This window comes from Panicum virgatum, chromosome 8N (assembly GCF_016808335.1).
Source record: "Panicum virgatum strain AP13 chromosome 8N, P.virgatum_v5, whole genome shotgun sequence".
In the NCBI taxonomy this organism is placed as follows: domain Eukaryota; kingdom Viridiplantae; phylum Streptophyta; class Magnoliopsida; order Poales; family Poaceae; genus Panicum; species Panicum virgatum.
This window is the reverse complement of record NC_053152.1, coordinates 24670195-24742283: the sequence shown is the minus strand read 5'-3', so window position 1 is coordinate 24742283 and position 72089 is coordinate 24670195. Positions and strand designations below refer to the sequence as shown.

Sequence of the window (72089 nt, the reverse complement as noted above, 5' to 3'; positions counted from 1 at the left end):
AATAATCCTCAAATTTCTTGAGGAGGAGATCAATCTTCATAGCGAGCATGTCGGCCACCTTGACGGAGTGCATACCTCGCTGGTGCAGTTGTAGGTGATCATCGCTCTAACCTTAGTTGGAAACCATCTTCTCGATCAATGATGTAGCTCTTTCAATGGTCAGCGAGAAGAAAGCTCTACCCGCAGCGGCATCCACATGATCACGGGATGACTGTGTCCACCCGTTGAAGAAGTTCTGTAGAATGAGCCAATTATCCATTCCATGGTGCGGACACGCCAGAATATACTCCTGAAGCCTCTCCCAATCTTCTAGAATTGACTCATTTGATGCCTGCTGGAAGTTCAAAATTTGACTACGAAGAGCATTGGTTTTGCCCGTCGGGAAGAACTTCGAGAGGAACGCCTTGGCTCATTTGTCCCAAGTATCCACAGCAGCCTTCTTAGCATAAAACCATTGCTTCGCTCTCCCCAAGAGAGAAAACGGAAACAGACGGAGCCGGATTGCATCTTGCGATACACCCTTGATAACAAAAGTACTGCAGAGCTCCAGGAACTGCTGGAGATGAGCGCTGTCATCCTCATTGGCCCTGCCACAAAATGGGCTGGCCTGCACCATTGTAATGAGACCCATCTTGATCTCAAAAGTTTCTCCTTCGGTGTTAACCTCGGGTCCGGTCAGGACCTAGCTAGCAGACGGAGCAGAGTAATCACGGAGTGTCTTCTGGGCCATAGCTCTAGGAGCTGACGATGATGCGAGGACTGGATCAACTGACGAAAGTGATCTCCGAGGTGATACGAGACGAGCTCGCGTCCTCCTCACAAGTGACTTTGGATCGGAATGGAAATTTTGTGGCAAGTCAAAACCGGTCATACACTACCCTGTTTTCATATCAACGAAGATGAGAAAACAAAGCCAAGTAAACATGTTTAGCAAGCACATACCAATTTTGATTTTGTTCACAACTCTGTCTATATATTTTACTCTGTGCCTTACCCGGCAACGGCACCAAAAATACTTGTTGGCGCCTACCAACGTCACCTAGCGATGACGCCCGCAGACGCCAATTTGGGACGACAGTATTTCATGAACCACGAATAGATCCACAAGCGCACGGAATACCGCTGTAGCATTTTACCCGGGAGTATACCGGGGTGTCATTTATATTTCCGCAGGGAAGGCGATGAGTGAGAGAATATATAGATCAGTTGGTGAGCTCTATCTAGATTGTATATTCTCATGCATAAACAGTGGTAAGATAATAACATGGTCGGAGGTAGTGTGACACACACACAAACTACTCTCTTGGATAAAAGAATAAATGTTACTTTAGGCCGGGACCAAGGTAAAAGTCAGAGCTCGAGTCAGCTGTGCTAGGCTAGCTATATCCACACTTTCTCATTAGTTAGCTCATCAGAGATTAAACTACACAACAGGGAGATCGCTATCAAAGTAACGGGAGGAGCCCGTACAGCCCGGCGACTTTATGTACCTCCTACCCCCACACCGAACGTGGAGGATTACTAAAAGGCACGGAGAGGGCTATCACCACCTGCCGGCTACCTCTAAAAACCGTGGGTATAGTTGACATCCAGCAATTCTTAGCTAATCTAGACACCATGTCTACACTAGTAAGGGATACTCTAGTGTCCCGCGCGGAGCCCTCACCCTCCGGATGGACAGACATCACACTAGAGCAATCATATGAATATTGGAGCAGTTGATAGAGTTCTAAGAACAAAAGACTAACCATCTCTAGAACAGGGCGATCATGCAATGCAAGCATTGAATAATAACACAAACATGACAAGAAGCATATACTCAATAACTCAGAATATACTTCAAGTAGATATCGATAACCATAGTCTAATTCTATTACAAACGACCGAATATTACAAGAGAGAGCTAGAGATGAACCCATACCAGACTCTCGAGCAACTCCGGCGACTCGATGACTCCTAGACTTCTCCTAAACTCCACTAAGCCTAAAGACTATGCAAGGAATGCAAGAGAGGAAGAGGTGTGTGGTGTGTGTGTGTGTTCTATTCTCTACCCCCCTTCTATTTATACCAGGGAGCCACCAGCCGCAGCATCCCAAACCGACATTGTGAGCCAATAGGGAAGCGCCACGTGCCTTGGTTGAGGCGGTGGGGCCAACGGGCCTGGCCGGCCGACCAGGTAGGTCAGTCGGCCTGCCTGGGCCGCCAACCGCCCCCAACTTCCTGGAGTGGGCTTGTCTTGGTCTCCCCTTGTCCTAAAGTTGAGGCACGGCCTTCCCCAGCTAGGTTTGCTTCAGTTCTTGGGCATCACTTGGTCCATTTGAGCCTGAATCGGTACTCTTATATTTTTTGTGATTTTGTGTCGGGCCAAAGTGTGCTTCTAACCTGCATATTAGCTTGAATACACAACTTGCATATTCTAAAAGGTAAAGTGTGATTTAGGAACTTTATTGGATAAGGATGCGTGTAAGAAATGCAAACTCTCATGATTTTCTGATCAAGTTGGCGCCTGGAAATGGTGGTTAGTGAGCGTCAACATTCGCCTCCACATCAAGGCAAACGTTCTCCTCCTAGGAGAGAAACCAGCAAGCATAGGGGTGATAGCACTACAGTGTTCCCTCCTCAGAAGTTGTGCGCTACTACACCGCGGGTGTCACCGGCATCGGGTTTTTCTTGCCCTGCATGGGGGCATGAAGGAATTTGGATGTATTGTTATCCGAAGCTATACCCACCATCTCACCACAGGGAGGAGGATCACAGAAGGCCTATGTTTAGCAAGGTTTCACGACCAGTGCACGACCGATTGGGATCCCACTAATCAGGTCAGAGGCGGCAGCCTGCACCAGTTAGACCGGTCTCATCTGAGGCCGGGCAAAGCTCATTCGCCAAGACAGGTTTACCATGTAAAGGAGAAGAAAGAAGAGGTACAACCCACTGTTGATTCAGAGAAAGCTAAAGCTGATGATGATATGCAGATCGGCAATATCAAAGTGGCTGTTAGTGATGCGGGTACAAGGCCGATGGTTTTTGGTAAATCAGTCAATCCTTCTATCGAAAGGCCGGTCATGGTTAATGATCATGAGGCTAGCAGCAGTAGTTCAACATCAAAGTACTTTCAACCAAGATGGTGTCCTCTAGGGTTGACTCGTACTCAAAGAAGGAAGTTGCAGCGCCTACGTGCTCAGGAGAAGAAGGAGTAGGAGTTGAAGAAGCTGAGGGATAAATAGTTCAATAAGTACAGACTCTTAAACCCTCAGGGCAAGGTATAGAGGGTCAAAGTAGTTGACCAGCCAGCACAACCGGTCAAATTGCCTCAGGCGACTGGTCTGACCAGTACAAGGGACCAGTCTGACTGCCCAAAGCAACCGGTCAGACCGGTTGAGGTTGCAACATAACAGAAAGCCGAATTGGTAATGCCTGTATCGACTACTTGCGATGGAGAAACACCACTAACATTCTCAGTATAGGGCGATGAAGAGCTAGTGGATTATGAGGCTACGCCAAAAACGCAGCAATATGGAGCTCAACGACATTTTAGTGCTCAGGGGGCAAAATATTGGCAAATGATAATTTACCTCATGAAGTTTCTATGCAACAGATCAGTTTGCAAGGGGCTCTCAACAATTTGATTATGTGTTTAAGGTCTTGAGCTAGTTGAAAATTGCAACATTAGTAGATAAAAGCCGAATTAGAAGTTTTTCAATTCGAGCTAGAAAATTGGCAAACTGTTTGTAATAAAGCATATTGATGCTCTTACTTCTATTCTTCGGTTAAAAGAATGAAGCTGAACTTACTTGGGGAGCAGAACAGCAAGAGGCCTTTGAAAAGATCAAAGTTTATTTGTCTTCACCACCTGTGCTTAAGGCATCTAGGAGAGGGGTTCCTTTCAGTCTTTATGTGGCTGCTGAAGACAAGGTCATTGGGCCTGTTTTGACTCAAGAAACCGAAGACAAGGAATATGTCATCACTTATATAAGCCGACGACTTATTGATGCGGAGACAAGGTATATTTTTATTGAGAAGTTATGTTTGTCTCTCTATTATGCTTGTACCAAATTGAGGCATTATCTACTATCTAGTACATGCATAGTAGTATGTCAAACCGATGTGCTCAAGCAAATGTTACAAAAGCCAATTTTAAGTGGTAGAATCGGCGAGTGGGCTTATGCTTTATTTGAATATGATTTGGATTGTAAACCCTTGAAATCTATGAGAGGCCAAATCATAGCGGATTTTATTGTTGAGCATCAGATTAATGATGAGTATGATTTGGAAGTCGGTTGTATTACTTGCACACCATGGAAGTTATATTTTAATAGATCGGTTTGCAATGATGGTCAAAGAATTGGTGCTGTCTTGATTTCTCCCAGTGGTGGTATTTTTGAGTTCTCAAACCGATCAAAAGGGGAATGCACAAATAATCATGTTGAGTATGAAGCACTCTTATTTGGCTTGGAATTTCTACAATCTATGGGTGTGAAACATGTTGAAGTCTTTGGTGATTCACTTCTGGTAGTGCAGCAAGTATTCAAGGTATGCTAGTGATACAATGGATATTTAAATGCATATCTTGACAAGTGTCTCGATATTATTTCTTCCTTTGATGAATTTGTTATAAGATATATACCAAGGGAAGAGAATGGACAGGCTATTGCTTTGGCTAAACAAGCATCTGGCTAAGCAATTGTGAAGAAATATTTTCATGTTCGAAAGCCAATGCAAGCAAAAGGCGAGTTGCAGGTTCTGGACGAACTGGTCCGACCAATCGATGCAACCGGTCTGACCACCCAGACCGGCCCGACCGGTCGTGTGACTGGTCTGACCACCCAGACTACTGGAAATACCAATTCGGCTATGAAAGGTGATTCGTCACTAAAGCCGAAGATCAGGACTGGAGGGTTCATATAATCTCCTATCTAAAGATCCTGATCGTGATGCAAAAAGGGATATTCGGCGGCTAACACTCAAAAATGTTTTAGTCGATGATAAGCTCTATCGTTGAGCAGCCAAAAATTTATTTCTTAAATATTTGAACTCGAATCAGGCCAAAGTTGCCATGAGGAAAGTTCATGAAGACGTTTGTGGTACACATCAATCGGCTCCCGGGATGAAGTGGTTGTTTGATAGAGCCGGATTGTATTAGTTTACCATGAACTTTGATTGTTTCAAGAAGTATAAAAGGGTGTGAAGAGTATTAGCGGTTTCGTGATTTACTATTGGTGCCCGCTGTGTTGATACATCCTAATATCAAATCATGTTCATTCCGAGGTTGAGGATTGGATTTCATTGTTTACATTAATCCTCCATCTTCATAGAGGCCTTGCTTCGTGTTAGTTTCTACATATTATTCTACTAAATAGATAGAAGTAGTTCCTTTGAAGGACATGATTCATAGCCAAGGTTGTATATACTCAGGCTTGTCTTACTTACACAAGATGACATGGCCGATATATGATATCGTCCTTGAAAGCAATACGCGATTGGTGCGTTGGTGCTTCTCATTGTTCAAGTGCATTTTTGGGCTTGGAGAAATGTTTCTTGGTACGCAAGCTTTACCAAGAAATGGAGGGGGGGCATATGTTGACACCCAAAATTGGCACGACTTAGGTTTTCTAGACAATCTGGGCAAGACCGGTCAGACCTCTTATATGAATTGGTCAGACCGGTCTAGACAAATTTATCAAATTGCTAATTGGACTGCACCATTGCGTAGATCTCGTCGAGATGATCGAAATGCATATATAGAACGTCCAATTTGGAGTCCGTATGAGGGAGTTATGCCTCCCGGAAGACCTGCACCCCGGTCTAACCGGTCCAGAGCGGTCAGACCGGTCCAGAGACCGGTCAGACCGGTCCGAAACGCCCAGTCTGAGTTAGGAGTTGTATTTTGACATGGGATTTGATAGGGTTCCGACTCCTAATGGGTACAGACCTCCCCACCCTATATATATGAAGGGCCACGGCCGATTGAGGGTAATCCCTATCGATTCAACAAATCATACCTTACTTTTTATCTCCAAACCCTAACTATTCTAGCCCCATCTGCTGTTCTTCGTCCGTCTCTACGGCGTTCGAGGATGTTCTGAGTAGCCTGCTGACCTCAGAGCAACCCTAGATCCTAGGTTTTCGTCGTCTCCCTGGAGCACCGGTCTGACCGGTCCGCTATACCGGTCTGACCGGTCGGCGTAGGGAGGCTGCTGGTGTTGATTGTTTTGACGATCTTGCTGCACGTTCTAGCGCATTCGAGTGTGTGACCAGATTTTGCGTCAACATGTAGCAAAAATCTATGTATCTAAATTTGCTAAAATGATCTACAATTTGAAATGAGGAAGTTGAAATTATCTAAACCATTAACACAGATTTTGGAATTCCAATTAGCAGCAAGAGTGATACACTATGTCGAAACACCCTCACTTTTCTCTGTACCATTTTAACATTATTTCAACCCCCTTAATCCCTCCTCCTCTCTTATCTATCCTCTCTCTTCTCGCAAAACCGGCGGCCACGGCAGATCTGAACTTTGCTGGCAACGGCTCCAGCCAAATTAGATCCGCGAGCTGGCAAACCTCGAGGCGTCAAGACCGGGTCCGCGCTCCGCCAGATCTAGTAGAGGCAAAGCATGCGGCATGGACAATTCTGTAGCATGTCATCCTGGTTGCCTAGGGGCGAAATACTATTAAAAATAATGGTTGTGATGATCTGATCACATCAACCAAATGTTTCTTCACTGGTGTTACTTCATAGCACCTTTTGCTTATGTATGTTTATGTATAAACACTTGAGATAAAAAAAATAAGAAATTGATTTCCTCTTGTTGACAGCCAAAATTGGCATCAACCGGTCTGATCAACCTGTCTGACCGGTCTGGTGTTGTAACTGATCCGGCAGGAGCCCAACCAGTCTGACAGGTGGGTTCAACCGATCTGACCGGACGAAGAGGAGTCCGAGTGCAATTAAGAATTTTTGTTGATTTAGATCTGTAAAGGGATTCCTTGCGGGATACGTCCATCTCACCCTATAAATATAAAGGGTCACGGCTAATTGAGGATAATCCAATCGATCAAAATCAATGCAACTTCTACTTTTATCGCCTTTATCATTTTTTTTCTCCAAACTTTAGCTTTTCCAACCTCCATCTGCTGTTCTTCCTTCATCCCTGCGACGTCTGAAGGCACTCTAGATGGCCTGCCATTCCTGGAACAACCCTAGGCGAGCGTTCGTCAGACTTCGCCGATTCTTCTTGCGACCGATCTGACCAGTCTGACCTAGCGCGTTCATGTGTTTATTTGTAAAAGGCATCAGCATATTTTTGGCAACTCTGCTGGGGAAGAAAAATCTGGGTTTGCAAAACCGATCTAATCTACCTTGAAGAAGATGGGCTCCAACACTGAAGTCAACAAGGACAACATCATTGAGGGAACGACCGATAATCTTCCTGAGGATATTCTCTTGATGCTGGAGGAGTGCAAGAAGAAACGCGATGAAGAAGATTTGAAGGCGGCACTTGCAAGCATTAAGGTCGATTGACGAGGCAAGGTCATCAAAGATCAAGGAAGTTTACTTCGCTTCTACCTCCACAGATGCATCTACTGAGGTAACACCTGCTGCTAGTGATTCATCTTCTGGTGTTACTTTAGAGCAAGTTCAGAAGTTGCTAGCTGAGTGTGACATTCATTGGGTTAATTGGCTTAGCTCTAAAGATAGAGAAGTGTTGAGGGTCCTTAAGAGCTAAAATTAACCGTCAACTCCTGCAATTTTTCATGACATTCCAATCACCAAACTTATTTCATGAGTTTTGGTGAATTGTGATATGCAGGCACCCATAGCTGCATTTCGGAATAAACACAAGTGAACACACGAACAAATGCACAGAAGATCGCAATCCAAATGTGTCACATACAAGGAGGGCCCACAAATCAGAGAAAACGGGCATGCCAAGGCAATATGCACCTAATGGATAAGATCAAGGCCCACCTGTCAGCGTCCATAAGGAAGATTCACCCGGGGGAGGGCCACCTAGGGGCGGCCGACCGCCAGGTTTGGCCGAACCTGGACAGGCATTTATCCAGGTGAAGCTTGACGTGGAGTAGCCCCTAAGCTTCCTCTACACCGTGGATATGGTTACCATATGAAGAGGAGGATCGAGGGAGAATATTCCTAGCATCTCCACTCTCCCAAGGCACTTCCACCACTATAAAAGGGGCCTCCTCCCCCTCTCTTCTTCATTCAATCCAACACCACACCACCTCACACCTCATTCTCATTCCCTCATCCCCACATTCAACACTTGGAGGAGGAGAGATGTAGTGGGACTCCACCTTTGGCCCACTCGTAGGATAGGATAGGGAGTTGGTGAGGAGAAGTGTGGAGCAGAGCCGGACTTGTCAATCTCGCTTCTACCTTGTACCTCGTCAGGTATGAAACACTTGAGTAAGTACTTGAGTTTATTTGTTGTGGTAATGTTCTTAGTTTTGTTATTCGCTTGCGGGATCATCATCCATTCTTGTGACGGATGCTCTAGTAGAGGGCCCCTGATAAAGATGGGTAAACCCTGTATGCCACTAGAGTAGTAATCGAAGGATTAGACATGGTGTTTAGGCCCTAGATTACCTTTGTTTGCTTCAATCTCCATGGTGTTACTGGGGTAGACGGTAGGAGGTGACAGCTCTGTCCGTTGGATACAGAGACAGTCTATGTGGTTAGTGCACTCCCCGACGTTCGGGCTTGGTAGTAGAGCTAGTGGCCAGAGGGCCCTGGCAGACCAAGGTCAGACCGGTGCCCGAAGTAAGCGAATAACAGCAGAGTATAACTTTCCTAGGTCCTTACCCTTGGATAAACCATGCTACCTAAACTATCCCATCTCTTGTACTTCTGGGTAAACTAGCAGGAAGACCGTTACACCTCCATTCCCTGAGAATAATACGATACCGGTATATCCGTACGGTTGCGGATTGGTTAGTAATCATTGAGACATACCACCAACAATTCTTGGTGGTGTGGCTATGGACTAACAATCCTAGTGTCGATGTTAAGAAATGTCAACAAGAAGCGACTAATAAAAAAACCAGAGATAGCCAGTGAGCCCCCATCTGTTTCTACTTGTTACCACTTCTGAAACATAGGGCCTGTTTGGCAGGGCTTCGGGTTCTCCAAAAACAGCTCCGGCTCTAGCTCCTCTGGTGGAGCGGCTCTCTAATTGAGTTGGAGCCGTTTTGAAAAACGTTTGGCAAAATGGATTCACCTATTGAATTGAGGTGGTAAAATGTCTAAATTACCCTTCCTTATATTTTCTTTTTTCTTTTTTTTTCTTTCTTTTTTTACTTCTCCTTTTCTTTTTCTCTCCCATTTTCTTTTTTTCCCTCTTCTCTTTATCCATTTAGTTCTCCTCCCTTCCAGCTTCCTCTCCTTCGCTTGACCTTCTTCACACCGCCGAATACCACAGCCCCCGTCGCCGGAGCTCCCTCGACCACCGGCCCTCTCCACCGCACTGCCGGCCACCTCAGACCCCACCTTGGCTGCGAGCTCCCTCCGACGCTCCCTTGTCCACGCTGTTGTCTGCCTTGCCCCCCCCCCCCCGCCGCCGGCCGCCTCAGGGCCCCTCGCTGCCGCAAGCTCCCTCCGTGCCAGCAGCCTCGCGCCCCTTCCCGCACCGCCGCAAGTGTTGGTGGTTGATTTCGTTGATTTTTACCGCCAACATTCTTTCGGATTCCATGCTTTTAGAACAATAATGTTTTAATTTTCACTAACATTAACAAGTTCCATGTGTTTTTGTGACTATTTGAACCCAGGAACAACATGTGCAAGAATGAGCCGAAATGGGATGAATCCCAGGCCGGCCGGCCTAGGCCAGGCCGGCCGGCCTACCCCTGCAACACTTTGTCATGAAACTTTGTGGGAGGTGGCCTGAGCCCAAGATCAAGGTCATATCATTGTGGTTTAGTCAGAATTCACAAATCAGGACCAAGAGGCTTGAACCAAATGGAGTTGAGCCCAAATCCACTGACAACCCGACCACTCAGAACCCAATTATGAAGTCCTTCCTCTTCCAGCCGCCGAAGCAGATCAAGTCAGTAGTTAGCTCATCAACTAGTCAGAGTAGTAGGCTATCTGGAGTTAGGCCCTCTTCCCTTTATCTTCTTCTCACTGGTTGTGTCCGGTTGAAGATCTCTAAGTTTAGTCGAAGCTTACCATTCCTTGGATTCGATATCCCAGGTATACTCCCTAGTGAAAGCTACAATCGGTCTGTGCTCTTGCGGAGTAATTCGTTAGGCTAAGGAGTGCCAACAGCGAGCTCCCTCCGCTGACGCCCGCCTCATGGCCCCCCGCCGCTGCGAGCTCCCTTCGCCGCCGTCCTCCTCCTCCCGAACACAGGACATAGGGTATGACGCACATTGCGGCCCGAAACTTTCTAAGTCCCTGCGTCTTTGTGTTACCATCGAGCTCTTGTTCCTGAGATCCCCGTCCTGAAACTCTACCGCGGGGTACCCCCCTGGTGGACTGGCCGGAATAACAATCCGACAGTTTGCGCACCAAGTAGGGGACTCAGGGCTCATACGTTGAGTTAAACGGCAGCCAGCACCGGCGCCGACTTCTTCGCCAGCGTCATCATTGAGATGGAAGGGACCGTCGGCTTCTCCTTCACCTTCGGAAGATTCCCGGAGGTCACGGTTCCCAGGAACCCCACGTCCAGCTCCTCAACCTTCGAGAGCATCATCTTCACCGGGGCCAGATCCAATTTGACTGCCCCGACCCTCATCACATCTTGGTTTTCCGAATCCGAGACCGCCAACAAGATGGCCACGCCTACCATGGTGATCTGTTGCCCTGCCGGATCTGCCGATGATCTACTCTCTCAGATAGATCGCATCGGTAGATCCATCGCCGAGTGCATTCAACTCGGTGAACATGCGCTTCGCTACCGAGATGATCCTGACCGAGTCCTCCGCGGACTCAGCAGCACTACCATCGGGGCCAGATCCAATCTGACCACCCCGAGCTTCGTCACGTCTCGAGTTTCCGAACTCAAGGCCACTAATGTGACGACTTCTCTTCCCAGGGTGACCCGTCGCCCTGTCGGATCTGCTGACAATCTATTCTCCCAGATAGATTGAGTTGGCAGATCCATCACCGAGTGCATCCAACTCGGTGAGTACGCGCTTTGTGTGGCAGTACCGCCCAAATTAATCCGGCTTAAGTGAGCTAACAATCACCGAAATGGCAACCAGGGTTAACACGCACTTAAAATGGAGTAATCCGGTAGTGCTGTTGGGTAAAATCCCGATTAAACCACTTGAAATAGGATCGATAAAGCAGTCCAGAGAATGCATCATTCTGTAAATCTTACAGAATAGATTATGAAACTGAATTAATGTTACAAACCGAGTTTGAATTTATAAAAGTACAACAGAGTTTAAGTGCGGCAGAGAAATGAAACGATATTCTACCGACGAAACAAGACGTCATGATGAAGCCCGTACATGATGTCAACCATGCCCTCAGATGTACCACCTGAAAAACAAAGCCACAAGCAAGGCTGAGTATACTAATACTCAGCAAGGCTTACCCGACTAAGGATACACTTAGCCCATTATCTAGACATGCAAGGCTTTTGGCTTGAGGGGTTTGTTTTTCCGAAAGCAGTAAAGAGTAGATCCTTAATTTCAGATTTTAGCTTTCAGGTTCTAGTTCAATTAACCATTCTTGGTGAGCAGCTATCCAATAGCATTCATGGTGGAAACAATTATCTTTCATCATCCAACCAGCCAAATTCATCATCATCATCTTTCATTTCTTACTCTATGTGGCAGAAGTATTAAGCAATCCCAAACCGTGAGAAGCGGACGATTCGAATCGAATTTGTTAACCTGGCCAGGCAGACCTAACAGACACGCATAGAGATCGACATCTCACTTTGCCCACGCGACTTTTCCCCTTTCTTTCCGGGTTGTGGATCAGGGTCACCCACCTCGACTACAAGAATCCACGCCCGGCGTGCGCCATCTTGTACCCACATGTGGCCGCATGGGAACCCAGTTCAAAGAGGGTGAAAGTAAAGTCCACTCGCCGGGCCAATCAGGTACTTAAGCTTACCGATTACCATATTTCTCAGCATGTGGTTAGTACGTTCAAAAGCTTAACCACCTAGTCACACTGCGGCCTTATCCATTTTCACTAAACAGACAGGGTATCACAAGTACCACAACTCCGCCTGTGAGCCTTATATTTGCAGCATGTAGTAGACATTCAACTCCTATAATTCTCGCGAGTGATAGGAAATCACTCGACTTCTACCGAACCATTAGCCTAGCCAACTAGCGACCTACACATACTAGTGTTCAAGCATAGGTACCTAGGATCATGCAGCTAAGGTTCCAAGTAACTCCTGTAAACTTAAATGCGCAAGTAGATAGGAATAACAATAACTTGTATAATTTTAAAATAGATAGGACATGCTCTGGGGCTTTCCTGGAATTAACACTAGGTCAGTGTTAGTTAGAAGATACTGCTCGGTGAGCATCTTCCTTCGGTCATGCACATCGGGATCCATCCATCCATCTTCTAGACGTGTTCACCCTTCACCGTCTTCTGGCTCGGCTCCAACGTCACGTCATTCACGTGGTTCATCTATCATACCTAAATGAAATGCAACAATGCATATGTATGAATGCAAAGAAATGCAACACACAAAGCATTCATAAGGTACAACTCACTAACATAAGCACCTAGAGCTATTTGATTCAATCATCACTCAAGCCTCTCATATGGATGAGCCGATGAGCACATCAAGCTAACTTGTATAGGTTTTATAATTTTCCAAGTACTAGAACTATTTATCATGAATTTGTGCTATCAACATGGATTAAAATCAAAACCATAGCTAAAGAGTGGTGATGTAACACCCTAATTTAAATTTCAGCATTTTTTTTAATAAATTTAATTGGTTTTATTTAAATTTCTATGGTTTATTGTGTTAGACTTGCATTTAATCTAAATTTTGTTCTATAAGTAATTAAAATTTTATTATAGGTTTAAATCTTGAGGTTGCATTCATGCTGGTGCACACTTTCAATGATTTGAGTGTGGTTGAATTCAAATTTGTATTTGAATTCAAACCTTGTTTGAATTAGAAATAGAGAGAGAGGAGTAGAAATAGAAAAGAACCAAGCCCAAAACCCAGCAACAGCCCAGCCCGTGCCCACACTCCATTCCAGCCCGTTCCTTCCCGCTCGGCCCAACCGGGGGCAGCCCAGTCGCGCGGCCCACTCCCTCTTTCCCCCCTCAGTCCGGTCCAGAGCGCAGCGTCTCAGCTCAGCCCACGACGCACGCCACGCCCCGCTCCGCGTCAGCGACCCGACCCGCAGGCCCACCTGCCAGCGCCCTCCCCACTCAGCCCGTGTCGCCCCGCGCCACGCGCTTTGGCCGCTGACAGCCCGGGCCCGCATGGCAGATCCGCCCCCTCCCGAGTCGCTCGCCCGTGCAACGGAAACCGGCCGTGATCCCCGGCGAGATCCTCGCCCGCGTGCTCAACGGCACAGACGCCCAGACCCCGCCCGCCTGCTTTATATCGCACCCCGCGGCCTCTGCGCCTCATCCCCATCGCAGCCGCCGCCACCAGTGCTTCCAAACCCTAGCGCCGCATCCCCGCTCCGCCACGCGACACCCCCTGCGCCGCCGTGGTCCCAAAGCTCCGCCGCGCCCCCGCCACCAAGATCTGCCGCCGAAGCTTCGTCTTGGGGCCAGGTTTGCCCCCGGACTCGCTGCCTCGACCGCAGTTCGCGCCTGCGTCAATTTTGGTCACCGGAGCGCCGCCGCGGTGAGGGTGCTCTCCGCCGAATTTTCTCGCCGTCAGCACTTCTCCGGACCGCCTGACCCTGTGCCACCTCCACAGCTCAATTACGCATCGTGCCGTAGGGAGGAGAAGCTCGGAGGAGCACGCCGTCATCCCCTTCATCAAGCTCTGACGGTGCGCCGCCGCCCAACTCCCCCGCCGCCGCCCTGCAGCGCCGTCATCGGCCGAGACCGAGCCCTAGGTGAGCCCCACTCCTTCTTTCTCTCCCTGCTGTCTTGATCCGAGGGGCTGTAGGCCTTGCGGTTGCCGGAAGGCCGAACTCCGGCGGGATCCCTCGCACGCCACCGCGGGACAGGGGAATTCCGGCGACTCGCGCCGCCGCCGTCGGCCCGAACCCCCCTGCGCCGTCCGATCCGGAGTCTACGGCTACGATTAGATCGAATCCCCATTAGATCCAGACCGTCAGATCCCGATCCGACGATCCCGATCCAAAGATACCGGTTCGGCCGGTGCCTTTTGCTAAAGAGACCCTACTCTTTTTAGATTTCAACCTGCGGTCCACCTGAGTTCAAAAATAATTAGATTTCAGTCCTGTTTTTAACGCGTAGCCCCCTGAGTTTCTTTAATATAGGACCCGCAGTCCAGGCTTGACGTTTTTGCGAGTTAGACCCTGGAGTTAACGTTTAATTGCGTTTTAGTCCCTCGGTTTTAGCAGAAAAGTCCCTGGAACCCTGTTTTTATTACAAATAAGCCCCTGAACCTTGTTTTTAGCCTGGATTATGCGTTTTAGCTCCGTTTTAGGCGTTCTTTATGTCCACGCGATCGTTGTAATGCGTAGAACAGTTTAGTCTTAGTTTTTCTTGCTGTTTTTATGTATTGATGTACTGTTTCCTAGTTTTTGTTAGTGTTTGCTTGTATGCTTATTATTGTGCTTTGTTTTTGCCATGTGTTCGTGAGTAGATGCTGAGTTACCGGAGGAGCCCCAGTACCAATACCCGGAGCAGCCGTCTTCCGAGCACTTTGATCAACAGCAGGAGCAGTACGAGGAAGGCAAGTATAACATGAACAACCCATCACTTTTAAATACATTTACATACTGCATTTTAATACTGTATGCCTATAACGACGTTCCTAGCCACTTTATATCCTTTATATATACCTTTGGGTTGCATCTTGGTTAGTTGTGCTAGGTTGCTGCGCTATAACACACTCTGGTCCTTTTTAATTAATTTGATTAATGGTTTACTTGAACTTAATTCAAAGAGTGGCACTCTGTGTGGCTTGAGTGGCTCACTTCTCATTTAAAAATGGTTTTTGTAGAAACATGGTTTAGGGGGCCGGCACGGTGCTTAGTGCTTGGTTGGCCACTCTCCATAAGGACCGGTTCATAGAGCGACAACCTGGGACAACAGCGCTACCACAAGGCTAGAATGGGATAGACTTGGCTTACTAATTAGGTCTTTTTGGTTTGGAGTAATTTACCTGCGGGGCAAGAGTAGTAACCTTCAATGGTCCCTGCTCCTCCGGCTGGTCTGTGCTTGGTTTGCGTACCTGTGCTTGTACCCCCAGAGGTGGGCCCCATCGTCGCTGACCTAACTCTCGCGGTTACGCCTTACCAACGAGATTCTTTGTAACGGCCTCGTAGTGAGTCGCTAGTCATCTCACCTAAGGAAGTGTGATGAACCTCTGGCGTAGCTCACGACTTGTGGGTAAAGATGTGCAACCTCTGCAGAGTGTAAAACTGGTATACTAGCCGTGCTCACGGTCATGAGCGGCCCAGATCCTCCTTTTGATTAGTGGGGTTGTCTCCTTCCGACGAGGGAGGTGCCTCTCGGGGTTACCTTGGTGGCTTGGCTTTAGTTTGGTTCTCAGTAGTATCATAAATTAATTCTGATTAATTACTATGTAACTGGGTTAATGGTAATTCATTAACTCATAGTAAATAGCTTTAATAAAATCTTGCCAACACTTAAAAGCTTATGCAGTTGAGTCAGCCAACCTTAGAGCCTCATAGTTTGTGTTATACTTGTTGAGTACAAGTTGTGTACTCACTCTTGCCTCTTCTCTACTTTTTCCTCTTGGCTACGCTACTGCTGCTCAGTTCCTGCCGACACGAGGGAGTTTGCTCAGCGCTACCAGGACTTCGAGGACTTCTAGGCGTTCGTCTCCCAGTCGACGTCCCTGTGGCGCCCTGCACAGATTCGGAGAGTTTTATTCGTACTTGTACTTCGCTTCCGTTGTATCAGACATTTTGTCATTAATGTAATAAATAACATTCATATTTCGATTTATTATGTCTTATTCGTGATATGTGCTGTGATATACTGTTCATTCTGTTGTATATACGTGTGACTTGATCCTGGCACGTATATGATTGCTCGATTTATGTTCTTTATAAACCGGGTGTTACAGAGTGGTATCAGAGCCATATCGACTGTAGGACGAAGCCTAGATAGAACTGGTCGAGTTTTAGGACTTTTTCTCTCCAATCCTTGTCCGCTGAAACTATTTTACGATTACACCCCTTGAATGCTATGACTTTTACCCTTCTTGCCTTGATTTCTCTCTCTGAAGAATAGTTCTCGTAGATTTTGGCCCAAATCAGTCATCTGACCACCATGAGTATTGCTAGGTGACCCTTTTATAATAAATACGATAGTACATTCTGTGACGCGTTGTGGTTAGTCGAGTCGGATGTTAAACTCGGCTAAGTTGTGAAAATTGTCTGCATGTTATTATGCTACATGTTTGATTTGGATTTTTGAATGATTGCATAGCTTAGTGGTTTAAATTTGTTTAAAGAAAATCACTCTCATGTTAAAGTTAACTAATTAATAAAACGAGTTAGATCGTTGGGGGTAAAACAGTCCACTCTATCCTGTCTACTTTATCATGGCTGAGTCTTTTTTCCGCAAAGAGTTATCATATCCATCTGAATTTATTCCTGCAATATCCTTGCTCGTGAAATCTTTTGTCCAAAATCAGATGGTGAACACCAGGCGTGGTTCTCACCAGCAGGGGCAGAACAACCAGGGTCAGAACACCCAGGGGACCGGGATCCCGATGCCTCCGCCCTTGACTCCGGAGCAGTACTTCCAGCTCCAGATGCAGATGATGGCTACCCTGAACAACACTGTTCAGGCTCTTCAGCAGGCTCACACTCAGCCTCCGCCTCCTCCACCGCCGCAGCCTCGCGACAGGCGTGCTGAGTTCCTGAGGGGTCACCCGCCGACGTTTTCTCACACGACCGACCCTCTTCAGGCTGACGACTGGCTCCGTGCAGTGGAGCGTCAGCTGGACATCGCCCAGTGCGATGATCGGGAGAGAGTTCTGTACACAGCAGGACAGCTGCGAGGGGCAGCTTTGGACTGGTGGGAGTCCCACCCAGTTCAGGACCGCGAGGCTCTCACCTGGCTCCAGTTCAGGGAGCGTTTCTGTAGCCACAACGTCCCCGCGAGCGTTATGAAGATGAAGCAGAAGGAGTTCCTTGCACTGAAGCAGGTAATCCTAAATATAGTCATTCAGCGGTTTCTTTTGAGCTAATGCCACTTGTTCTATCCTTATGAATCTTGAGTTAATCTTTCGATATCTATCTGTCTTTGTCACATCAGGGGACTATGTCGGTCACGGAGTATCATGATCGCTTTCTTCAACTGGCTCGCTACGCCCCTGCCGATGTTGCGGATGACCACAAGAAGCAGGAGCACTTCATGGAGGGCCTTGAGGACTACCTCCAGTACGCGCTGCTCAACCTCCGCTTCGACGACTTCAACCATCTGGTGGACAGCGCGCTCAACACTGAGCGCAAGCACTTGGAGATGGAGGACAAGAAGAGGAAGATTGTCCCCGTTGCTTCCGGCAGCAACACTCATCCTCGCCTCCAGCAGCCTCAGCAGTACCAGCAGCCTCAGTACCGGCCTCCTCAGCAGAACCAGCAGAGGCCACCGCAGCAGTACCCGCCTCGACAGTATCAGGCAGGTCAGGGCCCGAGGCTACCGGCGCCTCCGGCTCGTGCTGCTCCACCGGCACCGCAGGCTCCACGTCCGGCAGCTCCTACCAGACAGCAGGCTCAGGGACCCCCTCGCACCTGCTTTCACTGCGGCCAGCCGGGGCACTACGCCAACGCTTGCCCCCGAAAGGCACAGGCGGGACAGCAGGGGCGCCCAGCTCAGCCCAGGGCGCCACTTCAGGGCAGAGTGAACCACGTGACGGCCGAGTCAGCGGCCGAGGCTCCCAACGTGGTTATTGGTACGTTCATGGTTAATTCATATCCAGCTACAGTGCTTTTCGATACTGGTGCTACGCATTCCTTCATTACCCAGTCTTTTGTCGAGCATCATGGTATTCATACTAGCACATTAAAGAGGTGCCTGTTAGTATCTTCACCGGGAGGACAGTTGAGGTCTCACACTTACTGCCCGAGAGTCAGTGTTTCCTTGAGGGGAGTAGAGTTCTGTACTGATCTGATGGTGCTAGACACCAAGGGCATTGATGTTATTCTGGGAATGGAGACTCTGGCCAAGTGGGGAGTCCGGATAGATTGTGCTCAGAGGACAGTCTTGCTATCAGCTTCCAGTGGCCAAGAGGTTGTTATCAGTGCAGTGGAGCCTTCTAGATTTCTTCATCAGATGGAGGCTAGACCCACGGACGGTATTCGCGTGGTGTCTGAATTCCCGGATGTCTTTCCGGATGATCTGCTAGGTATGCCGCCTGAACGTGCCATTGAGTTTTGTATTGACCTCTTGCCTGGCACAGCTCCTATTGCAAAGCGGCCCTACCGTATGGCACCTATAGAGCATGAAGAAGTTAAGAAGACTATTGATGAGTTGCTAGCCAAGGGCTATATCCGTCGCAGCTTCTCTCCTTGGGCTTTTCCATTATTGCTGGTAGATAAGAAGGATGGCTCGAAGAGGATGTGTGTCGATTATCGGGAGCTGAATGCAGTTACTATCAAGAACAAGCATCCACTGCCCCGTATTGAGGATCTCTTTGATTTGCTTCGAGGTGATCGTATATTCTCGAAGATTGATCTTCGTTCGGGATATTTTCGGCTGAGGATCCGTCCTGGGGATATTCCGAAGACGGCATTCACCTACAAGTACGGGCTATATGAGTATACGGTCATGTCCTTCGGCTTGACTAATGCCCCTGCTTTCTTCATGCATCTGATGAACATGGTCTTCATGAATTATCTGGATGTCTTTGTGGTGATTTTCATTGATGATATTCTGATCTTCTCCAAGATAGAAGAAGAGCATGAGGAGCATCTGAGACTCGTGTTGTAGAGATTGAGAGAACATCAGTTGTATGCCAAGTTCAGCAAGTGCGAGTTCTGGATTGACGAGGTTCCATTCCTCGGTCATGTTATCTCTCAGGGAGGCATTGCTGTTGATCTGAGCAAGGTGAAGGATGTGCTCGAGTGGGAGACACCGCAGACAGTAAAGAAAGTCAGGTCTTTCTTGGGCTTAGCTGGATATTATCGGAGGTTCATTGAGAATTTCTCCAAGATCGCGAAGCCTTTGACTTCTTTGCTGGAGAAAAATGTGGCTTTCATGTGGACTGATGAGCGTTAGAGGGCCTTTGATGAGCTGAAGAAAAGGTTGACAACGGCGCCAGTCCTGACTCTGCCAGACCAGATCAAGAGGTTCACGGTATATTGTGATGCTTCGAAGGATGGTCTTGGGTGTGTTCTGATGCAGGAGGGCAGAGTGATTGCTTATGCTTCACGGCAGTTACGTCGGCATGAGCTGAATTATCCCACTCATGATCTTGAGTTAGCCGCAGTTGTACATGCTCTGAAGATTTGGAGACATTACTTGTATGGGCAGCAGTGTGATATCTACACTGATCACAAGAGCCTCAAGTACATTTTCACGCAGAATGAGCTGAATATGCGGCAGAGAAGATGGCTAGAGTTGGTCAAGGATTATGACCTGGAGATTCACTATCATCCGGGCAAGGCCAATGTTGTAGCAGATGCTCTGAGCAGAAGAAGTTATGTCAACATGGCCATGGCTTTCCAGATGCCTCCAGAGTTATGCGAGGAGTACGAGCAGTTGAGTCTGGGCTTCTTGCATCATACCTCCAGTGCAGCATTTGAGGCAGTACCGACTCTAGAGTCAGAGATCAGGCAGCATCAGAAAGATGATGAGAAGCTGCAGGAGATTCGTGAGTTGCTCAAGAAGGGCAAGGCTCCTCATTTCAGAGAGGATGATCAGGGTACCTTGTGGTACAAGAACCGGATCTGCGTGCCTGATGTGCATGATCTCCGGAAGTTGATTCTGAGTGAGGCCCATGACACAGCTTACTCTATTCATCCGGGCAGCACGAAGATGTATTATGATCTGAAGGAACGTTTCTGGTGGTATGGGATGAAGCGTTCAGTGGCAGAGTACGTGGCTATTTGTGACACCTGTCAGTGTGTCAAGGCTGAGCATCAGAGGCCAGTAGGTCTGTTACAGCCTTTGAAGATTCCAAAGTGGAAATGGGAGGAGATCACTATGGACTTCATTGTTGGATTGCCTCGTACTCAAAAAGGGTACAACTCCATTTGGGTAGTAGTGGATCGATTGACAAAGGTTGCTCACTTCATTCTAGTGAACACTACTTACTCCGGAGCTAGACTGGCAGAGTTGTACATCTCTCGGATTGTCTGCTTACATGGTGTGCCCAAGAAGATCATATCTGACAGAGGGTCTCAGTTCACTTCTCGGTTCTGGGAGCAGCTCCATGATTCGCTGGATACGAAGCTGCGTTTCAGTACGGCTTATCACCCTCAGACAGATGGGCAGACAGAGAGAACCAACCAAGTGTTGGAGGATATGCTGGGAGCTTGTGCTATTCAGTATGGTACTAGTTGGGATAAGTGCCTGTCTTATGCTGAGTTCTCATATAACAACAGCTATCAGGCCAGTCTGAAGAAGTCCCCCTTCGAGGCATTGTATGGCAGAAAGTGCAGGACTCCTCTCTATTGGGATCAGATTGGTGAGAAGCAGCTCTTTGGCCCTGAGATCATAGATGATGCAGAGCAGATGGTTCAGGCTGTGCGAGAAAATCTGAGGATTGCACAGAGCAGACAGAAGAGCTATGCAGATGGCAAACGGAGAGACCTGACTTTCAGTGTCGGTGACTATGTGTACCTGAAGGTGTCTCCGATGAGAGGAATCCGCAGATTCAATGTCAAAGGGAAGTTAGCACCTCGGTATGTGGGGCCATTCAAGGTGCTAGAGCGGAAAGGCGAAGTTGCTTATCGCCTGGAGTTACCTCTCAGCCTCTCAGGAGTTCATGATGTCTTCCATATATCCCAGTTGAAGAGGTGTTTGCGAGTACCCGAGGAGCAGGCACCACTGGATGGAGTAGATGTGTAGGAAGATCTGACTTATACTGAGCATCCGGTGAAGATTCTGGAGACATCAGAGAGGGTTACTCGGAATAGGCGCATCAAGATGTGCAGTGTTCAGTGGAGTCATCACAGTGAAGCTGAGGCTACTTGGGAGCGAGAAGATGAGCTGAAGAAGACATATCCAGATCTCTTTGCTAGCCAGCCCAGCTAAATCTCGGGGACGAGATTTCTTTAAGGGGGTAGGGTCTGTAACACCCTAATTTAAATTTCAGCATTTTTTTAATAAATTTAATTGGTTTTATTTAAATTTCTAAGGTTTATTGTGTTAGACTTGCATTTAATCTAAATTTTGTTCTATAAGTAATTAAAATTTTATCATAGGTTTAAATCTTGAGGTTGCATTCATGCTGGTGCACACTTTCAATGATTTGAGTGTGGTTGAATTCAAATTTGTATTTGAATTCAAACCTTGTTTGAATTAGAAATAGAGAGAGAGGAGTAGAAATAGAAAAGAACCAAGCCCAAAACCCAGCAATAGCCCAGCCCGTGCCCACACTCCATTCCAGCCCGTTCCTTCCCGCTCGGCCCAACCGGGGGCAGCCCAGTCGCGAGGCCCACTCCCTCTTTCCCCCCTCAGTCCAGCCCAGAGCGCAGCGTCTCAGCTCAGCCCACGACGCACTCCACGCCCCGCTCCGCGTCAGCGACCCGACCCGCAGGCCCACCTGCCAGCGCCCTCCCCGCTCAGCCCGTGTCGCCCCGCGCCGCGCGCTTTGGCCGCTGACAGCCCGGGCCCGCATGGCAGATCCGTCCCCTCCCGAGTCGCTCGCCCGTGCAACGGAAACCGGCCGTGATCCCCGGCGAGATCCTCGCCCGCGTGCTCAACGGCACGGACGCCCAGACCCTGCCCGCCTGCTTTATATCGCAACCCGCGGCCTCTGCGCCTCATCCCCATCGCAGCCGCCGCCACCAGTGCCTCCAAACCCTAGCGCCGCATCCCTGCTCCGCCACGCGACACCCCCTGCGCCGCCGTGGTCCCAAAGCTCCGCCGCGCCCCCGCCACCAAGATCTGCCGCCGAAGCTTCGTCTTGGGGCCAGGTTTGCCCCCGGACTCGCTGCCCTGACCGTAGTTCGCGCCTGCGTCAATTTTGGTCACCGGAGCGCCGCCGCGGTGAGGATGCTCTCCGCCGAATTTTCTCGCCGTCAGCACTTCTCCGGACCGCCTGACCCTGTGCCACCTCCACAGCTCAATTACGCATCGTGTCGTAGGGAGGAGAAGCTCGGAGGAGCACGCCGTCATCCCCTTCATCAAGCTCTGACGGTGCGCCGCCGCCCAACTCCCCCGCCGCCGCCCTGCAGCGCCGTCATTGGCCGAGACCGAGCCCTAGGTGAGCCCCACTCCTTCTTTCTCTCCCTGCTGTCTTGATCCAAGGGGCTGTATGCCTTGCGGTTGCCGGAAGGCCGAACTCCGGCAGGATCCCTCGCACGCCACCGCGGGACAGGGGAATTCCGGCGACTCGCGCCGCCGCCGTCGGCCCGAACCCCCCTATGTCGTCCGATCCGGAGTCTACGGCTACGATTAGATCGAATCCCCATTAGATCCAGACCGTCAGATCCCGATCCGACGATCCCGATCCAAAGATACCGTTTCGGCCGGTGCCTTTTGCTAAAGAGACCCTACTCTTTTTAGATTTCAACCCGCGGTCCACCTGAGTTCAAAAATAATTAGATTTCAGTCCTGTTTTTAACGCGTAGCCCCCTGAGTTTCTTTAATATAGGACCCGCAGTCCAGGCTTGACGTTTTTGCGAGTTAGACCCTGGAGTTAACGTTTAATTGTGTTTTAGTCCCTCGGTTTTAGCAGAAAAGTCCCTGGAACCCTGTTTTTATTACAAATAAGCCCCTGAACCTTGTTTTTAGCCTGGATTATGTGTTTTAGCTCCGTTTTAGGCGTTCTTTATGTCCACGCGATCGTTGTAACGCCTAGAACAGTTTAGGCTTAGTTTTTCTTGCTGTTTTTATGTATTGATGTACTGTTTCCTAGTTTTTGTTAGTGTTTGCTTGTATGCTTATTATTGTGCTTTGTTTTGGCCATGTGTTCGTGAGTAGACGCTGAGTTACCGGAGGAGCCCCAGTACCAGTACTCGGAGCAGCCGTCTTCCGAGCACTTTGAGCAGCAGCAGGATCAGTACGAGGAAGGCAAGTATAACATGAACAACCCATCACTTTTAAATACATTTACATACTGCATTTTAATACTGTATGCCTATAAGGACTTTCCTAGCCACTTTATATCCTTTATATATACCTTTGGGTTGCATCTTGGTTAGTTGTGCTAGGTTGCTGCGCTATAACACACTCTGGTCCTTTTTAATTAATTTGATTAATGGTTTACTTGAACTTAATTCTGAGAGTGGCACTCTGTGTGGCTTGAGTGGCTCACTTCTCATTTAAAAATGGTTTTTGTAGAAACATGGTTTAGGGGGCCGGTTCATAGAGCGACAACCTGGGACAACAGCGCTACCACAAGGCTAGAATGGGATAGACTTGGCTTACTAATTAGGTCTTTTTGGTTTGGAGTAACTTACCTGCGGGGCAAGAGTAGTAAGCTTCAATGGTCCCTGCTCCTCCGGCTGGTCTGTGCTTGGTTTGCGTACCTGTGCTTGTACCCCCGGAGGTGGGCCCCATCGTCGCTGACCTAACTCTCGCGGTTACGCCTTACCAACGAGATTCTTTGTAACGGCCTCGTAGTGAGTCGCTAGTCATCTCACCTAAGTGTGATGAACCTCTGGCGTAGCTCACGACTTGTGGGTAAAGATGTGCAACCTCTGCAGAGTGTAAAACTGGTATACTAGCCGTGCTCACGGTCATGAGCGGCCCAGATCCTCCTTTTGATTAGTGGGGTTGTCTCCTTCCGACGAGGGAGGTGCCTCTCGGGGTTACCTTGGTGGCTTGGCTTTAGTTTGGTTCTCAGTAGTATCATAAATTAATTCTGATTAATTACTATGTAACTGGGTTAATGGTAATTCATTAACTCGTAGTAAATAGCTTTAATAAAATCTTGCCAACACTTAAAAGCTTATGCAGTTGAGTCAGCCAACCTTAGAGCCTCATAGTTTGTGTTATACTTGTTGAGTACAAGTTGTGTACTCACTCTTGCCTCTTCTCTACTTTTTCCTCTTGGCTACGCTACTGCTGCTCAGTTCCTGCCGACACGAGGGAGTTCGCTCAGCGCTACCAGGACTTCGAGGACTTCTAGGCGTTCGTCTCCCAGTCGACGTCCCTGTGGCGCCCTGCACAGCTTCGGAGAGTTTTATTCGTACTTGTACTTCGCTTCCGCTGTATCAGATATTTTGTCATTAATGTAATAAATAACATTCGTATTTCGATTTATTATGTCTTATTCGTGATATGTGCTGTGATATACTGTTCATTCTGTTGTATATACGTGTGACTTGATCCTGGCATGTATATGATTGCTCGGTTTATGTTCTTTATAAACCGGGTGTTACAGGTGACGAGTTTCAAACTTTTACCATACTGTTATGTTAGTATCTTAAGTGCACTGGAAAAGTTTCCAATAAATATTCATTAAAACATCAAGAACCAAAAATAAAATTTATTCCTAGCCTAGTACAGGATCTAATAAAACCCATAGCTACACCTATCTTCTGGGCCTTAAAATTTTACACAGTGATTGGGTGACTATAATAGACCAATGGTAAAAATATCAGATTTTTCTAGGCATAGGAACTATTTTCCTTGATTTAATGGAGTTTTCCTTAACAAAAAACATTTGGTCTAGTTAGGCATAACTAAAAATTTCTCAAACTTTTTCTGCAGTAACTAGACAGACTCAAACTTTTTCTGCAGTAACTAGACAGTGGTATAGAGGACCTTTAGAATTTTTAGCTCATGAAACAGATCATAATAACTTTAAGAAATAAATCTATTTAACTTAGGCATAAATCAAGATTTAATTAAACCTATAGCTAAACATGTCTAATGACCATCAAAATTTTACACAAGTCTAATCTCCTAGCATGCAGCACACTGGCCAAAAGAAATTGCAGCCATGCAATCTTAGAACTAGAGATCTAATTAAAGCTCTAATAAATTTGCATTTAATATAGAACAAAAACTAATGCTCAAATAAGAAAGTGCATGTAATGAAACTTGTAGATCTTGTTGCAAGGAATCCAAAACATTTGAGCTTGCATTTTTCTGATTTTTTTATGAATTATTATGTATTTTCAAAGTTCGCAGCTAAGTGTTCATGTAACTTTTGCATTCTAGCCCCTGAAAGTTTTTGAATTCTTGCAAAAAGGCCCTTGGCCGGATGGGGAGAAACAGGGGAGGGGGAGGCGGCCAGATTCCGGCGAGATGGGTCGCCGGCGGCGAGGGCTAGGGGGTGGAGGAGCGAGAGGGGTCCAAGAGCTACCGTTGGGAGTTCTCGGCGCGAGGGGAGGTGGCCTGAGGGGGCGAGTCGACTGGCGCAGGCGGCCGGCGGCGGCGGTTCCCGGTGGAGGCGGCGCTCCAGCGGCTCTGGACAGTGGTGGCCGGGCCGACGAGCACCAGTGGGCGACGGGGAAGCTCATGAGCGGGTCAGTGGGGGTGGAGGAGGGTTGGACAGGGGAGCTCCACGGGAGCAGGGCGACGGCAGCCATGGGGTATCGCGGCGACAGCTCGCCGGCGGCGAAGGGGTGGGGCGGTTGGGTCCGGAAGGTTCAGTGGGAGGTGGGAGGCATAGCTGGGGGAGCGGTTGCGGCAGCAGAGGACCGGAGAGGGGACCTTCACGGAGCATGACCGGCGGCAATGGAGCCGGTGGCGCGCTGAGCGATGGGGAGGAGGGAGTTCGGCTCTGGAAGAGGCGAAACGGAGAGGACAAAACGAACTTGGCTTCGTCGGATGGTTAAGCGGCGGCAAGACGGTTTGACGAGGCGACGCGTGGTGGTGCCGGCGACGAGACGGCGAGGCGACGGCGTGTCGCCCGGAGGGGCGCCGGGGGCGCGTGGCGAGCACGGAAGGGCGCCAAAGGGAGCGGTTTCGAGCGAAACCGAGGGTGCGAGAGGTGGTTTGGCCGAGGGCGCGGCGAGGGTTTGTCGCGTGGCCGACGCCAGCGGCGAACGCCGTCACGTCGAGAAACAGAGAGGAGGAGAGAAGGAGATGGTGGTGAGGGCAGTTCTGTAATTAACTCGAAGTTCAAAATTCCAGTTTGTAAACTCAATTTTTCTCCCTATTCCAAAGGTCAAATGAAAAACTTTTGAATATGAAAGTTGTTCAAAACTTCAAATACTACAACTTTCGTTTCAGGCGCAAATTCATTTGAAGCTTAATTTCAAAGATAAAATTTGAAACTTGAGTGCATTTGAAAATGTCCTATACACTTTGAAATTCAAATTTTTCTCCCATTTTTGTGTGGCAACTCGAAAATCTTTGAACACGAAAATTGTTCGAGATTTAAAAATCTATAACTTTGGTTTTTGGCAAAAGTTCATTTGAGCAACGATTTAAAATTCATTTTTAAAACCCGTTTGTTTCAATTTGAAAGATATTTTAAACATTTAAAAACTTTGATTTGAAGAACTCGTCATTTCATGTGTAAAATTTCACTTTCTCACTTTGACTTCAACTAGACTTTGGTTTATCATGACATTAGTGACATGCCAACTCAATTTCATATGCACATAGACACACATACACATAGACATTCATGCATGCACATGCATTTATTCTGATGCTTCTTGGTTAATGATGCATGATGACTGGTTTAATTTCTCCTGCTTAACATTTTAAAAACCTGGGATGTCACACTTTGCCACTATGACGACCCGGATCGGGTCCTCTACGGACTCCGCAACGCCGCCGCTACATACTCGGATCAGATCCGAGTGCTCCTATTGAATCCAGTCGCCCCGAGTCAGATCCGATCTGACTCGGCTTCGGAAGCGTAGACTGGCTTTCAGGAGACTTCGTTCACCCTCCCACCCAACCGCTCATCAACACTGGAGCACCGCCGGATCTTCGTCATCTCTGAAAACTCCGACACGCGACCTGGTGAAGGCGACCAGGCTCGGGCCGATCGCATACGCCGCAACAACGTTCGCGCTGACAGAAGGCACAACGAGGCGGTGATCCATCAATCCGAGTGGGACATGGAGAACGCCGATTGTCACAACCCCAGGAACCAGCGTTCCCCGATCTGGCAACAGAACCTTGATGCCGACTTCGTCCTCGACTACAACGGCCAAGACATCTTCGCCACGCCTTCGGCCAACTTGGCCGCGGTGTTCCAGGTGCTCAATGGTCTCCAGGAAACCCCCGAGATCGTTAGGGCTTCGGCTCGTCTTCACGTGGCCGCCGCATAGGCCCAGCAGATGCGCAAGGACAACTCAGCTTACCACGCTCAGTTGAGTCATCATTCGACACGACCCCGTGATGACGAAGAGGAAGTCAATCAGAACGACCTCCGCCTGGAGCTCAACCAACAGGATCTGCGCCCACGCATCAACAACCGCCATTGTGAACGCAACACCGCCGAGCACGAGTGACGTCGCCGGTACGATGAGGAGCATGGCATCCCTAATGCCAACCACCAGAACCATGGCAACTGTGGCAAAAACCCTCCCTGACGACCGCCTTGTGTCATCGTCGACTACGAACCCAGCAATCAACCTCGACGGCTTCTCTGCCTTCTCTAACTGGCTTCAGGTCATCCAGTGGCCCGCCACCTTCAAGCCAGTCGGCATTGAGAAGTATGATGGCGAGTCGAACCCCAAGACGTGGCTGCGCACCTACTCTGTTCGAGTGGCAAATGGCGACAACGACATCATGGCGGCCTACTTCCCGATCATGATGAGCTGCCAGGCTCTCAACTGGCTCGAGGCGCTCCTGGCTGGCTCCATCAATAGCTAGCAAGACCTCTGAAGTGCTTTCGTCCAGTACCACTAGGTATCCTATCCGGGTCCCAAAACCAGATGGGATCTAGGCAGCGTCATCCAGCAACCCAACGAGTCCCTCCGCGACTACATCAAGAGGTACTTCGCTAACCATAATACCATTACGGAGGTTGATGATAGGGACGACAACCACCACTTCCATGAAGGCCTCCACAACATCGAACTGTGGAGGAAGATACTCGAGAGCAACCCCTAGACCATTGGCGACATGATGGCGGTCGTCAACAAACACGCCGACATGGAAGATGCCGAGCGAGCCCATCGCCGGCACAAGACCAAGACTGACTCCTCCGAGCATCCCCCACAACGGGACAACCACCCGGAACATCGACATGATCATCGCCCACCTCGCAATGGCAAGAAGCATGACCACGCTGAGTCCTCCAAGAGCCGGGACCGCAAGCATGGCCCCCGAGACCACTGTCGCCGTCGCCGAGAGGTTCCAGTTCCGCTCCACCCTCAACCAGGCAGACTTGGATCGGCTCCTGGATTGCAAGTGTCCGTGGCATAAGGACGCAAACCACACTGCCCGGGAGTGCCGAGCACTCTCCAACGGTGTGGCCAAGGATGAGGACCCCAACCGACCCCGCTGCGACGACCGCGACAGGCCGAGTGGTTCCAGGACCACTCGGGCGCGCCCATAGAGGCGCAACTCGCCCAGGTGAGACAATGATGAGCACTGAGAAGATTCCCCATGGGACTTCCAGGAAGAGGATAGGGCCGTCAACTTCATATTCAGTGGCCCCAGCAAGCCATCATGCTGGTGCAAATTGAAGCTAGACGATCGCGAAGTCAACTTGGTGTTCAAACACCCGGTTGAACCCCTGCAATGGTCGGAGACGCCGATTACATTCAACCATTGTGACCACTGGGTCCATCTACCCAGGCCGGGTGCTTACCCCCTTGTGCTCAGCCCGGTGGTCAGCCAGGTCCGCCTGGCCAAAGTACTCATCGACGGTGGCAGCGCCCTCGACATTATCTTCGCCAGCATGCTATAGAGCATGGGCTACGACATGACTACCCTGGTGCCATCTGACCAGGCCTTCTATGGCATTATCCCTGTTGCCGGTCGACTCCGATCGGCCGAGTCAACTTGCTGGTCACCTTCGACACCCGGGAAAACTACCGCATTGAGTATGTCAATTTCGAGGTCGCCAAGTTCGAGACCTCCTACCACGCCATCCTGGGGAGACCTTCCCTTGCCAAGTTCATGGTGATCCCCAACCACACGTACCTTCTCCTGAAGATGCCGGCTCCCAAGGGGGTCCTGTCGGTATATGGAGACTTGCAGACGTCATACTCCTGTGAGGCCGAGAACATCAAGCTCTCCAACACACTGGAACGATCCAGGAACACATTTCTTGTTGCCCAGGCAGCAAAGAACCTCCCGGCGGACCAGCAGCAGATCCCCGCCAAGGAGTTGACTTCCAAGTCACAACTCGCGCCAGCCGTGGCATCCAAGACCATCCTCCTCAGGGACGATGAGCCGCACAAGACTGCTGTGATCGGGGCCAGCCTCGACCCAGTATAGGAAAGCACGCTCACCTCCTTCCTTAGGGACAACTGGAACATCTTTGCATGGAAGCCATCTAACATGCCGGGGGGTTCCGAGGGAGGAAGCTGAGCACTCCTTAGACCTTGATTCGAAGGTGAGACCCGTCAAGCAACGGCTCCACCGCTTCGCGTAGGATCAAAAGGAGGCAATTAGGGTAGAAGTAACCCGGCTCCTTGCCGCTGGTTTTATCCAAGAAGTCACGTACCCAGATTGGCTGGCAAACCTAGTCGTTGTAAAAAAGAAGAATGATGAATCGAGAATGTATGTTGACTACACTGATCTCAACAAACACTACCCTAAGGACCCCTTTCCTCTGCCACGCATTGACCAGGTCGTTGACTCGACGGCCGGGTGCATACTACTCTCTTTTCTTGATTGTTACTCAAGGTACCACCAGATAGGTCTAAAAGATTCGGATCAGGAGAAGATGTCCTTCATCACCCCCTTTGGGGGCTACTGCTACAGCACCACGACGTTCGGCCTCAAGAATGCCGGTGCCACCTACCAGAAGGCCATTCAGAGATGCCTCCAGGGGCAGACCGGGCGCAATGCCGAGGCCTATGTCAATGACATCATCATCATGACAAAACATAGTGACCAGTTCATTACGGATCTCTCTGAAACATTTGAAAATCTCAGGAAATTCAAATGGAAACTCAACCCGACCAAGTGTGTGTTCGGTGTCCCGTCCGGAAAACTACTCGGCTCATAGTCAGTAGCTGGGACATCGAAGCTAACCCCACTAAGGTCAACGCCATCGGGTACATGAAGCCTCCCAGGAGCAAAAAGGACCTGATGAAGCTAACTGGGTGCATGGCCGCCTTGAATAGGTTCATAAGCTGACTCGGCGACAGAGGCATGCCCTTCTTCAAAATTCTCAGGAAGTCCGACAAGTTCGAGTGGAACGATGATGCTTCCAAAGCATTCCAGGAGCTCAAGGATTTGCTCACGACGCCACCTGTCTTAACCGCACTAGAAGATGGGGAAGTCCTCCTCCTTTACATCGCTGCCACCAGTCATGTGGTAAGCAATAGTCTTGGTCGTCGAACGAGACGAGCCAGGTCATGTCTAAAAGGTACAATGACCGGTTTATTTCATCAGTGAAGTACTCGGCGAGTCCAAAGTACGCTACCCTCAAGTGCAGAAGCTGTTGTACGCTATCCTCATCGCGTCAAGAAAGCTCTGGCACTACTTCCAGGCTCACAAGATCAAGGTGGCTTCTTCCTACCCACTCGGCGACATCCTCCACAATCGAGACGCCAACGGCTGAGTCGTCAAATGGTCAGTAGAACACAACGCCTTCACAATCGAGTTTACACCATGTTATACGATCAAGTCCCAGGCCCTGGTCGACTTCCTCACCGACTGGACCGAGATCCAGGATCCTCCACCTGACACGCGACCTGAGCACTAGATATGTACTTCGACGGCGCCCTCAACCTCGACGGAGCCAGCGCTGGTGTCCTTTTCATCTCCCCCAAAGGCGAACAGCTCAAGTATGTACTCCAGATACTTTTCAAAGCTACAAACAATGCTGCCGAGTACGAGGCTCTTATACACTGTCTCCAGATCGCTGTCACGCTCGGCATCAAGCGCCTGCTTGCCTACGGCGACTCAAATGTCATATCATACAACAAGTGAATAAAGACTGGGAGTGCACCAAGGAGAAGATGGACGCCTACTGTAGGGAGATCAGGAAACTTGAAGCCAAGTTCTACGACCTCGAGTACCACCACGTCCCTAGGGACGACAACGTCGCAGCAGATGTCTCGTCGAAGCTCGGATCAAAGCGAGTGTTGACGGTCATTAACGACCAATTTCGACCGTCAACTCCTGCACAAAAAGGGACTAAAATGTGGAATAAATGCTAGGATAGATTTATTTACTAACGGATTCCACAGGTGATGTTCTAGAATGTGTGCAGGCGATTTCCAGTAGATTTTGCAGTATAATGGTTTGGTTTGATCCAAGACATAACGTTCCAGCAAATCAGGATGCGACACATGTCAGACTATGGAATAGATGGCCCACCAGAGCAAGAAACCAACAGTACAAGAGCCAATACCCATGCCAATGACAAGTGGGCCCAGGAAGGAACCCGTGGACCGAAAGGGGAGGTCGATGGGCCCACTGGGAGGCCGGTGGTCGGCCGACCAGGCCCATGGGCCCCACCACCTCAACTTTGCCACATGGTGCTCCCTCACTGGCTCCCAATGTCGGTTCTGCAGAGAAGAGCTGCGATCTCGGGGTGGCTCCCTCATATAAATACAAGGGGAGGGGTAGAGGAATGAACACACACACATCTCACCCTCTCAACTCACCCTTCCTCCCTTGGAGCTTGAGGCCTTCATCCTAGATGCTTAGGTAGACTAGGAGGTGTAGAAGAAGAGGAGGAGAGTGAGGAGGAGTCGGGGGAAGTGCCGGGTTTGTCGGCACTCTTCTCCGCTTGTACCTCAACGGATGCTTATTCAGATGTAAGTGTTCGAGACTTTCTTTGTTTGTTTATCTAGAATTAGAGTTTAGATCGCAAGTTATCATCTCTGCCTTATATTAGTTGATGTGTATGCTAGCAAGTAGCATTTGATCTTAGCTTAGGACCCCGGATAGAAAAGGGTAGTCTTGGCCAGGGCTAAGGTTAGTAGGGAAAGGCGTAGATGTGGTGTCTAGGCTGGACTATACCACTCAGTTGTCTGATAGTCTCACGGTTTGTAAAGGTAGCCGGCATGTGGTGACAGCCCTATTCGAGCCTTCTAGTAATCCTCCACGTTCGGATATTGGATAGAGCATCATTTAGGAGCTATCGGCTTGTATAAGCCGGTCGGCACCTTGAGCTCGAAGTATAACGGCGACGTGATATCTTCTTCTAGGCATAGATTCTAGATATAGAAAGTCCTCTCTTCTGTCTTCTCCACACCGGCGTGTGTGCCCTTAGATGAGCCTGAACCCGTAGATAGCGTACTCACGTTCCTCATTGGATACGATACCCTGGAATACTCTTGGGTGAAAGCTACAACGGTATCCGTGTGCTTGCGGATTTTATTCGTGACGTTGCAAAATACCAACAAGCTTCCTGGCGCCGTTGCCAGGGAACGGTAGCAACATCATCTACGGACTCAGTTGTCCTCGTATCTTCTTTTTTCTTTTTCTTTGATTCTACCTCAACCCCCGCTACCCAGGGAGAAGCTATCCCTTTTACAGCTCTCTTCACCCAAGAGCGAGTTCTACGAGCCAGCACTCTCTGCTAACCCAATTCTTTCTACAAGCTATGAACTCGACTCAGGCTACATAGCCTTTGTTCAGGAAAATTCCTTTTCAGGAAGGGATTGTGAAAATCCCTACCATCATCTGCGAGAGTTTGAGAAAGTGTGTTCATGCAAGAAAATATCGGGCATGACACACGAAACTCTTAAATGGAAATTATTTCCCTTTTCCCTTTCGGGAGAAGCGAAGCAATGATACATTCGTGTCGTAGGCTGTGTGAATGGAAGTTGGATTGAACTTCGGGACAGATTCTGTTCTGCATTCTTCCCGCTTTCACGAATATGTGCCTTACGAACGGAAATTTTAACTTTCCGTCAGAATGATAAGGAATCAATCGGTGTAGCTTGGGCTAGATTTACCTTATTGGAAAAATCAGGACCAGATTTGTTATTACCCGAGCATTTATTGGTCCAGCATTTTTATGCTGGTCTTGACAAAGAGTCTGCACACCATCTCGATCTTATGTCTGGAGGATCTTTCGCTCATCTTACCCCAACCGAAAGTAGGAAAGTCCTCGACAAAATCTTGGACAGAACCTCTTTCGTTTGTATCCACGAGCCAGTTCCCACAGAGCCCGAGATGCGTCAAGTGGAGCCTTCAGAAATTGAATTGGAACCCTCTGAAAGCCCATCAGTAGATTCGATCTATGAAACCGCACCTGAACATAAATCCGAAACATCGGAGGAGGAAGACCCTTCACCTCCGGAGTTTCTCCGAAGTATCGAGTCGGATGTCTTTGAAGACTTCGGCAACACCTCAAGATACTTCTGCCAGAAGCGACCACCAAGTCCTGTCACTCCTATGGATCCCTTAGAAGAGAATTTTCTTCTGGAGACGATTCAAGAGTTGACAACATTGATCAGCAACGAATGGCTGCAGGAAGGAGAATTATCCTTATCTCCAATCTCTCTCAACTCTCCCTCTTCATCATTCCGTTGCCGTCTCCAAGATCAAAATGTGGACGCTCTCTATAGTCCCGCTGTTGGAGCCAATCTAATGTCAGATGAGTTTGCCTTAGCCTTTCTGGGCAATTACAAACTCACTCCAACAGACAGACAGCTCAAGAGACCTTCAGGTTCTCTTACGAGCAGCTACGGGATAATCACCGATGTGCCATTTTGGCATAATGATGTTAAAATCCGTCTGAACTTCCATATCTTCGAAGATCTCAACTTCGATTTCTTGATAGGACATCCCCTTAAAGCTCTCTTTACAGATGTACCTAAAGACGAATGTTTAAACATCAAATTAGGGAAGGACACGTTCCACATCCCCGTGGATCGAGCATTAACATGCTCTGTGGAAGATCTCCCTATTCCAGAGCCAAACAAGGAAATAATGGCCACTTCCACTTCGAGCCTTTTGACTCAGACCTCGAGGAGGATATCGAGGAAATGCGGAAGAAGTCAGCGATGCAGAAGAAGAATCCGGTGACACTTCTGAACTGCTCACGACTGAGAAGCCATCACGACCTCCGATTGAGCTAAAGCCTTTACCTTTCGGCCTTAGATACGCCTTTCTGAATAGCGATGTAGAGTCTCCCGTGATCATTAGCGACAAACTCTCAGAAGAGGAGACGAATAAGCTCATCGCTGTTTTAGAGAAGCATCGATCGGTCTTAGGCTATACCCTACAAGACCTCAAGGGCATCAATCCTGCCCTTTGTATCCACCGAATCCCATTGGATCCCGCAATAGCACCTTCTAGGGAACCCCAAAGAAGGTTGAACAATGCTATGAGGGAGCTGGTAAAGAAAGAGGTTCTTAAACTCTTGGATGCTGGAATTATCTATCCTGTTCCGCATAGTGAGTGGGTAAGCCTAGTCCTAGTCGTACCCAAGAAAGGAGGCATAATGGTGGTGGAGAATAGAAAGAACGAGCTAATTCCCCAACGAACCGTCACGGGATGGAGGATGTGTATAGATTACATAAAACTCAACAAGGCCACGAAGAAGGATCACTTCCCACTACCTTTCATCGATGAGATGTAAGAGCGATTGGCGAAGCACTCCTACTTCTGTTTCCTTGATGGTTATTCTGGTTACCATCAAATACCCATCCATCCCGAAGATCAGAGCAAGACCACGTTCACATGCCCCTATGGAACATATGCCTACCGACAAATGTCGTTTGGGTTATGTAACGCTCCCGCATCGTTCCAAAGGTGTATGATGTCCATTTTCTCCGACATGATCGAAGAAATTATGGAAGTTTTCATGGACGACTTCTCGGTCTATGGGACTACCTTCAATCATTGTCTAGACAAAAATCTTGCAGAGGTGCCAAGAAAAGGACCTGATCCTCAACTGGGAGAAATGTCAGTTCATGGTCCGTGAAGGCATCGTTTTAGGACACTTAGTGTCCGAAAGAGGGATAGAGGTGGATAAGGCGAAGATTGAAGTCATTGAACAACTTCCGCATCCCATCAATGTGAAAGGAATCAGAAGCTTCTTTGGCCATGCCGGATTCTATCGAAGGTTCATCGCGAACTTCTCCCAGATCGCTAGACAACTCACAAGTCTCCTAGCCAAGGATGTTCCTTTCCAATTGACGGATGAGTGCCACAAAGCCTTTAACACACTCAAAATGGCACTCATCTCAGCTCCAATCATTCAACCCCCAGGTTGGAAGCTCCCGTTCGAGATCATGTGTGATGCTAGTGATTACGCGGTGGGGGCCGTACTTGGTCAAACCAAGGATAAGAAGCATCACGCGTTCGCGTACGCAAGCAAGACACTCACTGGAGCTCAGATCAATTATGCCACCACAGAAAAAGAGCTCCTAGCAGTTGTCTTCGCTATCGACAAGTTTAGATCCTATTTAGTGGGTACCAAGGTCATCATCTATACAGGCCATGCCACACTCAAGTACCTCTTCACTAAAAAGGATGCTAAACCGAGGTTGATCAGATGGATTCTTCTACTCCAAGAGTTTGATTTGGAAATTAAAGATAAGAAAGGAGTAGAGAATTCAGTGGCGGATCATTTATCGCGCATGACCAATACGAATACCCAAGACCTGCCGATAAATGACTTCCTGCGGGATGATATTCTTCTCAAAGTAATATCTTCGCACCCCTGGTATGCGAATATCATGAACTTCATGGTCTCGGGGTATATACCCCCAGGGGAGAGCAAAAAGAAGTTAGTACAGGAGAGCAGACGCTATCTATGGGATGCACCATATCTGTACCGAGTCTGTGCAGATGGGTTACTCAGACGTTGTGTACCTACGGCAGAAGGACAAAAGATCATAGAGAAATGCCATGCAGGACCATATGGAGGTCACTATGGTGTATTTCGCACACAAGCGAAAATCTGGCAGAGTGGTTTCTATTGGCCATCTATGTACGAAGATACAAAGAACTTCATCCGCAGATGTCCCAATTGCCAGAGGCATGGAGGGATCACAGCTCGCGATTCAATGCCCCTGAACTACAACCTTTAGGTCGAACTCTTTGATGTTTGGGGTATTGATGACATGGGACCTTTCGTAAGATCCCAAGGATGCGAGTATATTCTGGTCGCCGTAGATTACGTCTCCAAATGGGTCGAAGCCATGCCATGCAGAGCCGCAGATGCAAAGCATGCCCGTAAGATGTTCCATGAGATTATCTTTCCAAGGTTTGGCACACCACGGATGGTAATCAGTGATGGAGGGTCACACTTCATTGACTCAGCCTTCCGAAACTTTCTCAAGGAACTAGGGACAAGGCACAACATTGCGACTCCGTATCACCCCTAGACCAGCGGTCAAGCAGAAACATCTAAGAAGAAAATCAAGAATATTCTGTAGAAGACCGTGAATGAGATGGAAAGGGGATGGAAGCTGAAATTACTAGATGCACTTTGGGCATACCGGACAGCATACAAGACACTCATTGGAATGTCACCCTATCAGCTTGTCTATGGGAAAACCTGCCACTTACCTGTAGAGCTGGAGCACAGAGCACACTGGGCTATCTGGAGGTGGAACATGAATCTTAAAATAGCCGGAGAGTACCGGAAGCGCTAGATCTCGGAACTAGAGGAATGGAGAGATAAAGCTTATCATAGTGCCTCGATCTACAAAGAAAGAACCAAGAGATGGCACGACAAGTGGTTGAAGCCTAAGAACTTCAATCCCGGAGACAAGATATTACTCTTTAATTCTAGGGTCAAGTTATTTGGTCATGGGAAACTACAAAGCAAATGGAACGGACCGTATCACGTCATCGACACATCACCACATGGAGCCATCACGATACAAGATGACGATGGTAACGCCTATAAGGTAAATGGTCAACGACTCAAGCTTTTCCTAGACCATAATAAAGCTCTTGATGAGGAGATAGACGTGATTGACTTAGTTGATCCCATACTTATATTCAAAAAGAGCCATATAGGCCAAAAGGGCAGGTGGGCCCATCCTACCTCTCAAGCTTATAACCCCACCAGTTGACCCGAGCAAGCTGGGGCCCACCGGGGCCCAGCCTAGGCCGGCCGACCTATAGGTCGGCCAACTCTGGGCCAGCCCTAGTGAGGCCCAGCTTCGGGGCACGGCCTTCTTGACCCACCTAAAGTCCAAATCCGCGGGGCATGACGGCATTTCACGATGAGAAAAGGAGTCTTGTACCCTTTTTCTTTTCCTTAGAAACCCTAAACTCCATACCTTGTTTCCATCTATTCCCCAAAATCTCCATTGGTTCCACCAGCATTCCATCACCATCAACCCATGGCCGGCGAGGGAGAATCCAAAACCGTAGCCACCACACCGGCCATGACCCCTCCAGCGACTCTTCCAGCAGTCAACTCCCCAATTCCTGCAACTGAAGCATCAATGGAAGACGTGGCAACCTTTGTGCAGCCTCTGGCATGATCCCGGCCGAGGGGAACAACGGAGGATCGGTGGGCGCCACCCTCCGGTCGGCCGACCTGCCTGGTCGGCCGACCAGAGGGCGCGACATCCACCGCCCCTGCTCCGCGGCACGTTCCCCTCGCCTCTCAAGATTGCAAGATCCAGGGCACGTGCGCATAGTCCCTATGGAAGGCCATCCAAGGAATCTCCGGCCCCGTCGAGGCCGATCGTTCAACAGCTCTTCAAGGATGGAGCAGCAACAGGACCACCCGTGTCCTCTCAGATCGCGCGGGCTGCTCCTGTGACACAGAAGAGCGCTCCGGGATCTGCACAGGGGGGCGACCCTGACATGGACCCCAAACACTGAGAAGAGGAGCACAGCTGCCAGTCCATCGCCAAAGAAGACCAGATCCCAGTCATCACCTGCAAAGCCTAAGGACGACATGACTTCAGATGGATCCACCATTGCCGACCTCACCACGATGGTCCAGCAGCTACGCCTGGAGAATAGGCGTCTCGAGGACCAGCTTGCGGAAAGGAAGATCGAGGTGGAGGAGCTTCGGGACGACCTCCGTCTCTTACGGAGAGGGTTGAACGCTAAGATGAAGCGCTTGTTTGAGGCTACGGGTCACAAGGAGGAGTCACCTCCTAAGAAAGGTCTATATCATAGCTTTAGTTGAGCGCTAGTTTTAATCGAGTCGTTTAGGTTTAGGTCTGTTTAGTTGCGCCCTAGTTTTATTTCAGGATTGTGAACTTTGGCTCCCCGGTGTTAATGCCGGCAGAGCCCCATTATCTTTCATATTTGGTTTGTTTTGTCTATGATCGAAGAGCAGGTCGAAAACAAGTGTGGGGGGGGGTCCCATGACGCTACACATTCACGATCACATTCACACGTCACGTGCACCTCCCGCTCCGACTCATGAGTTTGCATCACCTCACTTGTTTCCTCCCTTTAGCGTTTCTAAACATGAGCTTATCTTCTCAAATTCTTTAATATGTTTAAGAAACTTGCTAATAAGAGCTCTTGATAGATATCTTGCATAAATGTTTTTCATGCTGCGCTTGAGTTTGTGAACCATATTTTATAGGACCCATGATACTTAGTTGTTGACTAACGTGATATGACTGGTTTGAAGTTGTTTGTCTCTTTCATGTTGACCGGTTTGGGAATTTTATTTATAAAAACTGAGTTCTTGATCTTATCCCTTTATCCACCATCCTACCAGAGCCATATGATACTGTCCACTTGAAAAATCCCATGCTTTGTCTCTTGGCATGTTGAGCTTGATCAAATTTTGTGACCCATCATGATTTTGTTCTGTTTACGCACTTGATTTAAGGTTTTATGTTCAGATGAACCTTGTGCTCCTTAAATACTGTCTGACAATAGTATTCAAAAAAAAGGAGAGATGAAAAGATGGCATGCCAAAGAAGCATGACCCAAAAGTGAGAGAGAGAGAGAGAGAGAGAGAGAGAAGATGGCATGCCAAAGAAGCATGACCCAGCAAATAAAGTCAGACATGAAAAGGAGCATGTATTTATTTGTGCACTAACCTGATCAGTCGTAAATATGAGTATAAACCTATGGATCCAATCTTTGATCTTGCAATAGATTTGAGCCAAGCAGATGACATTCTACCTCATCCATCGAAACTCCACATATACCATAAGAGCCGGTGAGGTAAAATAAGGATAAATGCTGGTAAGAAGCTATGAGCGACTCTGAGAGACCCATGGAAGAGAGTAAGACCATGAACAATTTTTCTGGTAAAAAATTCTTCCAAAAATCCCCAAGTCGGGCAACATGACAGGATGACACTTGAAGCCAAGATCATTCCGTTCTTCAACAACTCAAGATATCATGATAGACACATTCAAGTTCACAAGCAAGAGCAAGGTATGGAATAACTTTTGTGCAGGATATTCTATCAAGAAGCTACCACTTTACCTCAGTCCTGACCTTTACTCGGGACGAGCAAAGGGCCAAGTGTGGGGGATCTTGTTGACGCTCATTAACAATCAATTTCGACCCTCAACTCCTGCACAAAAAGGGACTAAAATGTGGAATAAATGCTAGGATAGATTTATTTACTGACGGATTCCACAAGTGATGTTCTAGAATGTGTGCAGGTGATTTCCAGCTGATTTTGCAGTATAATGGTGTGGTTTGATCCAGGACATAACATTCCAGCAAATCAGGATGCGACACGTGTCAGAATATGGAATAGATGGCCCACCAGAGCAAGAAACCAACAGTACAAGAGCCAATACCCGTGCCAGTGATAAGTGGGCCCAGGAAGGAACCCGTGGACCAAAAGGGGAGGTCGGTGGGCCCACTGGGAGGCCGGCCGACCTACTGGTCGGCTGACCAGGCCCATGGGCCCCACCGCCTCAACTTTGCCACGTGGTGCTCCCTCACTGGCTCCCAATGTCGGTTCTGCAGAGAAGAGCTGCGATCTCGGGGTGGCTCCCTCCTATAAATACAAGGGGAGGGGTAGAGGAATGAACACACACACACACATCTCACCCTCTCAACTCACCCTTCCTCCCTTGGAGCTTGAGGCCTTCATCCTAGATGCTTAGGTAGACTAGGAGGTGTAGAAGAAGAGGAGGAGAGTGAGGAGGAGTCGGGGGAAGTGCCGGGTTTGTCGGCACTCTCCTCTGCTTGTACCTCGACGGATGCTTATTCAGTTGTAAGTGTTCGAGACTTTCTTTCTTTGTTTATCTGGAATTAGAATTTAGATCGCAAGTTATCATCTCTGCCTTATATTAGTTGATGTGTATGCTAGCAAGTAGCATTTGATCTTAGCTTAAGTCCTCGGATAGAAAAGGGTAGTCTTGGCCAGGGCTAAGGTTAGTAGGGAAAGGCGTAGACATGGTGTCTAGGCTGGACTATACCACTCAGTTGTCTGATAGTCCCACGGTTTGTAGAGGTAGCCGGCAGGTAGTGACAGCCCTGTTTGAGCCTTCTCGTAATCCTCCACGTTCGGATATTGGATAGAGCATCATTTAGGAGCTATCGGCTTGTATAAGCCGGTCGACACCTTTAGCTCGAAGTATAACGGCGACGTGATCTCTTATTCTAGGCATAGATTCTAGATATAGAAAGTCCTCTCTATATCTTACCCTGGAATACGATACCCTGGAATACTCTTGGGTGAAAGCTACAGCGGTATCCATGCGCTTGCGGATTTTATTCGTGACGTTGCAAAATACCAACAGCGAGTCCTCGTGCCAGCAAGTGTATTCGTCCAAGCCATCAACAGTCCTACAGTCAAAATAGAGGAGGAACCTCCCACAAAGCCCGACTTGGTCCCGGCCTTAGGGCAGCAAGTTCTAACTCTTGACACCGAGTGGCGCTCCCCCATCATTGACTTCATGAAGAACAACAAAAGCTACCCCAAAGGAAAGGAACATGAAAAGCTTGCACGTCGCTTGTGCAACTATGTCGTCATAGGATCCGAGTTGTTCAGGCACTCGGCATCCTCAGGAACCCTGTGCAAGTGCATCGCACAGGATGAAGGAGTCCGACTCCTCAGCGAGATCCACTCGGGCATCTACGGCAACCACGCAGGAGCCTCCACTCTTGTGGGCAAAGCCTTCCGATTAGGCTTCTACTGGCCTACGGCCCTGGCCGATGCCCGGAACCTCGTCAGGCGTTGTCCCAGGTGCCAGTTCTTCTCCAAGACACAACACATCTCAGCTCAGGCCTTACGGACGATACCACCCTCCTGATCATTCGCCTGCTGGGGACTCGACTCTGTGGGACCCCTCAAGACAGCCGTCGGGGGTACAATCACATTCGTGGCGATTGACAAGTTCACAAAGTGGATCGAAGTCAAACCCGTGACGGCCACTATAGTAGCCAAGGTAGCCGAGTTCATTGAAGAAATATCACATCAGTTCGAAAGTGCCTAATCGGATCACAACCGACCTGGGTACTTCATTCACGGGCTCCAAATTTAGGGACTACTGCCAAGAAAGCTGCATCGACGTCTACTATGCCTCTGTGGTGCACCCCAGGTGCAATGGGCCAAGTCGAAAGGGCTAATGGCTTCATCCTCCAAGGGCTCAAAGCCAGAATTTTCAATCCGATCGAAAAATACGGTGCAAAGTGGCACCAAGAACTACCCAGAGTAGTTTGGGGACTCCACACGCAGAAAAGCCGGGCCACCGGCTACTCGCCATTCTTCATGGTGTACGGTTCTGAAGCAGTCTTGCCATCGGACATAGCTTTTGGTTCTCCACGCATCTAGAACAACGATGAAAACGAAGCCGAAACAACTTAGCGCACCGAAATTGACTCGGCAGAGGAGCACCGCCTGACGACCTCCCTACAACATGCGAGATATGAGCAGCAGCTCCGGCGCTATCATGATCTCAATGTACAAGAGAAAGACTTCAACATCGGCGACTTGGTTCTACGACAAATCCAGTCAACAACCGGTGCCCACAAACTATCCTCTCCCTGGGAAGGACCCTTCATCATTAGCCGGGTAGTGGTTCCATGAACCTACTGCTTACAAAGGCAAGATGGCACCGATGTGGGCAATCCATGCAATATCGAACACCTGCGCCGCTTCTATCCATAGAAGCATAGGAAAATGCAAAGCTACGTACCCATCTACTCATTCAATAAAGATTGTTATATGTTATTTATCATATTTTATCTTCTTTGTTCATCACCGAGTCATTTTCAACACACTCAGGGGCTGCGTATCGGCCACCCAGCCGGCCCCCATTCGGGGTCCGACCAGTCGGATAAGAACAACCCGGATCGGTATCTATGAACATAGCTAAGTATGTCTTGGAACTACTCTGTGTCACCCTAATTCATCGCGCACATTGATGATCAGCTCTCAAGCGCCATCAGAAAGGGCTCAGAGTCGACTTCCTAACTACTCGGCAAATTTAGAAAAAACTCAAAACGTGGGCATAACTTAAAAGTGACTAAAAATAAACATTATTTACATAACTATTGTTCCAAAGTGGCCCACACTGACCAACTTGTTTTGCAGCAAAATAAATAAAACAAATCCCCGGGACGGCAACCTACAAGTCGGCCACGATGCGCTTGGAGATGTCCTGGCGTTGGCATTGTTGGCCTCCCAGTCCGCCTCGGTGCAGTCGGGAGGGATGCTGTCGCCCACCAGATCAGATCCACCTCCGGTAAGTGAGATTTCACCAGCCCCAGGGTGTGTTGCACAGCATGCCCGGCCGCTCTCTTCATTAAGGCCTCCAGTAGGCCACGGGACGCCTCCAGCCACTCCGATAGGCCCTCTACCGCGGCCACGCCTTCCGGCTCGAATGCCCAAAGCAGAGCGTCCAACTGCCAGCTAAGGCGATCCAGCGTCGCCCCGGCCTCGGTCACCTGAACCTCCGCGTCTGCAGAAAAGCACTCGGCTACATCAGCCTAAGTGATAAACTCAACTTACTCAACAACTGTATGATTTCCGAATCATACCTAATCGGGCCTGGCGCTCCAGGTAGAGCTTCTCCTCTGTCGTGGCCTCACGAGCTTTGGCCTCCTCCCAGAGCGAGTGCAGCTCCCCGTTGGCCTTGGTGCAGGCCTCTAGCTCAGAAGAATAAGCAAGTCAGAGACATACAGTGCGAAAAGGACTCGGTTAGACAAAAATCTGACTCCTTACCGCACTTCTCCTTGCACAGAGCCTTCTCGGCCTCCACCTTCTCGGCCTTCATGTCGGTGAACTTGCACCTCCAGCTCGGCCACTCGGGCCTCGTGCTCTGCCACTCAGCCGGTGGCGACCCTCCCCTCAGTCAGCTCATGGGCGGCCTGCTCGGACATCTCTACCAGGGCCTGCCAAACAACATGGCGTCACAAGGCAACCTCTACAACAACAAGTCAGATATACACGGGAAGAGGATGGTAACTTACCTCGACCAACACATGGGCCAGCTTGGTGGACGCGACGAGCTTGCCGGAGACCATCACGTCTCCCTCCTCGTCCTCCTCATCATCCTCCTTCGTCGGCAGGGCCCCGGCCCAATCTGAGGACTCCGCCTGAGTCCTCCCTGCCTCAATGGCCAGGACCTCCCTGGCCGCAGGCATCTCCGGTGCCGCCCCTTCGTCTTGGGGCCGGTTCTGCATCTCGACGTCTTGGATAGGGGGGAGGGGCCCTGTTGCTGGCCACCTCGTCCTCCTTCTTCTTCTCCTCCTTGCGGCGGGCATGGCTCTTCGCCCGGCTCACCCGCAGCGAGGTCAGTTTCGCCGCGTCATTGGAGCCGCCCTCGATGGACGACTCCTCCGCCTTCCTCTTGGTGCTGCTCAGTGACGCCTTCCTATATCAACACAAAACAGAGGCACTTGGCAAAGCTCCAACAAGAAAAATGCAAGCAGAAATTACATCAAGATCCAAGAGACTTACTCGCCACTGCGACGCAGCGCAAAGTTCAGCTTCAGCGGCTGTTGGTGGCTGTTAAGTCCATGAGTGTTGGTGAATTATTGATTGCAGGGACACAAGTCAGAAATAAGATGAAAACATGAAGAATACGCTGATGAAACCAAAGAAGATCGCATCCTACATAACACATGCAAAAGGGGCCCACCTGACAGACCAAACCGACCAACTGGACCCCGGCACCGACATGCCAACATCAGGACCCACGAGGCAGACACTCGAAGAAAGGCGGTGGCCAGGGGCGCCAAAGGGGGGTCGGCCGAACCATGGGTTTGGCTGAACCTAATATGGCTCCCGTGCAGGTGCACTTTGGTGGGAAAATCACTCTGATCCTCCAGAAGTTGGTGGCTGATGTTTTCATATTAATCTTGGCGGGAACCGACCTCCACAAGCTATATAAGGGGCCTCCCTCACCCCCTCTCACACACACCACCAAGGGACCTCTTCCTCCTTCACTTGAAGATGTAGTGCTCCAATGCTGAGGCGAGGCCCTGCCTAGGCTAGTGCTTAGAGTAGGAGCAGAGTGAGGAGTAGTTCAGGGAAGCGCCGGGCCTATCGGCGGTCTTCTCCGGTCTTGTACCTCTACGGATGCTGGCTTCCTCTGATATGAGTAAGTTAGTATTTATGATTCTTGTATTGCATAGTACTTTCGTATGAGTGAGATCAGTTCTCTTACTCGCGGATTCATCGCTCCGTATTTATATGGAGTGATGTAGTTTTCTACAGGTTAACAGACGTAGTTAGACTGTAGTAGTAACCAGTAGCGCAGATGTGGTGTCTGGCTAAGGGTTACCTTCGTTTGCCTTATTTCGCACGGTCTGTGAGGTAGGCCGCAGGTGATGACAGCCCTGTCGGTCCTTCGTAGTCCTCCACGTTCAGATATAGCGTAGAGATGTTGGCGGGAGTCTACTGAACATTTCAGGTGTAAGCGGGTGCTCGAAGCGAGTATCATGCCCGAGAGATCGACCTTTAACTCATCTTTAGTGCTACCGCAGGAATCCTCTCCATCCTCGCCACATATCCTAGTGTGTCCTTGGACCAACTAAGTTAGGAGTTAGTGCGCACACGTTCCCTATGGATACGATACCCTTGAATACTCACGGGTGAAAGCTACAACGGTATCTGTGCGCTTGCGGATTTATTTCGCATTGTTAAAATACCCAACAAGCTTTCTGGCGCCATTGCCGAAGAACGGTTGCTATTCTATATTCGAACCTAATTGGTCCTCATATCTTTTCTTTTTCAAAATAAAAAAAATTATTATCTTTTTTTCTTTCCTTACCTCTACCTTGATCCATGCCACCCTCATCGTCATCGTATCTTTTTGCTTTCTTTACCTCTACCTCCACCCCCGTTACCCATGGAAGGTTATCCTCGTACACACCTTCTGACCCTTTGGGGTGAGTCTTTAGAGCTATCCTCTCAGGACCTAGTTTCTCATCCGACTACGAGATTCATCCCTGAAATGTTCCTGTGTCAAGGCAAACTCCAAGGTGTTTTCACCGAGGAATATGCCTCGACATTGACCACTGTGTTGTAAGTCTGTAGGCTTATCTTTTTGGTCAAGGGATCATAAGGACATACCGATCGAATTGAGTGAAATAAATTCACATTCAAATCCTCGATTTTCGATTGATGCCAATCAAATCAAGTGATTCAAAACTCACATCTTGTTCCTTGATTTTGATTGATGCCTGTTGGCGGTCCTTAGCCTCACAGAATGAATCCGCAAGCGTACGGATACCGATGTAGCTTTCACCTTGGAGTCTTCCAGGGTATCGAATCCATGAGGAACAAGAAGTGTACTAGTAGTGACTTTTGTTTATCCAAGGGATATGACGGGAGTGAAGAGGTCCAAATAAGATAGGTAGAGGTGGTCTAACATCGTCTTGCTAACTAATCCTATCAAGAATATTTGACTTGTACTCTAGTTGCTTCGGCGGCTGGAAGAGGAAGGACTTCAGAAAGGGATGAGAGGGGAGTCCAACGGCAACCTGCAACTACTGCTATGAAAACACCTGAACGTGGTGGACTACGAAGGACGAACAAGGCTGTCACCACCTGCTGCCTACCACAACGGTTCCGTGGGGTGGAACACAACCCAAAGTAACTATCAAGCCTAGGCACCGTGCCTACTCTATCAAGACACTGACTTCTGCCTCACTTTAAGGTAGGAAGAAATCCCAAATGGATAGAACTTGCTACCCATGCAGACAAGGGATCCCACAACTAGAGAGACCAAGTACTCAAGTACTAATAAAGTAAAGGAGAGAAAGCAATATTATTGACGAAAGAAGAGGAAATTACTCGAACAGGAGGTTCATTCCTCGGAGGCACAAAGTTGGAGAGGGGCCGACACTCCGGCTCCTCTCCGAACTCTCACCTCGCCTCTCTCACTATTTTCTTGGGTCAGTTGGATCCATGCCACTACAATTTCACGATTTTTGATTTCATGTTGAAATCCATGCCATTGAGTGGCATGATTTTCAACGTGAAACCCAATTTCACGGAGTTGTGGTGGCATGAATCGAATTTTCCCTATTTGGAGAGGCTACGCTTCTCCTTGGACTTACTTCAATTCTTCGTGCTTTGGAAGTGAGGTGAGGGCTGCTATTAATAGTGCTTTGGAGGTCGGTACTTGAGCCAATGTGTGGCTTGCATGCAGATACTTGAGTTGCTTAGCTTCCACGCGAAGGATGAGCATGTGGCGTGAAAAAGTCAGGTTGGCCGGCCTCCCTTAGGCCGGCCGGCCTCTTGATCCACCGACTTTTAATCGAATGCCCAATATTCTTTCTTGCAACGTTGGTTGGAGCAACTACCAACTTGAATCGGTCCGATCGGCTGAAAAGTGAGGCCGGCCGGCCTGGGATTTTCTCCCCAAGCATTGGATCAACTGCCAATGTGTGATGAACGGTGTGGTGTTGCTCTTCCAAGGCGGTTTCCAGTCGGTTGGCCGTTATTCATGGGGAAGGTGGGCCATTCAATCCATGTGACAAGCTCATCCATCCCTCCACCTGTCTTAAGCTTCATCCAATGGTTGGCATTGGTTCCTCTTGTGTTTCTTTGCATGTAGGTGCAGATGCAACCTTTGGATGATCAGCCCAACATCGAACGGTCACTTCGGAAGCCCATTGGAGGGGCATATGAGGCCTTTCGCTCTTACTTTCACTTTGGGCATGTGTCTAAGTGTTTGGGTGTCTATTGGTGAGACCCCAATGCAATGGCACTGAGTGGAGAGTGATTCATGGAAGTGCCAAGCCGGCCGGCCTTGTCCAGACTCCGAATTGGGTGATCCAAGTGTCCATTTTGATCATCTCGACGAGCTCTTCGACATGGTGCTGTCAAATATGTGATTTGAAAAACTTTTGTACCATGTCCAAGTGTCATTTGTACCGAGACGTCTAAATGAACCTTCATTTGTATGGCCTCACCTGCTACTTCACCAATAATGGTATTTGTGCACCATTTTACCTATATTCCTTGCAAAACATGGTGGGACACAAAACTCGTGGAACTCATCAGTTTAAATAGATCTTTATATCAAAACTTCTTCAAATTCCCTCATTAATGGCAATGGTTGGTGCCAAAATGAGCGTATAATGGCCGTCAACAATGCCCAATAGAAATTATGTTCACCTTTCCTATCAAAATGAACTTCTATTGGAAGCTTAGGACGGATTGCTTTGCCTCCATGCAAGGCTTTCATCCTAAGGAGGGGTTGAACTGAAGAATACTCATTTCCCTCATGATCCTAACTCAGAATCATTCCAATGGCCCACAGAGTTACACATCCTCTTTCATTATGGGGTCATGAACATTCTTGGGTTGCTCTATCTGGAGATCAAGCCACTCACTCCATGAGCATGAAGTTCCGTTCTGATTCTTCACAAAAGTCATGCTCACCCTTGATATCTCCGAGATCTTTCTCCCGGTGTGCAAAGTCACTGCGAGTCTTACGATCATCTCAGGGTTTCCCATCATAGATGCCCTTTAGGATGGTTGTGTTTGGTTCTTCTTATCTTAACATCTTTGCAGGGATCGTAGTTGTATTGTGCACTAATCTTGCAGCTTTAACACGATGATTCAACAAATGGTGGTGAAACTGGGAACTTCATCACCATTGACAGCTGCAGGAGGAATCCTCATGGTCGAGCTTACGATCATAAACAAAGCACTGCCGGGAAATACCCCGGAGCAACTTTAAAAAAAAATCTTTCTCCAAAAAAAAAGAGCAAGAACATGTTTTTAAGCATAGTATGCACCTTCGGGTATTCTTGGTCCTAACCATTTCAGGTGACGATTAAGAAGAACAGGGGACATACGATGCCCAAGAACATGAGGGTTGCATCAGCTGAACACTTTAATGCTCTTTGAAGATGGAACACACTCAAAAGAAGACCATGACATTGCACACTTGACCTTCACACAAAAGTCCAACTGTGGGGGAAATCGCTGAGCATCTCGCTGCAAGTTCTAGCCATCCAAAGCAATATCATTGTTACAAGATGATGTCAGTCCTGGCTTTCTTGAAAAAAAAAGAATGAGATGAAAAAAAGAGAAAAAAAGAAACACAAGGAGAGAGATAGAAAAAAAGAGAAAAAAATGAATGAAGAAAAAAATGAAAAAAAAACAAGGAGAGAGAAAAAAAAGAAAGAGAAAGGAAGAAGGAAAGAGTGTGTGAGAGAGAGCCATGGCTCCCCACACTCAAGCATCTCATGCACACAAAACAATCAAGAGGCTGCTCCTCTTCCTTTCCAAACTTTTGCTGCTCCACTCAGATTGGCACTAGCTCACATGCACAAAGGGAGACATACCTTGCGTCCCCAATCATAAAGCATTGTGCCAATAGATCATGCCTCCAATGAACATGGTTCCCACACACGAGGCAAGAGTACCACATGTCATCGCCACAGCAACTCTGAGATATCCATCCTATATGCTGGCGGTAAGTATACTCGGGTAAGCAAAGGTAAGGTTCATCAATCCATTACTCATACTTATCTCCATATGAACAAAGCGATGTCGAACAAATTCATGATTCCTTTGTCTTTGGAAATATGCTCTGGTTTGGTTGTATTAAATTAGTACAACCATAGGCTTTTTAAATTAAGCATGGTGCTTAGGTTAAACAGCCTTCTCCAATCAAAATTAGACATGGTGTCAAATCTTGATTGATGAACTCAAGAGTTAATGTTTTGAAGGACTTTGGATGCAAATCTTTTGTGGACTAACTCTGAAAAAAAATCACATTTGATGGGTAAAGTCCTAATTCCTGCTGGAGATAAGGCAAGGCCCTGAAGCGCTTCAAATAACAAAATTTGCACTACGTTCAAAGCCCTTTTTAGCTTTCAAGAATTCAAAATGAGTATTCTGTGAAAATGCCTCTTTGTTTCGTGTAGTTTTATCTTGGCCTTGTTTGAGTTTGGCTAAAATGATAAAAATTTGGTGAACAATAAATAGAAAAAAACTCTTTGTTTAAAAAAAACTCTCTCTCGAAAAAAGATAAAATAAAACAATGGCAAGCATCTTGGGATCCATGCTCATTGCATCTTTGAACTTGATTTTTCCTTAAAGTATGGATGTGAACAACAAATCTGAAAAAAAATTATTTCCAAATCCTTATGCATCGCTCGAGTATTTGTTGTCCACTAACCTTTTGCAGGGAAGAAAAAAACACAAGGAGCGGCGTACATAACTCCAGCTTCAACACAATGCTCCTTGGTCCAAAGGGAAGATAGATGCACGAGGAACCACGATGAACAAATGTAAAGCTTTACTTCATGTTTATGAAGCTGAACTCTTGCATTTTTTTCGTGGCTTGGGAAATCTCTCTAGGTAAGTATCCCACATACCTCGTGCATCCCTGCTTCATGTCACTACCCTACTAAAGTTACCCATCTTGTTTTGCTTGCCATGAAAAAAATATATAATAAAATAAAAGAATAAAAGTAAAAAACATTAAAATTGATATAATAAGAATATAAATAAAATAAAAATTAGTGCTCCCAATAATAATGTTCTTTGATTCAATAAAGTTTAGACTCTCTGGTGTTAAAACCGGTAGAGTCCCTTCTTGTTTCCACTTTTGTTTTCTTTGATAAGGATAGGTACAAGAATAAGTGTGGGGGAGATCTCTCAAAATCACCAATTTCAAATTCATTCAAGCTCTCTCCCCCAAACATGTTGCACATCATCGACGGTTCAGCATGTTAAAGAACCGGACAAAAGGAATCCGAAGGATGGTCGAGCTTTTGGTTCGACTAAACCACCTATGGCTTCCTGCAGTTCCCTCTTCCTCCTCTTTAGTGATGGTATGTGCAACACATCCCTGACACACTCCTCTTACTCCCTAAGTTCTTGAGTTTAAATGAATTCATGCTAATCAATAAAAATAAAACTCAACAAACCTAGCCTATCACCCTTTGCACTCCTTGCACTTCCATAAATAAACTTGCATACTCTTTATTCCTCGCATTCTTTCTACTTCTTGTGAACAATTATTTTCATAGGGACCCCATGCTATCTAAGTAATTGACTAATATGATATGATTAGATGAACAGAACCATGCTCTTCCTTGCAAAGTACTTCGAATTTCTTTTTTTAAAAAATCATCAATAGCTTGTCTCCTCAAATTAATGAAAATTCCTACCAAAGTCAAAGTTAGATTTTCATGCTCAAACCTTCATATGCAGTTTGACTTTGCTTTGAGTTTTGTCAAATTCTTTTACCCTTGTTAAAGACTTGTCATACTCTCATGATCAAGATCATGTACACGTCCACTCACATGCTATACTTCTACACTTAAAGATAGCAAACATGGTCATCCACCCATAAAATAAAACTCCATGACATACCATGACTCTTTCTCTCTAAAGTGACCATCGAGGATGTGGACTATGAAAACAAAAAAAAATGGTGATGAAATAAAAGATGCATACCCAAAGAAGGTATGCCACATGCCCAAAAGGCATGTCAAAAAAAGAGAGAAAAAAAGAAGCATACCGAATGAAGGTATGCCACATGCCCACAAGGCATGTCAAAAAAAAGAAAGATAGTCCACATCCAAGGGAAATAAAGAAGATAGATGGATCATGCAAAATTGTATGACTCGTTTCTGCTTGGATCTAGTCTTTGACTTAGCAACATAAGCAAAGCAGACATGCCTCTTTTACTCCTACCCTGAGCTCCACATAAGCCTGATTAGATTATAGGAGAAAAAGAAGACATCAACTTTGCCTTGGTGAGGATCTAAAATACAAAGAGTAGTTCGAGAGAATAATTTGAGGAGCAAGACTATTCTTTTGTTTCAAAATTTTAAATCCAAGTTTCTAAGCAGGAAGAGCTAGGAACCCAAAGTGTTTATTGTTCCATTCTTCAATTACCCAAGAAAGCATGGTAGCCACTCAAAAAGTTTCACAAGAATTGGAAGGAACTTGGAATAACTTGTATGCAGGTTTTATCAAGGGAGATGCATCTGTTGGCGTTTCTTATGCCCGATTAGAATAGATATTCTGTAAGCGCACAGAATCACCGCTGTAGCACTTCACCTTGGAGTATTCCAGGGTATCGTATTTTTCCTCAGGGAAGCACTATGGTAAAGAGTATCGTAAATCGAATGATAACCGTACTAGCTTGATCGACTGACTGACTAGACGGGGGTAAGCCAGATAAGTAGGTAAGATAAATGGCCAGGCAATGACCGAGTGACACACGGAGATTCTAAACCTTAGAGAGGTAGAGCTGGGAGGACAACGAGCGAGATAAGACACCTAATACACTTCTGAACTATCGAGCTAGCCTCTCTAGATCAGACTAAGCACCTAACTAGTTCTCGGGAAAGCAGAGCTTACTTCGGCGGCTGGAAGAGGAATGTAACACCCTAATTTAAATTCAGTATTTAATAATAAATTTAATAAGCTTTATTTAATTTTCTAAGGTTTTATATGCTTAGCCTTGCATTTAAATTAATTTTCTTTCACAAGTAATTAAAATTTATTTTAGATTTAACTTGTTTGTGCATTCAAGCTGGTGCATAAGTTTTATTTGGTTTAGTGCATAGGGTTTGAATTCAAATTTGATTTGAATTCAATTAGATATGAGTTGGTTTGAAAAAGAAAAGAGAAGGAAAACCAGAAAAAGAAGAAAACCCAAACCCAACCAGGCCGCAGCCCAGCTCTCCCCTCGCACCAGCCCGGCCTGCTCCCTCACCTCACGCGCACAGCCCGCTCCCGCTTCGGCCCACTCGCCCGCACGCTACTCAGGCCCGCGCCAGTGCCGCATGCTTCGCTTCGTCCGCCTGACAAGCCGACCCCACGTGTCAGCCGCCTTCGCTTTAGTCTCGCGTGTGCTCTTCTCCGGCCGACCGCTCGGACCCACCTGCCAGCTCCCGCATTCTCTCCTGCGCAGACGGCGCCATGCGCTCTCTCCCCGCTCACCTGGGCCCACTCGTCAGTCGGTTCTAGCCCGTGTTCGCTCGTCCGCGCACTCAGTGCGTCGCCCTTCCTTTCCTCTGACCGAGCGGCCCCGCTCGCGCGCTCGCACTCCGTCTCACTGCGCCCCGACCCCACCTGTCATCCCCGTTGTCCTTCTCCACCTGAGTTCCCCGGCCGCGCCTCTGCTTCGCCTAGCCCGAGCCCCGCTCACCTTCCTCTGTGCCGTGGGCCAGCCCCGAGGACGTGGCCCCGCTGGACAGCCTCCCGTCGGCCTTCTAGAAGCTTCACCCTGTGCCCAGCATCACGCGGAGCAACGGTGTGATCCAGTTTGGCCACGCAGCAACGCCGCCTGTAATCCCCGCCGGCTTTCCATCCTTAGCACGCCTGCCCAAGATCCTCGGCCTCTCCTTTAAAACTTCCCCCCCTTGTGACCCTGTGCACCACACTTTCCCTTCCACGCATCCCAGAGCCGACCTCCGTTACCCTAGCAAAGCTCCACCGCGCTGAGCCCCTGCGCCGCCGTGGTCTAGCCACCTCTTTACAGCTGCACCCCGGCCGAAGCCCGCAGCATATTCATCTCGGCACCAGGAAGCTCCCTGAGGCCTTTCCTAGTGACCCCGGCCTGTGCAGCGGCCGAAATTCCACCGAGACCCGCCGCCGATGAGAAGTTGCGCCGCCGTGCCCCCGCCGCTCTGCTGCACCACGGCCACCGAGGGCCACTGTCGGAGCTCCGATTAAGCGCTAGGAGCATCACCGTTCACCTCCTCAGCCCTCTGCATTGCGCTACACCCGAGAATTTCACTCGAACCCGCCGGAGCAGGTAAACCCGTTCCCGAGCAATTGCTCACCGCCGGCAATCCCCGGACCTCCCTGACCCCTGTAGCACCTCCACAGGTGTTCATCGAGTCGAACCGTGGGATCCAGGAGCCCGGAAGCACCCCGCATCGACCTCGTCACCGTGCTCCGCCCGTACGCCACTGCAAGACCTCAACGCCAACGACCCTGCGCCACGCCTCTGACCAATCCAGTGCATGGTGAGCCCCAGCACGAGTTCCTATCCCTTTTGCGCTAAATCTCGTAGATGCTAGGCCACCGTGATAGCCAGAACACTGGCTGTCGGTGTTCCGCCGCCGGCCGCATTTCAGTCTCGCCGTGGCGAGCCCTCTGCAGTGCTGCTCGCACCTTGCCTTGGCATGTATCCACACCGCGCACCCTCACTGTCCCTTTTGCACCAGGTTTGAACCCCAGAAATGCTCGAACGCTCGTGCACTGGCGAGCGCCGCCACACAGACCCACCGCCACAGTTGGACCCGCTTCTCTGAGCCCCTCCAGCCCTCGCTTTAGACACAGGTGGAGCACGTGTGTCACGCTGGTCATGCCTGACCCAAACCCGGGTCGTTTTGACCTCCGGAGCACTGTTTACGGCGAAGTCCATCGAGCTCCCGCGCAGCGCCGCCGCGGAGCTTGGCCTCCGGCGAGCCCCGCCGCCGCTGCAGCCCGTGAGCGAATTCTAGCTGCCCGATCCTCAGCCCACGGACGAGATTAGATCGCGTCCAGATCTAATCAGAGCCACCGAATCAGGATCTAATGGATCAGATCCACACGTACCGGTTCGGCCTGTCAGTTTTGCTAAAGAGTCCCTGAAGTTCCTGGAAATCAACCCGCAGTCCTTTCCAGTTCAAAAGCAATTGCAGATCAGCCCAGTTTTTAGCGTTTTAGCCCCCGAGCTTTCTGGAAATAGAACCTGCAGTCCAGCCCTGCTGTTTTTACACATTAGCCCCTAGATCTATCTGTTAATTACATTTTAGTCCCTAGTTTTTGTGCAGAAGCCCCTAGAATCTTAGTTTTTCTTGCAATTTAGCCCCTGGACCTTGTTTTAGCCCTAGATTTCGCGTTCTAGCTCCGTTTTAGGTGTTCTTTATGCCCACGCGATCATTGTAACGCGTAGAATAGTTCTAGCTCAGTTTTGTTTGCTGTTTTTATGTATTGTTGTACTATTTCTTAGCATTTGACTTTGTTTGCATGTATGTGTATGTGCTGGACCTTGTGTTGGCGTTGCGATCGTGAGTAGACGTTGATCCTTCGGAGGAGTACCAGGAGCCACCTTCTGTAGAGACCTTTGAGCAGCAGGAGCAGTTTAAGGAAGGCAAGTATAACATGAACATTCCTATCACCTTTAAATACAATTTCATACTGCATTTTAATACTGTATGCCTATAAGGACTTTCCTAGCCACTTTATATATATATATATATATATATATATATATATATATATATATATATATATATATATATATATATATATATATATATATATATATATATCCCTTGGGTTGCATTTTGGTTAGTTGTGCTAGGTGCCGCGCTATAACACACTTGGTCCTTGTTAATTAAATTGTTAATGGTCTTATGCAACTTAATTCTGAGCGTTACCCTCTGTGCTCTGTACTTGAGTGGTTTACGTCTCCTTAAAACATGTTTTTCTAGAAACTTGGTTTAGGGGGCTCGCACTGTGTTTTGTGCTAGCTACTCAACATAAGGACCGTACGTCATTAGGGAGACAACCTGGGACAACCGCGCAACCACAAGACTGGAATGGGATGGTCTTGGCTTACTAATTAGGTCTTTTTGGTTTGGAGTAACTTACCTGCGGGGCAAGGGTGGTAAGCTTCTATGGCCCTCGTACGGAGTGGCCTCATCTATGCTTTGTGTCTTGACGCCCACTAGACCTGCTCCATAGTCGCCGATCCATCCCTCGCGGTTACTCCTTACCAACGAGATTGTTTGTAACGGCCTCGTAGTGAGTTTGCTAGTCATCTCACCTACGGAAGTGTGATGAACAACTGGCGTTGCTCACGACTTGTGGGTAAAGATGTGCAACCTCGGCAGAGTGTAAAACTGGTACACTAGCCGTGCTCACGGTCATGAGCGGCCCGGATCCTCCTTTTGATTAGTGGGTTACCTTGATGGTTTCGGTGTGGTCCTCAGAAGTTCTTAATTAATTTGATTAATTTCTATGCAACTGGGTTATGGTAATTTCATCAACTTGTAGTAATTAGCTTTAATAAAATTTTGCCAAGATTAAAAGCTAATGCAGTTGAGTCAGCCAACCTTAGAGCCTCATAGTTTGTGTTATACTTGTTGAGTACAAGTTGTGTACTCACTCTTGCCTACTCTACTCTACTCTTTTCCTCTTGTTCTTTTTTTGGGATACTCTACTGCTGCTCAGTTCCCGGTGACGCAGAGGAGTTCACCCGGAGCTACCAGGAGTACGAGGACTTCTAGGCGTTCGTCTCCCAGTCGACGTCCCTGTGGCGCCTAGCTTTCGAGAGTTTCGTACCTGTTTTACGCTTCCGCTTACTTTGTATCAGACATTTTGTCATTTATGTAATAAATAACATTCGTACTCGCTTTATTATATCTTTTTACGTGATATGTGCTGTGATATACTATTCATTCTGTTGTATATACGTGTGACTTGATCCTGGCACGTATATGATTGCTCGGTTTGTGTTCTTTTGTAAACCGGGTGTTATAGAGTGGTATCAGAGCTATATCGACTGTAGGACGAAAGCCTAGATAGAACTGGTCGAGTTTTTGGTCTTCTTCTCTCTAGCCTTGGTTGCTGAAATTATTTTGCTATTATACTCCTTGAATTCTAAGATTTTTACTCGTCTTACCTTGATTTTTCTCTATAGAATTAGTTTCCGTAGCTTTGGCCCTGAAGTATCTCACCGACCCTTTTCAGTCTAAGATTCCCTGACCTCAGCACGATAGACCGTTTTGCGACACGTTGTGTTAGTCGAGTTGTGTGCTAACCTTGACTAAAGTGTAAAATTTGTATGCTTGTGATTATGCAAGATGGTTGATTTGGATTTTTGGTTGATTGCATAGCTTAGCTGTTAAACTTGCTTAAATGTAAATCAACCCTTAAGTCAAACTTGAATTAAATGATAAAAATGAGTTAGATCGTTCGGGGTTAAACAATACACTCTGTTTCCCTCTACCTTATCATGCCTTGGGTCTCGCATCAGTTCTGCAGTTACTAGGCTGGCCGGTCTCCCTCTGGCCCATCTCGGCCTCTGACTTGGCTGAGGCCTTGCTCTACTCTTGGGTAGTCTCCAAGGAAGTGGGTAGGAAGTGGGTTCCTGCAATCTTTGTGATCTTGGGCTATCTTGTGAACCTTTGGATGGATGTTGATGCCTTTCGGTGTTTCCAGTTGATCCAAGGCCTAACCCTCGACTTAGAGCCTCTTGATTGTGTCACATTGTCACTGGTTCCAAGACGAGGCCTAGCATGTGGAGGTGCCAGGCCGGCTGGCCTAGGAAAGGCCGGTCGGCCTGGGATTTTGCCCAAATTTGCTCAATTTTGGTACACCTGCTCCTGCAATCACAACTCATCCAAAACTCGTGGAACTCATTAGGATTAAATAAAATATGAATGGAACATAGTGCAAAGCTCATGTTATTTCCGAGAAGTTTACGGCTTAGAATGTGGAATTATGGCCGTCAACACCCACCCCCAAGCTTAAACATTTGCTCATCCTCGAGCAAATCATAAATTGAGGCTCGGTGGATCAGGAGTTGCATCAATGTTTACCCCCTTGCAGGTACCTTGTGCACAGCGTATTACTCTTCCCGTATGTACTTATGAAAAATTGGCACATACCTAAGGTTCTGGAAGATGGGGCGTATTTGTTTTTCATCCCTCGGTCTTGAGCGGTTGTTGGACTGGACAACCTTCACCGGAATGTTCCCTGCTACCTATTCAGGTTCCCAACTCGAATTTTTGCAAGAGTTTTCAAAAGAGGTTCAGGTCTCCCAATGGTACTCTCGAGTCGCTCAAAGTGTATGATCCTCACATATGGTCGAGAAATATGACCATCTTCTTCCTATCTCTAAGGTTGATATGTGGAGTTTATGGGTAGGAAAATGTATGCATACCTTGGTTACCTGTATTGCTTAGCCGAAGGGTGATTCAAGTCGGGGTCGGTACTTAGCCAAATCCAGGTCTCATGGAACATGGGGTTTTTGGAGGGTATGGAATGGATGGTATGAATGCCTTCCCATTTATTTGAACTCCATAATTTGCAACTTGAAATGGAGAGTGGGCTTCTCTTTTTCTTTCTTTTTGTATTTTTTTAAAGAAGATAACTCCACTCTCCTTTGCTAGAATATCATGAATTTTTCTCTTTGGAGTTTTGAATGGGGAAACTTTTGTGGAATGAACTTGTGGTATATGAGTTGGTGATTGCGGGGACACATAGCTGGCAAGAGTGGATGTCAATTCCCGGAGTGGGTGACTGACAGGCCAGCTCTGCTTGGGCTAGTAAATGGTGGATTTGTGGGATAGAGACCTGTAGAAGGCAAGTAGCATTCCCGAAGTGGATGCACCATTCGACACAGCTCAAAGTAACTTCAGATAGCTCAAAACGGTTTATGCAATATAAGGCCCTGAATGGGTCATTTTTACCATGGGAAACCTTCACCAAAATTTCAGTTTTTAAAAGATTTCCGAGGGGTTCCCTACTAGAGCAGCAGTTTAAATTCCGGTTTGGGCTATCTCGAATCCAGCAACAACTTAGACTTTCAAAAATTAAACTCATTCCTCCACTCAACCAAATTTTCAGTGGAACTATTATGTGCCAACTAGTTCAGGTACTAGGAAAGTAAAAAGCTGTAAACGAGGCACATACAGAGTTTAAACAGAGCAACTATTCATCATTTCCAAAGTGAGAGCTCACACGGATTTCCACTCATATATTTTAGTCAAAGCATGTAAATATTTTTGGGGTTTTTGTTTATAGATTATTTATTACTACTACTATTTTTTTTGGCATGGCTACTGAATGGAAAGAACGAGTGCGATGACTTACCTGGTGGTGTGACTCCCCCCAAGCTTCGATGAAGCTCAGTCCTCCTCATCGGAGTCCTTCTCTCCCTCGTTGGGGTCCTCATCATCGTCGTGGTTGTTGTTCTCCTCCTCGTCGTCGTTGTTCTCTTACTGGTATGGCTGGTGCTGCTGGTGCTGGTACGGCTGGGACTGCTGATAGTCCAGCCCAAGGTGGATGAAGATGTTCGAGACATCGTACTGCAAGGCAGAGGTCAACCCCCAACTCTCTTGGGTGAGCTGGGTGTTGTGTGTCATCGTGTCCTACATCTCTTGCTGCTGCGTCCCAAGTGTGCTGATGCGGTTCGTAAGGTCCGCAATGATCCGAAGAATCGGGTCCTCATAGTTGAAGCATGCCGGCGATGAGGGACCCATCTGTGGACCATAAGACGAATGCATACCTGCGGGGTAGTACGGTCCTTGTCCACCAGCAAATCCGCTGCTACCGGCTTGGTACGGGTCATAGTTGTAATGACCGTACGCCTCCTCGAAGCTCATGTTCTCCGTGGATGGCCCCGGCTGTGCCGAGGCGTGTCGTGAAGGACCTGCTTCGGCTTGTCCATGCCGAGTCCTGCTCCTTGTCTGTGGACCTGCAACACTCCGTCGTGCGGGTTCTCTTTTCTCCATCTACAATGTTAGACTCTTCACCGAGTAGAGAGAGAGTCTCGGGCATGGAAGCTTGATCTCCCTGTCGTACCCGGGGTAACACATAAAGATAGAATTTTCTGGCCCTTCCCGCATCATGTGCCCTTGCACAAAATGCTCAAGACCGACCTCGTATCTGTATGCCTCTGTCTCAGGCAAGAAGGTGACTTCGGCGCCCTCCATCGCTTTGACATACCTCGCCACACGGGTGACCAGTGGGGTTATGTCGATGGGGCCTTTGGCCGTGATCATCTTCTGCCATTGAGCAAGCATGCTCCGGACGGGCGAGAAGTGAATCTTGTTCGCCATAGCGTACAGACACTGTAGCTCAGGTGAGCTGCAGAGGCGAAGCTCTGTGCGGGAATGCATAACCATGGCGAGCCACTTGGCGAGAAACCTCAGAGTAGGATTATGAATTGAAACTCGAAGGCCGGGTGGACCCCTCTCCTGTATCGACTGCGTGAGCCGCTTGTAGAAGGATATGGCCACCACGCCCTTGTCATCTTTCGAGCTGATAGCTCGGCGATCTCCGCGAGGAGGTGCTCCACCTACATCATCTCCTCGGCGGTCGGTGGCTCCCCCCAGCACGCCTTGTATTCCGGTGCACGGCCGGTGCGCGCCGGGAGATTGGGCGCCGGGTTCAACACCACGAACCAGTCCCGCGCCCAGCCCTTTTTGGTGTCACTATTGATGCTCCTTAGAGCGCCAATTTATGTACCGCAAGCACACGGATCGTGGTAGCTTTTCCCTTAGAGTACTCCCCCAAGGTTTATCAATCCGTGGATCGGAAGCGAACCGACTAGAGTTTACCATCTAATCTATCGAACCTATCCTAAACATGAAGTGAAGATTGCATATAAACTGAAGACTTGATAGATATGAATGAAGCATAAGTGTTCATCACACCCACAACCGTAGATGAGATAACACAACCAAGGAGCTAGGGCCTATCGTCTCTAGGTACAGTTCTAGTCAAAAAGGTGATCAAAACATAGATTGCATCTCAACTAAAGGTACACGAAATCATCTCTCAGAAAGGCGGCTCGCAAGCGGCCTACTTTCCCAAGGTCACCGGTGCGAGGTGCGTGTCGACGCCTAAGGTTTCCCAAAGCTTTACCTCAAACGCCCACCAAGTGCTCTTACTCGAAGCTCCTCCTCTTGGTGGCCGCACAACGACTCCCATGATACTCGCCATCGATCCTATTCCACATCATATCGTCGCTAGAATTTTTCCCTCCGCCATGCTATCACCACACCGGGGTAATCAACGAATTAGCTAAAACACGCTACCTCAACGTATCCGCAAGATATAGACTAATCACCACGAATAGATCTAATCTTACTATGAATATATGGATGCATCACATATGAGAAAGAAAGCATGCATTGAAGTAGACCAAAGTCGAGACAACTAGAATAAAGAGCAGATTGATATCACCATCGTGTGTGTACATGCCCCGACGAATGTTGGGGATGACTCCCGAACTCCACCATGGCACAACCTCGCAGGGAGGCCATGGTGGCTAGGGGTGGCCTAAGCCATCTCCTAGGTACCTTCGAAGACTTGCGGCGGCCGTCGTCTCACTCCGGCCTTGGCCCTAGGTTTTCGTCGAGTTCTGGGTGGATTGGTTCCCCGAGTTGAATAAGGTGCGAGCTACTTATAACCCGAGGAAGCCACCGGTCGAAGGGGAGGCCGAACCGCCTCGCAAATGGGCTAGGCCGGCCGGCCTACCCTCTTTCGGGCCCGCCTCGGTCTCATCTTTCGCGTGTAGACTCCTCGCATCTTCTAGAGTTTATGTCCTTCACGATTGCACCCCTTTGGACGTCGTTATCTTGGAGATATCTTCAAGGAAAGGATAGGATAGGGAATCCTTCCTTAAATCTTTATTTGCTTTGCTTAATCCCGAAGTATCTTGATCTCATCTTTGTGGGCTTGGTCCTTTGGGCTCTCTTGGAGGATGGATGTGCATGAATGGGCTTCGAATCAACATGGGATTTGGTCCTTCCTTTGGGCTTTGACCTTCGTCTTTCTCCGTGTTAGCGCTCGATCACGGGCCTCGTCGTTTCATGCTCCAAAATAGGCCAAAAACCTGCAAAAACGAAGTTCCTCCAAAATATATGTGCAAATGTGAAAATGACCAATAATTAGGCTGGGGTTAGGATGGTTAGTGATTTTGATATTAAATTCATGCCATTATCAAGGATAAACAAGGGATAAAGTGGGTACTTAAGGAGTGCCAACATTCTCCCCATGCTTAAACCTTGCTCGTCCTCGAGTAAGTCCAGGAGTTTTGCTTATAAAGAAATCAGCGTTGCCCCTCAATGTCTTCTCTGCACTTAGTCATACATAACAAGACATATTGCTCTCTCAAGTATTTAGCATTTAAGTTCATGTTGTGACCGGCTACTTTTTCATTATGGAAGATAGACTAGAAATTAAAGAACAAGCCACAATAATAAATAAATGCAATGCTCTTGCATTTACCTTGTTTCATCGTGAAGAGTTTTCAAAAGAATGCATATCAAACATAAGTGAGGTTCTCTTGCAAAAGATCAAGGAAATACTCATCTCATCAAGTCGCTCAAGCCTACATTAGATTGTCTTCAACCTATTCTACTCATATATAAAAGTGGAAGGCTTATGTGGAGCTTGTAGTTAAAAACGATCCTAGCAAAACATTATATCTGAAATATTGTCAAACTAAGAGAGAGATCTATTGGATTTACTGAGACTAGTCGAAAAGGCCATTGGAAAATAATGTTGGAGAGGGAGAAAGATGAAACACACACATTTAGATAGGTGGACATGTGCAAGTGGCAAATGGGTGATCCCGAGATACAAATGAAGTTCTCGTTCTCGGATTGCACATGGTTAGAAGATTTGAGTATGGAATAGTTCTTCAAAGTAACTTGGAAAATTAATGAAGCCAAAAAGAGCTAAGGGGCATTTTATTCTTCTCTTTTTTTCTTTCATTTTTCTTTTCTTTTCACCCTTCTTTTTTTTAATTTTTCTCTTTCTTTCTTTTTTCTCCTTAGAACTTTTGATGACATAGAATACTTACCCAGCCATCCCCCCATGCTTGAACGAATGCTCGTCCTCGAGTATGAATAGTGGGAGAACCAACTAGCTAGGGTAAGTATCTCAAATTCATCTTCTTCTTCGTAGAACCTCTTGAATCTCCGGGGAGCCTTGTCTCCCAAAATTTTTCTTTATATGGTGCCCTTGATTGTTTTGATTCCGTCGAAATGATAATCCAAACTCAAATTGGGTTGTGGTCAAGGAGGTAAACACAAAAAGATATTTTTGGTTTAGGGTGGATATCCAGCGAGGTTTGCAAAATTTCCGAAGTAGAAACTCACAATGCATGGATAAATAGGCTAGCAAAAAGAAGGTTACACAAAAAAAACGGAATGACCAGCTTCTTAGTCTCATACCAAAGAAATCAATCTTAATCCAACTCATCAAAATATAAGTTTGCAATCTAAAGGTTTCATCATGAAAGAATATGTATGTATAGGCTTTGGTAGGTAGAACTTTGCAAGAAATTCACAAATGTAGATAGCATAGAAATTAAGTTTTCAAAATAAACAACACAAGGTGTAAGGTCATCGGTAGACTTAAATCAAAGAGCAACATAGAATATGTGGGTCTAGAATTTAGTCATTTAACCTCCACAAAGAAAAGAGCCGGTATTTTAATCATTTTAATTCCATTTAATTGAGAGCAAATGGTCAAGTCATATACAACATAGCGTAGGTAAAACAAAGCAGCAACTTTCATCACTTTTCCATAAGCAAGAGCATATAAGAATATTATCATGGTGAGCTCAATGTGATGGTGGTTATCATTCATTGAAAACAAAAACAAATATAGGTTGTACTCCTAGTAGCCATGTTATTATAGGGAGATATATACAAAGGTTGCATCTATGGTTGAAGGCATATATGTACAAGCATTTAGAAAAAGAGAGAGTTGAGGAAGAATTACCGTCCTTCTCGATGCTCGTAATGAAGTGTAGCGTGGCCTCCCCCATACTTAAGCATTGTGCTAAGCATGGAAAAAGAATTATGAGCACCTTGTGTTAACCGTGATTATCTTACTCCATGATATCTTTCTTCCTTGTCCACAAAATCCTCCCCCATGCTTAGCATGATGCTAGGCTGGAAGGAGAAGATGGACCATCTTGCAATTCTTGAAGTCCTTCCCTCATGTCTATGAATATCATCTTCAATGTGTCTTCACCTTTGTTGTCTCAATTTTCTTCAACTTCTTCTTATACTACGTCATGGTCCCAATCATTGCTTCACATCGTCGTCGCCTCCTTCAATTCCTCGTTGTCCCATTGCTGCCTCATCTTCACGAATTTTTCTTTCAATTTCCAGAACAGAACATGTACTGAAACATTGCTCCATTGCGAAGTGCATGAATTTTCCTTTTCAACGAGTCTTCATTCGCCCAAAATTGATTCCGAACAAGAGAGTTATGTCCATTTCATCCCAGCGCTGCAATCTGTCCCGACGAATTTCAAAACGCGCAACGTCCAATGTTCTTGCCATATCTCCTTGTACGGGTCTTCAAATTCATTGATCTTGGGTGCGTTGGAACGGGAATTTCATGGAGCTTCTGAATATCAACTTTTTATTCCTTGTACGTCTCTGTCCATATGCAAAATTTGATGAAAACAGCGGGGCTTGCTCTCGAACTTTGGAGGTGTTGACGAATTTTATTTCTTCTTTGATCACGAATTCATGGGAACACTTTGTCATGCCTGCAAAACAATTCAAGTGTACAATCTAACCCCAAGGTGACAGTTGGCAGTAGAAACAATCGCCAACAAACCAGAAACATCCCCTAAGATACTTAACTTGTGGCATAATTATTCTAGTGAAAATTAAACCTAATGGGTGTATGTGAATGCAAGTGGGAGGTGTGTGTATGCGAATGAGAGGAAAATGGATTGCTATCTTGGTCAAAAGAGCTTAAAGATGGAGGTCCGCAAACAAGTTTAAACACCACATTTACACAAGATTGCAAAAGGTAAATGCTATCATGATAAGAATTACGTGGATAGGAAAGCATACATCAATAAGATTGAGATCAAGCTAGCAAAATGAGGGCATGAACAATGGAATGGATGCAAAGTGCAAATGCAAAGTTAGCAAAAACAAGTGTTAGCAAGGTTGAAAGGACCTTTCGATGTCGTTCCGCAACTAGCTTATTCAAAAACAATTGCTAAGAGTGACAAAAAGTCTTCGCGACACTTCATAAGAAGTGAGGCTTTTGTCAATGAAAAGGTTATTTATCGAAAAGTACCAAGCAACCGAGCTAACAAAGTTTTAGAAGTAGGTTTATGGGTTTCCTATATTTTTGGATTAAAACAAAAATTTTGAAGAGAGAGTGTTGGGTATAGAAATTCTATCTAAGGTGGTTTTTAAAAAAAACTAGAGAGAAACAAAAGTTAGATTTTTTTTTGAAAGAAAAACATAACCTATGGTTTTAGGATTGCTCTATGAGTGGTTTTCCTAAGGGTTTTAGGATCTCAAAAGTGAGGCTAGTCAATGTTTTTTTTAAAAAGAGTTTTTTTTAAATACAACATGCAATGCAATGCAAGGGTGAGACGAACAACATGGTATGCAATGCAACACGAGGTGGGTGAATAAAATTATATGACATGATGAGGTGGTCTAAAACAAAACAAAAAGTTAGCCTAAGTTAACTAGCCACAAGTTTAGAATCAAAGAGCAGTGCAACACTTCATATTTCCCTCTAAAAGGACACAAATAAAAAAACTCTAAACACTAATAGGCACACAAAAAGGTCTACAAGTTTCCCAAGATCAAATAACAAAGTGCTCCCTCAATAACATTTAGAATGAACAACATGAAGTTGTAGTTTTTGTTAGAGCAATGGTACAATGTTACTTGATATTCCGATTAAAGAGTGCAATGTAGACGGTCATATTAATATATATAAATAGATAAATAAAATGAATGGGTTGCCTCCCGCAAAGCGCTTCATTTAAAGTCATAGAGCTTGACTTTCTCACATACCTCCTCATTGATGTGAAGCCATGGTCCTTCGTGTGAGGATTCGAATTGTCCATGCAGCTTGTATTGATGACGCCTTTAGTAATCCATCGTGGTTCGCTCTTAACATCTTCATGCGTTGAATGTTGTCACTCATGCCTTCCTTTGCCAACGTCCTTGGGGCCCTTATTTTGTCCTGAGCTTCTGAATTCGATCATGTATGCTTGATGAAACCACAGCCCAAGCTCCTCTTCATTGTTGGCATCCTTATCTCCTTCACCTTGTTCTCGTCACGTTGCTCTTCGCCTCTCCTTCGTGGATTTTCCCCTGCGTACAGAATAGAATATATACCAAAATATAGCTCTATTGAAAAGTTTATGAAATTACCTTTCCAACAAGTGGTCATTCGCTTTAAACGGAGTCCAAACGAGAGAGTTATAACCGTTTTACTTTAGCGCTGCGTGCTGTCCAGAAAATTTCAGAGTGCACGACCTTCGATGTTTTGGCCATAACTTCTTGTGGGAAACTTCGATTGACTTCATTCTTGATTCGTTGGAACCGGAACTTCATGGGGCTTTTGAATATCCAAAAATATACTGCAATTTTCTTTTGAGGTCGAGCAGAATATTGATGATAACAATGACTTCTTACGAATCGATCCGAAGATGTCGATGATCTTGATCTTGTGGTCTTCGAAGCATCTTGTTGTGCATCCTTGGCTTCAAGGTCATCACCATTGATTCACTAGCGAGTAGCATGGCTCCAATGGTTTGTCTCCATGGTTCTTGCTTTGTGTCAGGATCGAAGGAGGCTCTCGTGCTTTGTGTCGATGATCAGAGTGGTCTCTTTCTTTGATTGTACTCGACTAGAAGCTTTTTGAGCATCCCATGGAGAAGATGGGTGGCATCATAGTTCCTCTAATCTTGTTGCCTCTAGCGTTGGTCAACTTCAAATCATCAACTTTTGTGCACAAGGTCCTCCAAACATCTTGCGACATCGTCATCACTTTCTCCATTGTTTGTTGCTGCCTCTTCTTCATTGAATTCCTTGATCATCCTGCACAGAACATGTACCAAAATTATACTCCATGGAAAGCCTTATGAAATTACCTTTTCAATGAGTCCAGGTGCACTTCGAGGAGGAGTAGCTGCCATGGCACCTGATCACCTTCCATATGTGCGTTGGCGGGAAATTGACCTCTAGAGCTATAAATAGGGCCTCTCTCCACCCCCCTCAACACACACACACTTCATTTCCACCATTCCAAGAAGGCTCTCCTCTCTCTTGCTCCCTTAGCTAGGTAGTGGAGCTAGGCTAGTTCTTCTTTAGCGAGCAAGTCGTCCTCGGGGTCGTTGAGCAGTCCTTGGCTCCCGGTATGTCTTTGTATCCGATTTGTCAGACTTCTATGCATAATATAGAGTTATGCCATGGTTGCTTTACTATCTTAATAGTTTATCAATCCATGCTTAATTTGTTCATGAGTTATGCTAAGGTCTTGGTTAGACCAGATGATCCGGGTACGGATAGAGGTTCGATGTGCTTTCGGGCTTGCTCTAGTGTTTTACTTTTCCATCCGAAGGGTGGGAGACCTAGGGGCACTAGAGTAGTGACTTCATACATGAGCGTGGTGCTCGGGTATGCAGGATCCTTCGGATATGACCGTGCTCCATGGTGTGACTGGGGTAGACGGCAGGTGGTGACAGCCCTGTCCGTCCGGCGTAACAGCAGTGTTGCATTTAGCATACTCCCCGACGTTCGGGTTCGGTGTAGGAGTTCATGCAAAGAGGTAACGGGACTAGATGTACTCCGGTGCGGGACCTTCTCCCCGCTATCCCATTTTCCTGGCACCTGTAGTCCTAACCATGTCCTAACATAACCCCAGCTTTGGATAGAAGCACTAGGACACCTAACCTAGCGTAAGCTCCAGCTGACTTAACGTAGAGTAGAGTAGTTCCTTTCTTTTGTTGTTTCTCTCTTTTATTCCTTCCTCTTGGAGTGTGGATGTGTGATGTGTTGCATTACCCTTGCTTATTCTTTACTTGGACTTACCCCTGTTAGAGCATTGCCTATTACTTGAGGCACAATGTCATGGTTAATGTTAAGTACAATACCTTTGCCACTGCCGTCCTTTGGGACACAAATAAATGACGATACCTTTACTCTCCGGGTGAAATGCTACAATGGTATATCCGTGCACTTGCGGATCCTTCTGTAACCGTATTGATTATACCACGAGAGTGGCACCCCTTGGGTGCAATTGCTAGGATGGGTTTGGCGCCCTCATTTCTAGTGATTGCACCACGGACCGCCAACAAGCATTTCTAGCGCTGTTGCTAGGGACTAACTGTTCCTAGTGATTGTGCTAAGAAATGCCAACAAGTATTTCTGGCACTGTTGCCAGAGACGGCAAGTGAACAAAGGTATTGTACTAATGTTAATCTAGGCTTTGAACTCAGGATATAGTCATTGCTCTTTCAGGCTAATGTCTCTATATGTCTTCTTAATTTTTGATTTGAAAAGAAGACAGGGGTAGTGTATGACCGGTTTCTCCCTACCGGAAAACAACACAGACAATCCAGAGAAGCTCGTGAGAAGGACACGACCTCGCGTCGTTCCTCCTCTCGCTATTCTCCCAGCACAGGAACTCATTCAGGAAGGACCACTTGTTCCTAAGGCTATGGTCGAAAAGACTCTCCGCAATTTCTCCGTCCCCTCCACCGACAATGTGGCCACTGGCCCTAACATCAATGTCGGGGACGTGAACTTCGAGCTAAAATCAAGCCTCATCAACATGGTGCAGGCTAGCCCATTCTGTGGCAAGCCGAACGAGGACGCAAATGCACATTTGCAAAATTTTCTAGAGCTCTGCGACACCGTTGTTATACGGGGTGTCGCTGCGGACGTTGTCAAGCTTCGTCTGTTTCCCTTTTCCCTCCTAGGTAAGGCGAAACAATAGTTTTATATGGAAAAGGACATCGACACCTGGGCCAAATGCTCCAAGGTGTTCCTCGCAAAATTCTTCCTGCTGGGCAAAACAAATGCCATGCGCGGGAAAATATCAAGTTTTCAGCAGACGGGGATGGAATCCATCCCAGAAGCTTGGGAGAGGCTGCAGGAATACATCCTGGCCTGTCCTCATCACGGCATGGACGAGTGGCTCGTCCTGCAAAGCTTGTACAATGGGCTCACAACGACATCTTGAGCCAATATTGATGCCGCTGCTGGAGGAGCCTTTCTCGACCTGACCATAGCCAAAGCAAAAGAATTAGTCGAGAAGATGGTCTCCAATCAGGGGTGGAGCGATGAACGACTCCAGCCCCGCACGAAAGGCGTGCATACCATCAAGGAGACGGATATGATTGCCGCAAAACCAGACCTCATCATCAAGAAGATGGAGGAAGGGAGCCAACGACAGATTCAGGCTCCCGTCTACGCCATGGGTTCGCACTTCGTGTGCGAAGTCTGTGGCAATGATGGACACTCGGGGAACGACTGCCCTGAGACCCGTGAAGATTGCGCCTACAACAACAACAACAACAACAACAACAACAACAACAACAACAACAACAACAACAACAAGAACAACAACAACAACAACAACAACAACAACAACAACAACAACAACAACAACAACGACGACGACAATGACAATGAGTATCGTCCACCACAAGGATTCCAGGGGTGGAACCAGCCACGTCCTCCATTTCAGGGATGTAATAATTATAACTCTTCTTTCAATTCAAATTTCAATTCAAACCAACCCCCCTTGAGAGAACTTGTGCTTGGCCAAGTTAAAATTAATGAAAATATAAACAAAAAGCTCTTGGCCAATGATAAAACCCTGGAAAATCTGAATGTCAAGCTTGACACTTTGTCTTTAACGATTAAAAATCAATCAAGTTTCAATAAAATGATAGAAACCCAACTTGCACAAATTGCTGATGCTTTACCTGTTGCTGAGAACGGGAAGATCCCGGAGCGACCCGAGCCTCCCGTAGAAAGTGTCAACATGGTGCTCTCTAGATGGGGCAACTCGTCCCAGATGCCACCACGAGCTAACCATGTAGGTAGGTACAATTCCCCAAGGAACGAGGGGATGGCCTTGTGGCGGCTGTGCAAAAGGATCCAGGGGTCCCCATGATCAGTTGCTCGATCTATGACAAATACTATGAGCTCGCACTTTGCGATCTGGGGGCAAACGTGAACATAATGCCCAAGGTAATTTTCAAAGAACTTCAATACCCTGCTCTTTCCCCCAACAACTATGCTCATGCAGCTTGCAGACTCGTCAATTCAAAATCCCGAAGGGATAGTCGAAAATATGCTGGTGGGAGTACGAGATTCCTTCATCCTCGCTAATTTTGTGGTAATGGATATAGAGGGCGACCTCAGAGTGGAGCTCACTCTTGGGCGACCATTCCTGAGGGCCGCCAGAGAAAGGATCGATGTCGGGAGGGGAGAAATCCGCTTCCGTGTCGGAAAGGGGGACATATTTTTCAGGTTCAAGCATAGAGATGAGCAGCGCTTCCTGATACACCAGGACAGCAAAGGGCAAGCACTCTGGGGTGCACCACAACCCCAGCCAGAACACCGACCCTCCGCACCTAAATGATAGAAGAAAACAAAGAAGGTGTGGCAGAAGGTCGAGATTTCGGCTTCGTCCACTTCTCTAGGGCTGGCCGACCAATGGTAAGGACGTCGGAGAAAAGTCTTGCACGTCGGACTCTAAATCACGCGCCCTTGCCAAAGGTAAATTGGTATTTATCTCATATTTTCTTTCTTCGCTTTTTCAAAATTTTCCTTTTACCTCATTTGTTTTTTTCTCCACTGCATGTTCGAAATTTTCAAATTTATTTCTTGCATGCTGGATTTTTTCTAGCAACTTTTTTACAAAAAAATACCAAAAATATTTTTTGAGTTTTTAATCCTTTGGGAAAAATAATTTGGACATCTTTTAGAGCAAACTTTTGGCCGTGCACCATATTTTCAAAGAACTTAACCGTTGAGGAAGCACCAGGCCGAAGGGGGGCACTAGGGGGCCCACCCTGGGGCCGGCCGACCCCACAGGTCGGTCGACCCAGGGCCAATGGCTCCTGGGCCCAACCTTCTCCAACAGCTCCATAGCCGTTGTGGCTTGCCTCTCCTCTGGTGCACGCGCCATCTTCTCTTTAAATAGGGGCCGAGAAGGGTGTTGAGCTCTCTCATGCTCACACACTCACTCACACTCCCTCTCACACATTCTTGCTTGGGTTTCCATTGGATTCTGGCTCAAGTTTGGTTTCAAGAAATCTCTCTCTCTCTCATTTCTTTGCTGCAAGATCATCTGCTCATTTGAAGGAACAACTCTCGGGTAAGGATTTCATTTTGATTTCGCTAACATAACCCGAACCAAGTTGTTCTCGTTCTTGTTCGCTCTTGTTGCAAGCATGAAGGGTGTAGGTCGGAAACTTTCTAGAGCTATCAAGAAGATGATAGGGTCAAGCTCATCTCATTCACGGGGTGGGTCGAGCTCCCGTCATTCCCCCCGAACCTACACCAACGCCGACCACGATGGACTATGAGCAAGACGAACAAGAAGAACAGTTCGAGGAGCAAGCAACAGAACCGCAAGCCTAGGACATCGAGATAGATGAAGATGATGCACCGTACCTCGACTTGCAAGACGACCGCAAGCGTCAAGCCTACGCCATGATCAAGCATCGAAGCTTTGGTCACACCAGAGCCTTCGATCCGGACCTCCTCGAGAAAACAGGTATGGACATTGACTTCGCTCGTGTTTGGCATGAGGTTGGATGGGATGGTTTTGTGCCCGTTGAGGAGAATGGTTCTCGTCTCCTCACCATCTAGTTTCTTTGCACTCTTCGGGAGGTGGACGATGGTGTTTCTTTCCGACTTTTTGGAGTTGAACGCTATTTTAATTGGAGAAATTTCAGTCACCTCCTTGGTTTCAGTGCCCGCTTGCCAATTTCCCTTGAAAAAGCTTGCCGCGGTTTTGATCGACATGAGTTTTGGGGTTTGATTTCGGGTCAAGTTGTTCATGGCAAATTTGCACCTCGGTGCAATGACATTCAAAATCCAACTCTTCGTTTGATGCACAAGTGGATGGCTATCACTCTCTTTCCAAGAGATGATCCATGACCAGTGCAGAACGATGAGTTGATGATATTATATGCCATGGTCAACAATATCCGAGTCTCCCCTGCGAAAGCAATGGTTAAGCAATGGCTTACAAATTTCAGAATGACGGGTCATATTGAGTGCACTTCGTTGGTTACACGCATCGCATCAAACATGGCAATCTTAGACGGGAACCCCGTTCTCTTTATTGAGGATCCCCATGCTTTGATCGATGAGACTTATTTGGTGCAAGGCCACACACTCAAGAAAGGCCCGAATGATTCCTTGGTTTTCTTCTCCCTTGGTTATGCAAATGAGATTCCGTTGCCAAACGCGGGGTGTCATTTGTATAACTGCCGTTCGCTAACCATGCCTCTTGTCCCACAAGAGGAAAGCCGCAGGCATAGTGCTTCTGTTTTACCTGGCAGGGTAACAAGAAGCAGGGCCAGAAGGGAGGAATTCATGCAGCAACAACCTCAGCCTCAACCATAGAAGTATGAGGCTGGAGGTTCATCATGGCAGAGTGCCAGCTCGACCGAGTGTAGTTCCAGCTCCAGCGGACCTCCGATCACCACCAGACGTTCAGCTTCGTCCAGAGGTTTCGCTACTCTGACTCAGCAGATGGGCGAACTGAACGTACATGCCTCCAACATCGAAGAATCGCTAGGCCAGCACATCTAGTCGACCCAAGACTGGCAGCGATTCACCGGCGAGAGGATCCACACCATGGAGTAGCATCAGCAACAGATGCAGGAGGAGCAGAGGGCATACTACCATTGGGCTGGGTTCAACCCCAACCAATAGCAGTGAGCCTAAAGCTAGCT

The 72089-nt window shown here is 47.5% G+C and overlaps 1 protein-coding gene and 1 non-coding gene across 2 annotated transcripts; one reads left to right on the top strand and one right to left on the bottom strand.

Annotated features, from left to right (window-relative positions):
- Positions 1–31307: 31307 nt before the first annotated feature.
- LOC120684909 lies at positions 31308–41468 on the top strand. The gene is made up of 2 exons (XM_039966773.1): positions 31308–31439; positions 40956–41468. Exons 1-2 carry the CDS (start codon positions 31308–31310, stop codon positions 41466–41468), a joined length of 645 nt encoding a protein of 214 aa, XP_039822707.1.
- A 26723-nt stretch (positions 41469–68191) lies between these two features.
- On the bottom strand, positions 68192–68295 carry LOC120686979. The gene has a single exon (XR_005680485.1). It is a non-coding gene; the product is annotated as a small nucleolar RNA R71 (small nucleolar RNA).
- Between the last annotated feature and the right edge of the window lie 3794 nt (positions 68296–72089).

What these genes read in the sequence shown, in the direction of transcription:
- LOC120684909 (XM_039966773.1), top strand. Translation starts at nt 31,308, where the DNA reads ATGGACGCCTACTGTAGGGAGATCAGGAAACTTGAAGCCAAGTTCTAC. An exon ending in GATCAAAGCGAGTGTTGACG is followed by an intron (nt 31,440 to 40,955) that starts GTCATTAACGAC and finishes AAATACCAACAG; the next exon opens with CGAGTCCTCGTGCCAGCAAG.